The following is a 71,621-nucleotide window of genomic DNA, read 5'->3' on the forward strand; positions in this document are numbered from 1 at the left end:
GTGGAAGTAGAACCTTAATTCTATACCCATCAAAATACGTACCCCTAGCATTCTATAATTATAGTTTTATATCCTATAGTTAAGGGATATTCCGAGAATTTAAGGAAAAGATTGAAAACCTTAAGGTTCAAAAATTTCAGGGATGTTCAGAAAACTACAGAGAATCTCTGAAAATTTTAGAAATATTTCAGGAACTTCATGAAAGTCCGGCGACCTTCAAGGATGTTGAGACATTTTCCTGCACTTTCCATTCATCTCAGTGTTTCGAAGAAGCACTTCAGGAGAATAAAGAGACCTTCAGGAAACCTCGAAGAACAGCAGAGAGATCAGAACACCTCTGGGCAGTTCATTTAACATCAATGGAATTACGGAACTTTCAAAGTAGTTCTAATGAACTCAAGAATTTCCGGAAACCTTAGGAAAGTTCCGAGAGCTTCTCGAAAATATCGAAATCCAAGGGAAGGTTCATGACCACCAGAAAAATGCAAGAACATTTTATGGGAAAATCAAAGGACATCAAGGCAGTCTTATTAATATTAGAAAAAAATAACCTTCCACAATTTCCGAGATCTTCAGGGAAATTCAATGAACTCCAAAGAAGTTTAGAGATTTTAGGTAGATTCTCTATCCTAAGGAAAGTTCCAAGAAATTTAAGCAAGATCAAGGAACTTCACAGCATTAATCAAGAAAATTAAAAAAAAAAAAACTATCAAGCAGTTTATGGCAATTTTCAAAAAAATTGGAAATATTCCTATAATTTCAGGAAATGTGGGGTTATCAGAAAATAAAGAAGAACTAGTAGGGAAGCACTAAAATCTCCAGGGATGTTCTTGGAACCGAGCAAACAATTTTAGTTGCAAATCGGCCTTGTGCAGCTAAAATCAGGCTTACTAAGCTTTTGTTTATGTGGAAATTTACGAAAAATTAGAGATTTCAAAAAAATGTTCCACGAGTTTCTCAAACTTCAGGAACATTTCGGTAACTTCAGCGTAGATCAAATAACTTTAAGCTAGTTCAATTATTGTCAGGAAACTTTCAAAGAATATATTCAGCCTAGAGAACATTAGAAAAGTAAAGAGAACTTTAGAGCAGTCCCAATAACTTCAGGGAAGCTTTGAGAACACCAGGACTTTCGGAGTAGTTTGAAGCCTACAGAATTAGTGTTGATAAATTAAAAGTTTTTTCATAAAATTTGAAAAAAAAACCGAGAACTCCACAGAAAATCGTAAAATTACATTTATTAAATCGTTTTGATTTCAGAAAAATTATGGGAAACTAACTAAAGCTCTGGGATCTTTAGGAAAATCCATGGAACTCCAGTTATTTTTTTATAACTTCTGAAACTCCACAGAAGTTCAATGATGGTTCGAATGATCATTTAAAGTTATGTTTCGTAAACTTCATGGTAGTTTCAAGTGTTTTTTTTTTTGTCTTGGTTTGTTTTCCGTCGATCTTTTTTTTCGTACAGAGTACCAATGCTACTGACGTCAGGGAGCCAGCTCTCACACCTGGGACCCTACATATCGACTCATAAACTCATAGACCGGGGCCAACGGCTTTATATCCCGGTGTGCTCAGAGATTTTATGTCTCAGAAAATCTTGCTGGTACCAACTCGGATTGTACCCAGGCCCTTTGGAGTGACAGGCAATCACGCTTACCACTACACCACCAGCGCCACTAGTTTCAAGTGTTGCGGGTACTTCAGGTAAGATCATTGCAGTTCCATTAATTCAAGAAAATAAAATAAAACATTTTGAGAAGCTCCCAGCTTTTCAGGAAGTTCAGAAGTTTAGACAAATTTTGAAAAACATTCTGGAATTTCACAGATAACTCTAAGAAGAAATCGAAAAAAAAGAGTAAATCAGAGAACCTCAAAGCTGTTCTAATAACTTCAGAGAAATTGCAAATATGTTTTTTTGACTACTTCATGAACTGTTTGCTAAAATTTATGCAATTCAATTCAAATGCTTTTCAGCTACTTTGAAACTAAAGCTCCACTAAAATGACAAGATTTGATCATTTACACAAGGTTTGACACGTTTTGAAATTATTTTCAATTTTTTTTTTCGTTTGGTTTGTTTTTTCCGTCGATCTTGTTTTCCGTGCTGAGCACCAATGCTACCGACGTGCCAGGAAGGCAGCTCCCACACCTGGACCCTACCTATCCACCCATCAACTCATGAACCGGGGACCAACGGCTTTACTTCCCATCCGAAGGAAGGCGTGATCAGAGATGTTATGCCTCAGAACATCCCGGCGGCGCCGACTGGGATTGAACCCAGGCCTGCTGGGGTGAGAGGTAATCACGCTTACCACTACACCACCGGCGCCATTTAGATTTTTTTTTTCAAATTTAATAGCCTTTAAAATGAATTTCAAAGTTTTACCGAACGTTCAGCTGTTCTGATTTCGAAAACGAAAATAAAATCTTAGTGTGCCGAATGCTTCGATAATTCAAGAAAAATGACGAGAAGCTCAGAAAAGATCATGTAGATTAGTAAAATTGAGGATACTTCAGGGAGGTTTAGTGATGTTTAGGGTAATTTCGTGATTTTCAAGCACGTTCCGTGAGCATCAACCTTTCAAAAACTACAGAAAAATTACAAGCGCTTCCAACTAAATCAAGGAATATCTAGATATTTACATGGACATAAAAAAGTGAGGGAGTTTTAAGAAACACTGAAAAGTTCAGAGAAGTTAGCAGTTTAGAGATCTACGTAAACTTCAAGACAGCTCCAAGAACTTCAAATAAAATTAAGGGATCTTAATTGTAGCCTTTCCTTATAAAATTTTAATTGTTATTTTGTCTAACGACTTTTTCAGCAAAAATATGCGTCATTAAAAGTTCTAAAAGTATCTACAACAAAGTGTTTACGAGAAATGATCGTATGAAAAGATATTCAAAGAAAAAAAATATAGGGGCCACCCTAACCTGCTTGTTTAAATAAATAATAAGTCATGAACCATAAGAGATAGAAATTTTATGTCTTCAGCCAAATTGCTTCAAATTGATTGTTCTATAACGTTTTATAGCACTTAATTGGTCCATTCCAAATAATAAAAAAGTTTGATTTTCCATTAACCCATTTGTTGGATCACCCTAATATCACTTATATAAAAAAATCGACCTTGTTCTAGAAACTTTTAAAACTTTAAACGACGCATGTTTTTGTTCAAGACACCATATTTCTATCTCTTATGGTTCATGAGTTATGATTTTTGTTTAAACAACCTGGTGGCCACTATAAAATCGGCTTTTAAAGATTTTTCGTTCATTTTTCGTAAAAAAAAATACTCCATTCACTTTTAGAACTATTTATAGAGCATATTTTTGCTCAATCAACTAAGTTGTTATTTCTATTATTTGAAAAGTTATGGCTAATTTTTGCTAAAAAACATGATTTTTATTTAAAATAAATTTAGTGTTTTAAGCTGCTCTCGCAGTCTTTTCACTGAAAACTAATATAAAAACAATCTTTTAAATGGAATTAAAAGAAAGAAAATCAGTTTGCTCCATTTAGAGACATTGATTGACAATTGAAAAGAGCTAATTATTCGAAGAAAATCACCTTTAAATTTCTAATAAAAAAATATAGCAAAAATATGCGTCGACAAAAGTTTTGAAAGTTTCTGCAATAACGATTTTACGAGAAATGAACTTATGAAAAGATATTCAACGAAAACTGAGTTTTTAGGAGCCACCCTAACCAGCTTGTTTAAACAAATCATGACTCATGAACCATAGGATATAGAAATTTGGTGTCTTGAACAAAGTTTTTTCGAATTGATTATTCTACAACTTTTAACCTAAGTTGGTCTATCTCAAATAATAAAAAAAAGTTTGAATTTTAAATTCACCAATTTCATAAACCACTCTAATTCCACTTATATGCAAAGATTGGCCAAATAATATGGAGAAACTTTTCCAAAGGTACCATATACCTAAAAGTGATGGTTTGGGCGCAAATATGTTTGTCTTCCTAAATACGGCTTTGCAACCATTGTGCAGTGTCAGTAAGAGAGAACTGAATTATGTGTGCATGCAGTTATAAATACTTTTATAACAATTATGGGCGCTAGGATTTGAGGTGAAAAATCAGTCAGTTAGCAGCTCTCAATTTACCATGACAGCACTGGTCGATCCTAAGCCTTAAAAACCTCTTCAAAACCATGATAAAACCAAAATTGATACTTGTGAAGTTACCTTCGGCATGTGTTGGGTAATTATACTAGGCAATACTGGGTGTCTTCATAGGAATTTCAAGATAGTTTTGATTGCCTAATTTTATGGAATCTACCAACAGAATGTTGAGAAAGCATTTAAAGGAATTATGAGGCAAATCCGAAAGGACTTCTTAAAACATATGCGACTCATACTGATGTTTGTAAATCAATAGAAGCCTTAATCTGAGGATAGCTTAAAGGAATCATGAAAAACAATGTAATGGAATTCTAAAGAGAATATCTAAGAACTGTTGGGAGCATTCGTAGAAAATTTTGAGGAGAATGTAAATGAAGCTCGGAGGGCTTTCCTAGGAAGTTTTGAGGAGAATCTCAAGCAACCTGAGGAAGAATGCTGAAAGAATGCTGAAGAGAGTTCCTAAGAAATTTACAAGGGGATTCTGACGAAAAGGTTTTCTATGAGATGTAGTATTACTCCTATCCAGTGATGCAGCCATGGTTTATGTCTAGTTTATTGAAGCAAGGTTTCAAATACTCATTTCAGCTAAAACAATGTTTTTTTTTTTAATTATGAAATAATTAGATGCTATGATCATATTTTGAATAGGTAAGATACAAGAACAGGTTGCAAAGAATGTGTTTATTTCACTTCATGAGAGTCACAATCAACGATTTTTCACAAACTCACTCACTCACCCAGCGATCAGCAAATCGCTGATTGTGACTCATAGAAAGCAAAATTTACAGGTTTTATGTTTCAAACGCATACTGCGTAACCTCTTCTACTGCCCCGTAACGTGGGTAGATCACCTTTTCGTGGTACGTTACGGGATGTAAGATCTACCACCGATTCCTAGTCCTAACTTCTTCAAACTAGGGGAACAGGATTTTTCAGTAATCAAAGGAACACATCTTAGTCCTTGTTACTTTTTATGCCTTGTTGATAGTGATAAGTCCTCGGGTTGCCTGGACCGAGGATGATCTTGAAACAAGGGAAAAATGAGTTAGTTAGTCTTCATCTATGTGATTCCTAATCTTCTAATCGTTGTTCCCTAGTTTGAAGTGGTTAAGACTAGGGTTCTGATGCATGGTCATTATCGGTGTCATAGCTTGTTTTTGTTGTTAAGGAATCCAATTTTGACTGACAAAGGGGCGCGCCTTTGGAGGGTGTTCCAACTCCGAAGGGTATAAATAGCGGAACCTTTCAGTTAGAATCGATTCCTTGCGATGAAGGCAAGAATGACAACTGTATCAAAACCGAATACTTCATCATTTCTCAATAGTGATGGAGTAATACGACATGCACTAAACTAAGGACACGGGATTATACTACAATAGATCAAATTACTGGTCGCAGTGGTGTTATGTCCCGAACAGAGGAAAAAAAAAACCTCTTCTACAAGTAAAACATGTCATCATACCATCTTTTGGTTTTATTATGCTGAAAAAAAAAATTATTTTAGCTGAAATGAGTATTTGCAACCTTGTATTGAAGTACGAGTAAAATTCTGGGAATCAATTTTCACTAATTTCACCAAATTTTATAGAAGCTATTTCAATTTAGAGAGGAAGCAGTTAAAAAAAGTATGCTAAATATAAATTTTTCCGGGAAAATTCTACATATCTAGACAGAGCTGGATTTAGAGCGAAACAGCTTTTGTACACAATGACTCCTCCCGATGATTTCTCGGAAGTCATGGCTCTCCCTGGCAAATCGACATCACCATCTAGTAGAGGAAGACTTCTCCTACACAGCAAAAAATAAATTTTAATATTACATCTAAGAGGATGTAATATTGAAATTTCAATCATGTCGAAAATCTCATGTAATTTTTATGGCCACAAAAATTAACAAATGCAATAAAAGCAGCGAAATGTCAGTTTATGCATTGTATTAATGGTAATTTTGTCCTTTTCGGCAATTAATATTAAACCATACTTTTGACATGATTGAAGTGCATCCACTTTGATGTGATATCATTTTTTTTGCTGTGTACCGAATAGATGTGTTGGTTTGAGTAGGCGTGCCTTGAATTTCGAGAAATTATTGTTTACAAAGGCTGTTACGCCCTAATTCCAGTTCTATATAGATTTATCATTCCCGGGAAATAAACTTGGCGAAGAACTATCAACAAAATAAAAGAAGCTTCGAATGGATGCTGATGGAACCTTTTTGGAGAAGTTGGTAAGATCATTAAAGGGCAGTCAGAAAAATGTTCCGGATAAAGTTAGAAGAAACTACCAGAGGAAGCTGACAGTCTCGGGACATCCAAGACGGCAGAAATTTCCGGGGCAAGTCGGAAGAAACTTTCAGAAAAAGTTTAGAGAAACTTTCAGAAGAAGTCAGCAGACATTTCCGTGGAATGTTAGCAGAACCTCTGGTGGGGTCGAAATGAGCTTTCAAGATAAATCTTTAGAATTGGCTTATGTCAGTCAGCAGAAAATTCCAGATAAAGTCTAGAAAAACCGGACACTTACTTCCAGGAGAAGTTGCAGGACTCTTCTGGTGGAAGTCGTAAAAAAAAACATCCTAAAAAACTGAAACAAGCCTATACGGAAAGATGAAAGTAAGTTCAGGTAAACAGTCCAAGAACACTAGAATTAATTTCCAGGAGTGGCCATAAGATTCTTTTAGGGGAACTTAGAAATTAACTACCAGAATAAGTTGGAAGAATCTTCCGGAGATAGTAAAAAAAAACATCCGATGGAAATCACAAAAAAACTTCCAAGTACTTAGAAGAAACTCCTGCAAAAAGTCAGCAGAAATCGGAGAAATTTGTCAACAAAAAATCTGTTGAAGTCGGATGAAAGTTCCTGGAGTAGTTGAATTTAAACCTTAAACTGCCCTTCCCTTGCTCGCCAGTACTCCTACACAACAACAAAAAAATAATTTTAATATTACATTCAAGAGGCTGCACTTTAATGATGTCGAAAATCTCATGTAATTTTTATAGCCAAATCAATAAACAAATGCAGTAAAAGCAGCGTTGTCAGTTCATGCAATGTATTAATGATCATTTTGTCCTTTTTGGCAGGTAATATTACACCATATTTTTGACACGAATGTAGTGCATCCACTTTCATGTGATATCAAAATAATTTTTTGCTGCGTTGTGAATATTATAAAGAATCGTCTAGCCAAATTTAAGCGAATTCTTGCAACGATTATTAATGATTCCGAGAGCACTATTGAAAGAATTTCAAGAGTTTTCTGGAGAGAAATCCTAAATCACTGAAGTATTTTATATAATACTAGCTGAGTGTGCCCGGCCTTGCTCGGGATTCAATATTAGCTTGTGTTTATGCGCCAATTAAAAAAAAGCATCATATATTGTATGACCTCCACATGCCAAATTTGGTTCCATTTGCTTGATTAGTTCTCGAGCTATGCAGAAATTTCTGTTTCATTTGTATGGGAGCCCCCCGACCCTTAAAGAGGGGGGTTGGGGTCTCAAACCATCATAAGAATCTTTCCCTGCCCCAAAAACCCCTGCATACACATTTTCACGCTGATCGGTTCAGTAGTCTCCGAGTCTATAAGGGTCAGACAGACCGACAGACAGACAGACAGAAATTTATTTATATATACACTACCGATCATAAGTTTAAGGACACCCCCAAAAAAACCATACAAATATGTTTTGTTCAATTTTCGATCCCCAAAGCTTATTTGAATGGTATGAATGGTGTAGCAAAAGGGGGTCCATTAATTATGTCACGCAAATTTGGCCCATGGTCAACCCAATTCTGAGAAAATCAGTCACGATTCTTCAGAGTAAATTTTGAAAAATATTGTAACTTTGGGTGAACTTTAAGCACACAAAATTTGAAAATTATATTGAACAATTTGCCTACGAGGAAAGTTCCATTCAATACCTTTCAAAAGATCTAAAGAGAACGAAAATTGGACGTAACATGACATAGGTATGAACATAACAAATTTGTCATGTTTTTTTAGGGGTGTCCTTAAACTTATGATCGGGAGTGTATATAGATTTCTTAGAATATTATCTTCAAAATTTTGACAGTAATTCAGAGATAATTGTGAGATGCATCAAAGGGAACATAGGACGAATTAAAAATATTGAACTTTTATTTTTTGTAATATTTGAGACTCCCGAATTCAAAATGCTAAAATTTAGACTCCAAAACTTGAAGAAATATTGAGTATATAATAATGCCTCCCTCTATTTCTAAACCAGGTGCTTGATGAAATGAAATAGGAAAGGAGCGTTATTTGCATGGATTGTCAAAAGGCATAGTAAACCGTCAGTAGACGCCAAACATAAGATCCCTTTTTGTTTGTATTATGAACATACTGAACGTGATAGAAATTGTTTAGGAGAGTTTGATCTATGAATTAAATGTTGTTCGTTTTAGAAACTTAAAATCAATCATGATGCACACTGTTATGTTATTTGTCTGTAGTTTTTTTTTGCGTGTTATAGAACATCTGTGTGAAAAATAGCCTTGGAAAAATGTTTGATTTCCCCCTCAATACTTACATTATTATTGAATTGCCCCCTTTAAAACCTTGATAAAACGAGAATGTTACTTGGGTTTTCATTGTTATTTAATTAAAACAATAAGGTTACAATTACTTATAAGCAATCTAATTTGAATCCACCCCATACCTTACTCATTTCATGCTTCAATTATCAAAATCCTATTTCACAACATCTCTGCCTTCAACCACACTCCGTTGGCCGGTCCAAGGATGAAGTTCGTCCTCGAATACTTGACCGGAATCTGCGTTTTGTCGCACACGCTAAACCGGAACCTCCTCAACAGACTGGCTAACCCAACGCGGGCCTGAATCGTTCCGAATCGCATTCCGATGCAAATCCTGGGCCCCTCCCCGAACGGCAAATAACAATATGGATCCCGTTTAACCACCTGTTCCGGTGAAAACCGATCTGGGTCGTATGCCTCTGGATCGGGGAAATGCTCGGCATCATGATGAATCGCGAAGGTGGGGATCATAATCTTGCGACCTTTTTTGATAACCACATTGCTATCCGGCAGACGGTAGTCCTTATCGGCGTTCCGCTCCAAGATGGCCACCGGAGGATGTTTGCGTAGCGTTTCTGCAAATGAAAAATGATGCGCGATAAGACAGTGAGTTGAACTTCGTGATACTAATATACACCGTTAATACACTGATCGAGATAACCCATATTGGCGGCGGCTTCGTACGTAAGAGCGCCATTGTTCGCAGCAAAGATCTCGAGCACGCACTTGCGAGCTTTTTCCTGGGCCTCCTGATTGAGTGCCAGCTCGTACAGGGTATAGGTCATTGCGGTGGAGGAAGTGTCGTAACCGGCAGTGAAGAATATAAACGCCTGAGCTGCAATTTCTTCGAACGAAATCTTTCCGATTTCTTCACCGGATTCTTCCAATCTACCCGTATTCTTCAACTTCAACAACAAGTCCATAAAGTCACTCCTAATAACATTATTCTTTTCGCGATATTCAATCGTATCCTTTGTAACCTTCAAGAAGAACGAGGAAACGTCCTCATGAAGTTGCTTCATTCCCAATGCATTTGCGTAGCTTCGGAAAGCCTTCATTAGGTACACCACCAACGGCGAGTGAGGCAGCTTATCGAATGCAATCTTGCCATACTTCCTGAATTCATTATCCGGATCTCGGAAGCTATTGCAATCGATCCCGAAAGCACACGTTCCAATCACATCAATCGTATACCTGGAAAGCAGATCATGCATTTCCACCTCATTCGATCGCTGCACGACCTCCTCCAAGTGATCGCAAAACTGCTGACACACCCCCACCACCAACGGGAAGGTCATCTTGATTCTGCCGCTCGTAAACGTCGGAGATAGCTTGTTCCTTAGCGTTTTCCACTTGTTTCCTTCGATGGCGAACATGTGCGCCGAAAGAGGGTCATCCTTCTCGTTGAAATACACTCCCCGATTAGGGAAAGAGTTGAAATCCTTCACCAGCAGCGTCTTGATCAGTTTCGTGTCTAAAATATACAGCAGCGGGGAAGTCAGCATGAAAACACCTCCATATGGGACGCCTTTCTGCTTGAAGTAGTCGTAGTGGCGCTGCGTAATTGGCGCAATGTGCTCCACCTTTCCGAGCGTCTTAAAATTCCCGTACGGGAACTCCGGTTCGATATACTCCACTCCGCAATCCTTCCAAAAATTGTATCTCTTTTTGATCCAAAGATAACCGGCCAGCAAAGCAAGAGCAACTAGCCAAAATAGCTGAACTAGTGCCATGGCGAGATTTATTCGTCGTTACGCGTCGACAGATCTTGGTGTACTGACTGCTTTTTGCACTCAATCGATTTCTTCGCGAACTGAGATTCCTTGTGGGCAGTAAGGGGACTGAGAAAAAAAAAAACTGGTGTTCGTGGGCACGACCAAGCGTTGTTGTTTTGTTTTGATGCTCGTATAAGTGATAAGATGCTGCGTTGGTGATGAACAAACGGCACGAGATTGAGGAGAACGGTAAATAGACGTTAAAGGCTTAGGCACATCGTCGAGTCGAGTCGTCTTAAAATGCGAATTATAATGCTATCAGAGGCCGGTGACTGAGCTATTTATGGAACTAGGTTGAAGATACAATGCTAGTACCGTCGATAAAGGATAAGTATACCTAGGGTAAATAGTCCTAATATTGCGGTACGTAAGAAGCGTTAGAAGCCTATTGTTGTGTATGGGGGTCTCCATACACAACAATAGGCTCCTAACGCTTTTAACGTACCGCAATAATAGAACGGTTTCCCCTATATGTGGACGATTGTGGTAACAATGAAAAGCATTTTGATTAAAAAAAAAAAAATTTCCTTTGGTTTGTTTTTTCCGTCGATCTTGTTTTCCGTGCTGAGCACCAATGCTACCGACGTGCCAGGAAGGCAGCTCCCACGCCTGGACCCTACCTATCGACCCATCAACTCATGAACCGGGGACCAACGGCTTTACTTCCCATCCGAAGGAAGGCGTGATCAGAGATGTTATGCCTCCGAACATCCCGGCGGCGCCGACTGGGATTGAACCCAAGCCTGCTGGAGTGAGAGGTAATCACGCTTACCACTACACCATCGGCGCCGTTATTTTGATTAAAATAAACCATTTAAAATAGTTCTCTCGATAAAAGGGATTGCTAGAGCGCATCGTTGAAAGTATTTTTGTATGTGTCAATATCAAGTCCCGATACAGTATATTGCAATCAATAATGAAGCCTACCATCGCCGTTTCTAATAAAGTGAAAAGGAGGAATCCATGATGAATTATGTTCAAAAACAAAAATACAATTGAGCAGTTACAGTCGAAATAGCGAAAAAATAAACAAGTTATTGATAAGTTTGAACTTCACACAATTGTTCGCTCGGGGCAATTGTCCTGGAATTCGACAATTTCGGCCATTCATATCTAGCTTTTAAAAATGATGTATTTAATATTTTTCGATACATAAGTTTGTCGAAAAAAGTTCAAAATTTGTACTAATAGATTATGTTCTACGATTTTAGTCAATTTTAAAGTGTCCACTGTGTCTATTTAAGAAAAAAATAGCATTTTTGATAAACTTTCGTTTAAAATGTTTCATCTTTCAAACAAACATGTTTAAAAATCATATTGGGGAAAAGTAGGCTTCGGCAATACCTTAACCTATTATCGTCAGGGGATAACCAACGTACTTGAGAGCTCAATTATGGCATGTGGATACATTGTGTTTCAGAGCAACTATTGGCCAAATTTGAGTGCTCTAGGACTTTGTTTACCTCCTGACGATAATAGGTAAAGGTGTTCCCAAAGTCAACATTTCCCCTAATTGTTCTTTTTTAGTTATTGATGTTTTTAACAGTTTTTCTCAATTTTGATGAAAATTTATGATTTTTTTTTTCTGTAAAACAATCCAGTTTCCTACAATTTCACGTTTCAAATATCATATCGATTTGATTAGTCGTTTTCGTGCTATGATTTATTGAAAAATATCAAATACGCCATTTTGAAAAAATAGGCGTCAGTCAAAATGGCTCCAAAATCCAGCACAAACTTGGTGAATTACCTAGCGAACAATTCTCGCGTCACTTTTTTAGTAGACCAATGTTACATATCCGCCATTTTGAGAAAATCTAAGTTCGAGTTCGACAGATTTTTATTTTAACTGTTTAGAAACAATACATTTTGCAATGCTAATGCTATTACTGTAGTCATTGAATAATAACGTTGAAAAATCAGTAGAGACGGTAAAACCACAATTTTACTTTGAATTTCGTGCTGCAATATAGAAAACAAAAAACATAGGACGTTTTGACTCGTCAAGTTGTACATGGGACTTATTAAATTGGACGATTTATTTTCCAATGACATAATCCATGAGAGTCACGTTGGATGTTTTGTTCTACATGCTACTAGATTTCCTTTCACAGATTTCAGAATAGAGTACCTAAGCTTAGATTGGTTTTCCATGCCCTGCTTTTAGAAAATGAACACCATTCACCAATGTTATGCAGTTCAAATGTCCGAAGTAACAACTATACATTCGACAATTGTATGATTATCTTAAATAAATGAAAGTAAATTTGGATGCATGCTTTTGAATCACATATAATAATAGAAGAGCAACCTACTCACTACGGCGAGTATCCACTTGAGATTGTTCATGTCCATTCGCCACCTGATGTTTCCATGACTTCCAGGGAAAACGCCTTACCTCGTGCGACCACCGATTGTAGTAAACACGACGTCATTTTCTACTACCAAAACGTAAGCGGAATGAATTCTGATGTTCTTGACTACCACCTAGCTGTATCGGACCGGTGCTACGATGTCATCGTTTTTGTCGAGCCTTAGCTCGATTCTCGAACGCTTTCCATCCAGGTGTTCGGATCAGAATACGAGGTTTTCCGCTGTGACAGAAATCCGATTTTCCCTGATTTGCCTCAGGGTTGCCACAAATCTTTGTTCGCTGATGACACAGGCATTTCCGCTAAAGGAAGAAGTCTTCGTGTTATTTGCAGCAGACTGCAGAAAATTTAGATATTTTCTCTTCTTATTTACAAAAATGGAAGATTTCTCCCAACGCTTCCAAAACTCAACTTATAATATTTCCACATAAGCCTAGAGCTTCGTTTTTAAAACCTAGTAGTAGTCACATAGTCACTATGAACGGAGTTCCAATTTCCTGGTCAAACCAAGTGAAATATCTTGGATTAATACATGACCAAAAATTAACTTTTAAAGATCACATTGAGGGCATTCAAGCCAAATGTAACAAACATATCAAATGTTTGTATCATCTTATAAACAGGAAATCCAAACTTTGCCTGACGAATAAACTTCTAATATTTAAACAAGATTTTAGACCGGCAATGCTTAACGCTGTGCCAATATGGTCTAGTTGCTGCACTACCAGGAAAAAAGCACTTCAAAGGATTCAGAACAAAGTTCTGAAAATGATTGTGAAGTTGCCTCCCTGGTACAGTACTACCGAGGTACATAGAATTTCGAATGTTGAGACTTTAGAACAAATGTCCAATAAAATAATTAATAATTTCAGGCAAAAATCGTTGCAATCCTCAATTGCAACGATTAATTCCCTTTATACTTAGATAAGATTTAGTTTTAGTTTTTAGTTTTAAGATTTCAATTGTTATACTGACATGCAGGTTTTTAAAAACCCTTTTAAAATACTGAATTGCCAAGACATGAACAATGTAAAAACACTTAGATATATATCATAACAATTAAGGCTGGTACGTTACTGCAGTAACTGGAGCACCTAGGTTAAAATGAAATGTATCGTGACGCTGTATTATTCGACGTTCAGAAATGCGCACATTTTATTTAGCTTCGGAGTTCTTATGTACCCCCCCCCCCCCCCCCCCGAAAGCAAATCCTGGCTACGGGCCTGCCGGTCCGTTTTCACCATATTGGAGAGTGCGACACTAATTGATGAGATAATCGTTCTGGGTGACTTCCATCTACCCGGCGTTTCCTGGAAACCATCTCACAGCGGCTTTCTCTACCCAGACCCTGTACACTCTGTATTTCATACAGGATCAGTTAGCCTTCTCGACTGCTATAGTACAGCAAAACTATCTCAAATAAACCACGTAGTCAACGAAAACAACCGTAGCCTGGACCTCTGCTTCGTTAGCGTTCAGGACACTTCTCCTTTCATCTCCACGGCACCTTCTCCACTAGTAAAGCAAGTACATCATCACCCTCCCTTGGTTACCACTGTTGCTGACAGTCACGATCGGGTCTTTGACGACATTTCCACGACCGTGTCATACGATTTCCGGAAAGCCGATCACCGTAGTATCAATAATCAATACGAAACTAACGATTTTAAATTGGCTCACCACTTTAGTAGCCTATTGGTCCCAAGCAAACGATTAACGTACCCTATACTAGTCGAAATTCTAGTACTACGCAATGTTTGTTTTGATTCGCTATGAAAGTTTGACAGATAAAATGAGGGGTTATTGGTTTTTCCTATGTTTCGAGGGGTGATTCGACAAGCTTGGGACCGAAGATAGTACCAGAGGTGAGCCAAAAAGTTGAGCACGTTTCTTCGGGACCTACTTGTCTTAGAGTTACCTCTATGGTAGTATCGTCAACGTGCTATCTAGTATAGATTGGGAGAGCATCTAGTATAGATTGGGAGGAATCCGGCCTACCTTCTTCAATGGTGTTGAATGGAGCAGTTGCTTCCCCTCCTCAGCAGATCTGTCGCTTGTTTTCTGAGAAGTTCGCCAGTGTTTTCACGAATGAGAGATTAACTGACGAACACGTTACCCTAGCAGCTAGTAATGTTCCACTGTACGGTCAAACACTGGGTGCGATGGATGTCAACGTCGAGATGATTTCCACTGCCGCATCACAGCTCAAGTCGTCCTTCAATCCAGGACCCGACGGCGTTCCATCCGTATTCCTGAAAAAGCATATCACCAGCTTGCTGATGCCCATGCTTCACCTATTACGATTGTCCATCTCGAGTGGTACATTTCCATCTTGTTGGACATATGTTTCCTATCCACAAAAAGGGCAGCAAACGGGATGTGGACAATTATCGTGGAATTACGTCGTTGAGTGCAGTTTCGAAGTTATTCGAGTTAGTTATCATGGAGCCTCTACTCTCTCATTGTAAGCAGTATCTAAGTGGCTTCACTTCCGGTCGTTCTACTTCCACAAATCTGCTGTGTTTGACATCGTATCTTACGGAAAGCATGGCAGAGAGGACTCAAACAGACGTCATATACACCGACTTGTCAGCTGCCTTCGATAAGTTAAACCATGCCATCGCGATTGTCAACTTGCATAGACTTGGGGTCAGCGGCAACCTCTTGCGATGGTTTCGTTCATATCTCACTGATCGGCAACTGATGGTTGCCATTGGTGACAACCGGTCCAATATCTATCTAAAGGGTGATACGGTCAAAATTTGGTCAATATCAACTTGACGTATTTCTTTCAATTTTGCATTTAAAAAACCTGAACACCCCTCATTTTGAAGGTGTGTGTGTGCTACTCGCTACTCGCACGCAAAAATGGCAAAATCGCTAAAAGTTGCCAAATCAACCGTTACAAATGTAATTAAAGTGTTTGGGGAACGTTTGTCGACAGCCAGGAAGTCTGGATCGGGGGGAAATCGAAAACCGGAAGCCGCTGAGACGACAAAGAGAGTTGCCGGTAGTTTCAAGCGAAACCCTAACCTCTCTCTCCGAGATGCCGCAAATAAGCTGGGTGTATCGTCTACAACCGTGCATCGAGCCAAAAAACGAGCCGGACTATCGACTTACAAGAAGGTAGTGACTCCAAATCGCGATGATAAACAATATACGAGCTTCCGGGACTGTCAACCAAGAAATTTACGTGAAAGAGTGTTTGAATAAACGTCTGCTGCCTTTCCTGAAGAAACACGGTTGTTACGTACTGTTTTAGCCGGATTTGGCATCTTGCCATTACGGTAAAAAGGCCATGGAGTGGTACGCCGCCAGCAACGTGCAGGTGTTTCCCAAGGACAAGAACCCTCCCAACACGCCAGAGCTCCGCCCAATTGAGAAATACTGGGCTATTGTCAAGCGGAACCTAAAGAAGACCAAAAAAACTGCTAAGGGCGAGCAGCAGTTCAAGGCAAACTGGCTTTCTGCGGCGAAGAAGGTGACAAGGTGGCTGTACAAAATCTGATGGCAGGGGTCAAGCGTAAGGCCCGGCAATTCGGATTTGGAAAAGCGGAAGCCTAACTGAATATTTTTCCTGAATTTTATACTAATTGAACTTGAAAAAGAAATTTAATTTGATTTTTTAAATAAACGATTTCATCGATTTACACGCGTTTTCCCTTGACCAAATTTTGACCGTATCACCCTTTAGCTACGTCAAAAATACCTAAAAGAAGTCACCTGGGACCTTTGATTTTCTTACTCTACTTCAATTACGTGAACTTGGTCATCGAAGACCCACGACTATCGCATGCGGACGATCTTAAAATCTACCTACGAATCCGCTCGATTGATGACTGTCACTTCCTTCAACGTCAGTTCGAAGCCTTTGCCAGCTGGTGTAATTTGAACCGAATGGTGGTTAACCCCACTAAGTGTTCAGTGATCACTTTTACTCGGAAGAAAGAACCAATCACATTTGAATACAAACTTATCGGCACTGTAATCGACCGTCTGAACCATGTGAAAGATCTGGATTCTCAACTTACGTACAAGTAGCACATCTCGTACGTTGTCGACAAGGCGTCTAGGACACTGGGATTTATCTTCAGGATAGCAAAGAATTTCTCCGATATCTACTGTTTGAAGTCACTGTACTGTTCCTTGGTGCGATCCATTCTAAAATATTGTTCGGTGGTCTGGAGTCCAAACTACAACAATGGTGCTGAGAGAGCTGAGTCCGTTCAACGCCGTTTTCTTCGATTCGCTCTGGGGAAGCTGCCTTGGAGATACCCATTTCATCTGCCCAGCTATGAAAGTCGTTGCCAGCTGATTGATCTGGAGCCTCTCCGAACTAGAAGAGACACCTCTAGGGCCCTGTTCATTGCGGACACTTTACAAGGTAGAATTGATTGCAGTGCAATCTTGGGGCAAGTCAACATTAACGTCCAACCCCGTGCGCTACGTAACAACGTTATGCTGAGATTGCCACTTCAGCGCACAAACTATGGCATGAACGGTGCAATAGGTGGGCTGCAACGAGTGTTCAATCGAGTCTCGGGCATCTTCGATTTCCATATGCCTCGACAGTTGCTACGAAGATACTTCTCGTCGTTCTTTTCTGGCACAGTTAACCGTGAATGATTGTGTGTTTTATTTATGTATTTTATTCTTAGTTTTTATTTTTTGACTTACCTATATAAGTTACTTAAATCATCACTGGGGCCATACACAGCAGACAAATAAATAAATAAATAAATAAACGTCAAACGCTGCATGCCGAAAAAAAAATAGTTTGCATCGAATAAGTCGATTCTTTTACATTTGTTACTTAGTTACGCGAGAATTTTGTGAAATTTCATGGAATTAGGAGGGGAAATATAAGATCGATTCGTTAGTTGGTGTAGAACTGCTCATTTGCAGTTGCAGTTGCATCTTGGGTAAGATGGGGTAAGACGGCTCATCAGCTTAAAGAACAATTTAACCAAAACTGTGCAAAATGTCAGCTATAAATTAAGATAATATTAATATATTGCCATTCCATAGCAAAACGATGTGGTGGTTCTCAGAATTTCACAAAATATTTGACCGATTTTTTCTATGTTGTAATTAGGAAGACCATATCTATGTTAGGGTGGTCCAAAAAAATCAATTTATTTAAAAATGTACTTTCTTGAAAAATTCATAACATCTGAACCACTGAACCGATTTAAAAGATCAAAATATCAAATGAAAGTTAACTTAAAATATAATAAAACAAATAAAAAATAACTTTTTATTAAAAAGCATTGATTGTATTTGTTTTTTTTTTTATAGTTTCCATGGTTTATAGACAGAGGGCGCAATATGTTTTATATTTTTCCTTGAAAATTTAGGCTTTTCTACACTAAATTTAACAAAAAAAAAATCGTTTTTGTGCTATATATATTTTTTTGAAGTTATCAAGTTTTGGGATTTCACCCAATACTCCTATGCGACTAGACTACCATGTTTGTATTTGTATTTGTATTTGTATTTAAAATAATTCATCTGACAATTTAGTCTTAATGAATATATTAGAGCTAATTTAACACAGACCTAATCCGATTTGCAAAACGTTCGGTTGGTTCATTGAACTAGAAAAACTCTTCGACAGCCGTAAACGCACGAATACACGCTGAGATTGGTTCGTTGTTCCCAAACATGGTTCGGTGGAAACTTGGTTGCAGTAGCATTGTATTCCGAAGAGATCTGCTCGGCACACGAAAGTTCATCATCGCAAGCAGGTCGGGGGCATCAGTTTCACCATTCAACAGCTTAGCAATAAGCAACGATTGCTGTACTTTCCGTCGTTGTTCCAGTGTGTCTAAGCCAAACAGTCGGCATCTATCAGGATACGGCGGCAAATTGTCAGGATCACCCCACGGCAAGTTTCTCAGTGCCAGACGAATGAACCGTTTCTGAACCCGTTCGATCCTTAGGCACCACGTGACATGGTGAGGATGCCAAACGACGGACACATTTTCCAAAATTGGACGGACAAGTGCACAGTACAATGACTTCCAACAATGTGGATCCGAAAAATCCTTCGCAACTTTGGAAATAAAGCCCAACTGTCGCGTTGCTTTCGATATGAGCGCTGAACGGTGTAAATCAAAAGTCATTTTTGTGTCTAGTTGAACCCCTAGATCAGTCACACTGGTAAGAGTATCGCCGTCAATATGATAGTCAAACAAAATTGGATGTACCATGCGGTGAAACGTGATTATCTGACATTTTTCCACGCTAATAGTCAGTTTGTTTCTCTGGCACCAATCGGCAAACAAAGTCAGCGAGTTTTGCAGAAGCCAACAAGCTTCTTGTGTGCGCACCACAATGTACAGCTTTAAATTATCTGCATATACCAGTTTGAATCCTTCGCCCAAAACCAAAGCAGCATCGTTGAAGAACAGAATAAACAGCAACGGTCCGAGATTACTACCTTGTGGAACTCCAGACTTGTTTGAAAACGGCGAAGATACAAAACCCTCAACCTTCACTCGAAGTACACGCTCTGTAAGGTAGGATTCCAACCAAAAACCCAATTGGATAGAAACTCCAAGACGAGATAACTTGTGTAGCAGTATGTTATGATCAATTTTATCGAACGCCGCCTTCAGGTCGGTATAAATTACATCGACTTGCGCTTTTTCCTCCATACTTTTTATGCACTTCGACGTAAAATTCAACAAATTGGTGGTAACCGATCGTCCGGGCATGAATCCGTGTTGATCAGTGGATATGTAGCTTTTTGTGGCATCGAGAATAACTGCACCCACTATAATCTCAAACAATTTTGAGACAGCTGAGAGACTCGTGATTCCCCGATAGTTAACAACATTGTAACGATCACCACGTTTGAAAATGGGTGTCATAAACGATTGCTTCCAAATGCGAGGAAATTTTGCTTGCTGAAGTGAGCGATTGAAGATATCACACAACGGTTGTGCTAAAGCGGCAATACAACGGCATATTATAACTGCAGGCAAACCATCAGGACCAGGGACAATCGAACGTTTCAGTTTTTTTGCAGCCAATAAAACTATTTCTGGATTTACAGCAAATAGTCCAAACTCAACAAAATCAGCGGGAACATCACTGGTGGCTTCATCGATTTCCAAGTTTGAGGCGGGATTCGTCGCGAATACGGATGCAAAATGCTTGGCAAACAACTGGCATGACTCTGTAGCTGACGCTGCAGTCGCTATAAACGACGCATTGAATTGGTGTGACGTCTAGATACCAGAAATCTATATTCGACACCATTTTGAGATCCAATATGGCGGCTCCGTTTTAAGAAAAAGTAGGATATAACGATAAATACCCATTAATATAGGTATTGCTGGAATTGGGATGATGTCTAGAGGCCAAGGTTGCAAATACTCATTTCAGCTAAAATAATGTTTTTCGGAATAATAAAACCAAAAGATGGTATGATGGCATGTTTTACTTGTAACTTAAGAATGCGTTTGAAACATAAAACCTGTAAATTTTGCTTTCTTTGAGTCACAATCAGCGATTTGCGAATCGCTGAGTGAGTGAGTGAGTGAGTGTGTGAAAAATCGCTAATTGTGACTCTCATGAAGTAAAATAAACAGGTTTAATATGTCAAACACATTCTTTGCAACCTCTTCTTGTATCCTACCAATTCAAAATATGATCATGGCATCCTTATCCTAGCAACACGTCTCGGTCGTCGGTCTCCGGTGTTTGTTTACGAAATTTTAAACTGTTTTTTTGTATGTTTTTGTGCACTGTTAATTATTGACAAAGGATTTGTGTATGTCCTGATGGTTGATCCTTCCCATACCAGCGATAGTGAATAGTGACAGTGAACCGTGCCTGACTTTTCACGGTGTTTACTTTGTGACACCAGTCCAGTGACTCGCCTTTGTTGCATTCGCTCATTCATTCACTTACGCTCGCGCTTTTTCGTTCAAAACGCCATCTCTCAACAAACTTCGGAAGCGTACACGTTGACCATACACGAACTTAGCCTACATTTTGGCGCTTCCCAACCACCGTCGTATTGCGGAGGATTGGAACAAAGCAGTTTTCATCGTCGCCACTAAATGGATACATGCCAGGTTTGCCCGCGACCCTTGAACTCGGGTAGGGTAATAACGTGCAGTGGAACGTGTGGCACGACATTCCATCACACTTGCATAGGGCTAACTAAGGTTCAATATGCATCTTGGACCGCGAATGTTGGACTCTATTGGTTCTGCAACGCTTGCCGCTTAAATTTCGAGCCTGCCGTTTACGACCGTGAAAAAACGATTATGAAAGCCCTCCGCGATCTTTTAATACGAACAGATTCAATGGACACTCGGCTAGGAAATTATGGTGAGAATCTTCGTAAAATCAACAAAACAATCTACGGCAAACAACAACAAACGAAGCAAACACACCAATCAACTTTCCTACACGACCTGGATCAACTTACTCTTGACGACACTTCGGAAGATCCTATCAATCGTTCAAGGTCTTGCGAAGAGACGTCATTCTTCGAGGTACTCGACGAAATCAGCTCCACAATTGCTCAACCAACGGAAAAGTTCGTGATCGGTTCCAACAAGCGGGTGCGGATACTGCCAAGCCAACCGTCCTCAAGTTCCGGACCTGCTGGCAATAATGCATCTCGTTTGAATGGTTCAACGCAATCCACTCCAACTCATGAACCGAAACCTTTGACCGTCGACAATCCGGCTCCCCTCATCAACATCGATCCCCATGACGAAGGCAATGGGTCTCGCATCGACTCTGCAGTAGATAGCACAAGGTCCCGCATACAACCTGGCAGCAATACCAGACCGAGCATCACATCCCTGCGAATCGCAAAGAAAGACCAGAATGTGAACGACATGGTTTCTTTCTACGTGACTCCCTTCGCACCAGAACAAAATGAGAATGACTTGAAGCAGCATGTCCAGGACATCTCTAATGTTGATTCGTCTCAACTCAAAATCATCAAGCTAGTTCCCCGAGGAAAGAGTATGGAAGACCTTTCATTTGTCTCTTTCAAAGTGACCGTTTGCAAAGCAGTATCGGGAGTAGTCGGCGATCCGTGGTATTGGCCTGATGGAATAACAGTCCGCATGTTTCAGCCGAACCAAAAAAATGGACCCTCTGCCCGTCTTCACAAATCATCATAGACCACTCTTTCATCCCAGGACGCATCGTAACAAGCTCTAAGGAAGACCCTCATCCGTCTGACACAGTCGTGCTGCATCCTGAGTCCAACGACCAGCGTCAAAGTCGTCCTGGCCCTGTGTTCAGCTCTGGAGGCGGGGTCTTCCAAGCTGCCCTCTCAGGCAAGTACCATTCCGACATGAACAATTCGTACGTTGAAAATCTTCAATCCCGCAGCTTCAATACCTCCAGTTCAGCACAACGCAGCAATGCGAGCCCAGCGGACAACTGTCATCATCCAACACTCCCAAGAGCCGTGATAACGAGCTCCAATGTTACCAAACAACATCCGGGACGCCTACTTTTCAGTACATTGGAGGACCCCGAGCCCCCCATCACAGTCGAGCACATCCAGCCATCGTTCAGCAGTCGTCCCGGCCCTGTGTTTGGGTCAGGTGAAGGGGTCCTCCAGCCTGCACTGTCAGGCAAGTATCCACTTCTCTCAACTTGTTCCCTGCATAATGGTTCTCCGAGTTTCAGCGAACGTGCAGCATGTGACAATGACGTGATTGCTAGTATTGACGACGATGCCCATTCAACCGATCAGTTTACATCCATCTACTACCAAAACGTAAGAGGCCTGCGTACCAAAACGAACGAGCTGCGATTGCTTCTATCGAGCTGCGACTACGATGTTATCGTGCTAACAGAGACTTGGCTGCGACAAGACATAAAGGATGGAGAACTGTCGTCAAATTATGCAATTTTCAGATGCGATCGTAGTGAACTTACGAGCCAACTATCGAGGGGTGGTGGTGTACTAATCGCCGTCAAAACGAGTCATCAGTGCTGCGCAGTATCAGTGGCCGACTGTGAGCAGCTTGAGCAGACCGTTGTGCGGTTACAACTAAAAAACCGTTCGGTATACGTCTTTGGAATATACCTTCGACCAAATTCCAGTCCTGAAATGTACTCTGCTCACGCCGACGCAATCCGAAAGGTTTGCGATAAACTTCAAGACGATGACGTTGTTCTAGCGTTAGGCGACTATAATCTTCCCGGACTCTGCTGGCGCTTCGATGGCGATATCAATGGTCATTTACCATCAAACGCCTCAACAGAACAAGAACTTGCGCTTACCGAGCCGATATTTGCATGGGGTTTGGTTCAGATCAACTCTTTAGTGAACGTCAATGGCAGGACTCTCGATCTTGCATTCGCTAACGCTCCGGACTATTTTGAGCTAATTGACCCTCCAGTTCCGCTCCTGAAAATTGACCCCCATCACAAGCCATTTCTCCTACGACTCGATACTCATTACACTACGAGGAATCACGCCAGCGCTCAAATGGGTGTAACCTATCTAGACTTCAGAAGATGTGACGTAAACCTAGTGAATAACGAACTTTCGGCTGTTGATTGGCTCTCACTGTTGAATCGACCCTCGATAGACGAAACTGTGTCCGTTTTCTATGATAAACTGCACAGGATCTTTGACAAGGTTGTTCCTCGCCGTCACTGCACTTCCAACGCGGTAAACAGAAAACCCTGGTGGACAGGGGAATTACGTCAACAACGCAACAGGCTTCGTAAGGCTCATAATCGTTTTTTCAGTGTGAGATCAGACGAGAACAAGAACAACCTCCGTAACATCGAAAGCAGCTACAACGAACTCCTTGCATCGACCTATGAAGCATACGTCAACAATCTCCAGTCAAACTTGAAGCAGAACCCCGCATCGTTCTGGAAGTTCGTCAGGGACAGCAAAGCAAACAAACGCATTCCCTGCAATGTCGAATATGAAGGAGTGACAGCTGCAACACCTAGTGAATCTGCAACTCTATTCGCTGACTTTCTCAAAAGTGTGTTCAGTACTTCTCCACCGATTCCTCTTCCCGGAAGTTTCCAGCGAGTGCCATCGTACGACGTGAACCTGCCTACTGTATGTATCTCTCCAGAGGAGGTACTGAAATTATTGAACGACCTGGATGTTTCGAAGGGAGCAGGTGTAGACGGATTGCCTCCTTCCATTATCAAAGCTTGTGCATTAAAACTAGTGACGCCCGTAACCTTGATATTTAACCAATCGCTATCAAAAGGTGAATTTCCAACCATGTGGAAAACTGCTAAAATGGTGCCAATCCACAAAACTGGCAATCTAAATCGAGTAGAAAATTACAGAGGCATTTCGATACTTTGCTGCCTCGGTAAGGTTTTCGAGAAACTGGTGCACCAGTTTTTGTACAATGCATCTAGACCGTTAATATGCGAGTTCCAGCATGGTTTCGTGGAACGGCGATCAACAACGACCAATTTGATGTGCTACACAAACACTCTGTTCCACGAAGTCGAGGCTCGTAGTCAGGTTGACTCAGTCTACGTGGACTTCTCTAAAGCATTTAACACCGTACCACACATCCATATCACTGAGAAACTTCTGCACATGGGCTTCCCGATTTGGATCATTGAGTGGCTCAAATCTTATCTAACAAATCGCAAAGCTTTTGTTCAAATCGAGACTGAAGAGTCATCAGTTTTCGACGTAACCTCTGGAGTACCTCAAGGAAGTGTGCTAGGACCACTTATTTTCATTCTGTACATCAATGACCTTGGTCTCCGCTTATCGTCTGGCAAATCTTTCTTCGCAGACGATTTTAAACTATTCAGGGTAATTGCATCGGTCTTGGACTGTGCTGCCATACAAAACGACATTGACGAATTGTTGAAATGGTGCGAAGAGAACGGGATGAACGTTAACATAAAAAAATGTAAAGCGATTTCATTCACACGTTGCCGCACTGTGTTGAAATACAGCTATAAGATCGGGCCCTCTACCCTGGAACGTGTAGATTCTATTCGTGACTTAGGTGTTATATTGGACAGCAAACTGAGATTCAACGAACAAATCTCTACAACAGCTGCAAAGGCCTTTGCTGTCCTAGGATACATTCGACGCCATGCAGCCTTCATCACCGACGCTTATGCTTTGAAGGCGTTATTTTGCTCATTGGTACGAAGCATACTTGAATACGCCGCACCTGTTTGGACACCGTATCAATCTACACTAGCCAGCAAATTAGAACGAGTTCAGAAATACTTCGTTCGGTTTGCTCTCCGCCACCTACCATGGAACAATGAAACACACCTGCCTCCATATACCTCACGCTGCTTATTACTTGACTTGGAAACGCTGTCTGCCAGACGCCTGAAATTGCAGCGTATCTTCATCTTCGACATTCTTACGGATCGCATCGACTGCCCTGCGCTGCGTCAGCTTGTCAACTTCAACGCTCCATCTCGTTCACTTCGAACTCACGCTGCGCTTTACGTACCTCATCACAGAACAAGCTATGGACATAACAACCCTCTGAGTACCTGTATACGTGCTTTCAACACTGTTTATGATCAGTTTGACTTTAACATTAGCAAAAATGTGTTTAGTACTAGAATTAGAAATTTAGATTAAGTTGCAGTCTGAACGAGTATATCGAAGACGAAGGAAGAAATAAATAAATAAATAAATAATTATGCCATGATTAAAAAAAAATGTTTTGACTGAAATGAGTATTTGAAACCTTGCTAGAGGCTATATAATAATTTTTTTTTTTAATGTGATTTTTCTTTTGTTGGAAAAAGTTTTTGAACGAGGCAATGAATCACTAACGTGTGCCCTTTCTACCACCGCTCGTCACTTTAATGTGTGCACAGGCAACAAAAAGCATATGTTTCAATCAATGCTACTCATAATGATGGATTATAACTGATAATGTCGTGTTCAGACTACAGTGTTATCACATGTTACAAGTGTGTTATAATAATTATCAACAAGTAAACGTCATCAACATAGCCTTGTAACAAACACTCAAGAAGTGGAATAACGAATGTACAGCTGTATGGATGTTATATTCATCAACTCTGTATTCGTCTGATTAGTAAGTGGTATGTGTCTCCAGTGGGATGCCTTGACCATCATTTTCAAGATCTGGCTTCTACTAAATTGACCTAAAAAAGAACTGGCATCACTGACAAGTTCGAAATAAGGTGGCTTGCTTAACGCTTCAGTGGCGTCATCAAGGCAAAGGCGAGCACATTCCCTACTGAAACCTTATTTGCGAAGGTGTGTTATGTCTGTTTGTCTTTTTGCAATATACAGTATCCCACCTCCCGCTAACCCAGCTCTCGTTAATCTGACAATTTTATAATCCAATATCATGGTCTCTTACGGAGCTTCTCTTCTTGCAAATTTGCTGATCAGCTGTATTATTCAACAAAACATCAACTCAATTCAACATAAAAATCTATTTAACTCGCACTGTTGTGAGTGATCTTCCATGGCAGATTATTGAATAACAAACCTTTAAACAACAACAACAACAACAAACACCATCCACAGACGGTTCACAATCACACAGATAAGCCCAAACCGGCTTCCCCATTCACCCCATTATGCTTGTTTACACTCATTCGCGAGCCGACCCACTTGGATTCAACTAGACATACACAATTTAGCTTGAACGTACTTATCTCAGTGCGCCGAACGAGCCTGTCTCGAACAGTTCAGCACCGGCATGGCTGTGACTGAAGTACTTCTTTTCGCTGCAATCATTTTGACAATCCTATCTCTATTAGTCAAGCATCGGTACGGTTTTTGGCAGCGCCATGGTGCCCCATATCTGCAACCCGAATTCCCGTTCGGCAATTTCAAGGAAATGGGTAAAACCATACACCCGGCTTTCCTAACGCAACGGATCTACAACCAATTCAAGCGCAAGGGACCATTTGTTGGATTGTACATATTCCTGAATCCGGTAATGCTGGTGACCGACTTGCACTTGGCCAAGAAAATCCTGATCAAGGACTTCAACTGCTTCCCGAACCGTGGTGTGTATTTCAACGAGAAGGACGACCCCCTTTCGTCGCACCTGTTTTCGTTGGAGGGTAGCAGATGGAGAGATTTGCGAGCCAAAATCACACCCACGTTCAGCACTGGACGGATCCGGATGGCATTCCCGGCGGTGCTGGAAGTTGCGGGTAGGTTCATTGATTACCTGGAAGTGAATTGTGTCGGGTTGGATGCGACCGAAATTCGGGATTCGATGGCACGCTTTACGACCGATGTGATTGGAAGATGTGCGTTCGGGTTGGAGTGCAATAGTTTCCGCGATCCGGAAAATGAGTTCCGGAGGATTGGTAGGAAGCATTTTGATACTCCGAGGAATCATCCATTGAAGGTGTTTATCATGAAGACGTTCCGAGGTTTGGCGAACTCTATGGGGATGAAGCAGATTCATGATGATGTGTCGGAATTTTTCAGTGGAGTTGTTAGAGAAACGATCGAGCACAGAGAGAGGGAGGGCGTTTCCAGGGGTGATTTTCTGGATTTATTAATCAAGTTGAAGAATACGGGAAGGTTGGAAGATTCCGGCGAAGATATTGGACAGTTGACCTTCGACGAAATTGCCGCTCAGGCATTCATATTCTTCACAGCTGGGTTCGAGACCACTTCGAGTACATTAACGTATACGCTTTACGAGCTGGCGAGAAACCAAGCTATTCAGGAGGTAGCCAGAGAGGATGTTGAAAAAGTTTTGAAGAAGTTTGATGGATCCTACAGCTATGAATGCTTTCAAAGTATGACCTATCTCGATCAGTGTATTAACGGTAAGATTTAGTTAAATTAAGCTTGTCAATGAATAACCTCTCAATTTCAGAAACTCTTCGCAAATACCCTCCGGTTGTGAACTTGGAACGGGTGGTAGACAGAGACTACATGCTCGAAGAATCCGGAATCATTCTACCTCAGGGGATGAAGATCATGATTCCGGCCTACGCCATCCATCATGACCCTGATGTCTATGCGAATCCAAGCCAATATGACCCGGATCGATTTTGTCCGGAGCAAGCTGGCAACAGAGATCCCTGTTCGTTCCTGCCGTTTGGAGAAGGACCTAGAATATGCATCGGTTTGCGTTTCGGAATGCTACAGGCTCGAGTGGGACTTGCAATGATCTTGAAGAACTTTCGAATACTGCCGTGCAGCAAGACTGAGGATCCCATCATCTTCTCTAAACGCGCATTTGTTCTCACTCCGATCAACGGGATGTGGCTCAAGTTAGAGAAATTGCACTGATACTGTTTTAAGCTAAGTTTTTATTAGGGTATCTATCACTGAAATACATAACATTTTCAGGAACTACAGTTTTTCCACCTTCAACCAAAGCCCTTGCTCCGGCGAAAGGATGAAGCTTTTCGCTGTGAAATCTAACGGTACGGTTGACTTTTGTCCACTGGTGAATCGGAAGCTCTTCAACAGCAGGGCCAGCCCGATTCGGGCTTGCATCAGGCCAAATCTCATGCCAACGCAGATCCTTGGACCTTCTCCGAATGGAGTCCAAGCGTACGGATGTCGCTTGCTGATCTCTTCCGGTGTGAACCTATTGGGGTCGAACTTCTCTGGATCTGGGAAAATTTCCGGATCGTGGTGAACAGCGTAGACTGGGATCATCACTGATGTCCCTGCCGGAAGAATCGTTTCTGTGTTGGGAACTTTGTAATCTTTGGTCACGATGCGAAAGTGTACCGGGACCGGGGGGTACTTCCGGAGGGTTTCTAAAATATTGAAAGATACGTTATTTGGGGAATTCAAACAAATCACTTCGCACGCAGTTTACTCACCTTGCAAAATTTGATCAATGTAGGTCATTTCCATAATTGCTTCGTAGCTCAGCTCTCCATTATGTTTATTCAGAACATCCTGAACACATTTTCGTCCCTTCTCCTGAATATCCTGGTTAACAGACAATTCGTACAATGCCCAAGTCATAGTGGTGGACGATGTCTCAAATCCCGCCACAAAGAACACGAATGCCTGAGCAGCTACCTCATTGAATGTCAACGGTCCAAGTTCCACATTAGATCCCGTCAGCATTCCAATCAACAAATCTATGAAGTCATTCCTTCGCACATCATTCTTCACCCGATAGTCGATAGTCTCTCGAACCACTCCCAGAAAGAAATCCGACAACTCCGGTACAATCTGCCTTAATCCTAAAAACCGGGCTAACCCCGGAGCAACCGAACACAGTATATCCTTCTTCCTATTTCTAGGCGCTTCGAAGTGCATCCGTCCCATCTGCCGGAACTGCGCGTCTGGATTGGTCATAGAATTGCACTCGATCCCGAAAGCACACATTCCTATAACATCGGTCGTAAACCGAGCCAGCAAATCCTTCAGTTCCAATTCGTTTTCCTTTCCGACTTTCTCCTCCATGTAGTCGCTGAATTGCTTCCCGGCAGCGATCATCGTCGGGTACATTATCTTCATCTTCCCCGAGGTAAACGTCGGCGAAATCTTCATCCGCAAATTGCGCCACTTATTGCCTTCCAGATTGAACAGATGCGCCGACAGGGGATCATCCTTCTCGTTGTAGTACGTACCGCGATCGTGAAAGTACTGGAAATCCTTCACAAAGATGCACTTCAGCAGCTCCAAATCGATGGCCAAGGCAACCGGTTTGGTGAAGAGGTACATTCCGACAAAGGGGTACTGTCCTTTGAATTTTTTGTAGTATTCTTGAAATTTGCGAGCCATGTGAGTTGAAGGGTCCACATTCTTCCGGAAGTTGACCGGGTTGTGCGGGACGTTAAGATCAGACCAAAAGGTTAGCTGTTTGCGTAGTCGGTACAGGCCGTACCCGACGAGGAGTGCGATTGCAGTTATCAGCAAGGAGATGTCCATCGCTGCTGGTGGTTAGGCTGTAACTGGCAAAGAAATCATTGCTTGTTGGCATTTATTTGATTTATTGAATGAGGTTTATCAAATAAAAACAAGATAAGATATTGCGTTGGGAGGTTTGGGTTTGTATGAGAAACATGTGAAGGTTCACATAAGCTATGCATAGCGCTGGAAGAAGGTGTGAACGTTTTATTTTGAGAAAGATGCTGAATAATGCTTAAGATTAGAATAAGCGATTCAAATGTAATTGAGCCAACTTTGCCAAACTCAGTGACTCATGGTATCATATATGTTGAATGTCCCAAGGAACTTAGAGGCCGTTGAGTCAAGAAGCAATCAATTGATGATTGGTTGAGAGGTGGTGTAGGGACAACATATGGCTGACATGGGAAATCTATACCAGGTTTATAATGTAAAGAGGATCGAACTTATTTTGATTTTGATAATAATAGCTCTGCTAGTCTTCACCAGCTCAAATTTGTCAACAGCTGTTTAGGTTGTCCATATTTGTTTTAATATTGGGTTATTTGGGTTATCGAAAAAAACAGGAATTAATCAGTTTATTTTTCTCTCAAATATTATCAGCTCCAAGCACAATCCCAAAACTAAACCTAAACTCAGGACAAAAGATAAATTTCTGCTCAAAGCACGCTTCTGACCAGTGCCCCACAAAGTCACTTTCAATCGAAAATCATCAAGTGACGATGAAGCTGTAAACCATCACTTTCAATTGAAAGTCATTCTGTCTTCTCTCCGAGCAGATCTCCGTCAACATCAACAGAACCACTTTCGATCAGTTTTCATGCTGTTTGTTTTGGCTTGAATCGTGCTCATTTCTTCTTTCATTGTCAAATGAACTTACTTTTGCATTGAAGCGAAGCTGTTCGTTCCAAATTCGCGCAGTTTTTATGACTTTTGATTATTGTCCAATCGGTTCATTTAATCGTATGTGCGCATAGATCTGTGCACGTGGATGTCAAATTTATCATTATCTGGTGGTTTGTTTACCCATCAATATGGCTATTTTTTTTTAATCGGGGGTCTAGAGATCGAAAATTGATATGAGAAGCCATTTTTCAATCCAAGATGGTGGCTTCCAGTTAAGCAAAAATTGGAAAATACTGTCAAATACCAATCAATCAAAGTCTTTTTGGAATCTGGATGATCTCTAGAGGATGAAAATCCATATCCGACGCCATTTTGAAATCGTAGATGGTGGCTTCCGATTTAAGAAAAAGTGGAAATACAGACAAATACACATCAATATTGACATTTTTGTAATCAGTATGTCTACAGATCGAAAATGATATGCGACGCCATTTTGAAATCCAAGATGGCTTCCTATTTCAAAACAAATGGGAAATATTTTCAAATACCCATCAATAAAGGTATTTTTGGAATCGGGATGCCGTCTAGAGGCCGAAAATCGATATCCGACGTCATTTTGAAATCCAAAACGAGGACTTACGATTTGCGAAAAAGTGTCAAATACCCTAAAATATGGTTATTTTCAGAATGGGGATGAGACGTAGATGCCAAAAATTGATGTCACACCGTCTTTAAATCCAAGATGGCGGCTTTGGTTCAGGGAAACTGTGAAATACTGTCAAATACCGATCAATGTTGGTTTTTTGGAATCGGGTGACATCTAGAAGCCAGAAATCGATGTCCAACGCCATCTTGAAATTCAAAATGGTGGTTTTCGATTCCAGAAGAAGTGTCAAATGGTCTGCGAATGGCATTGAATATCGATTTTCAGCATCTACGCGTCGTGGGAATCGGAAAGGTCCCCGTTCCGAAAAATACCCTAATATTTGGGTATTTAACACCTTTATGAAACTTGATGGCCGCCATATTGGATTCCAAAATGGCGTCGAATATCAATTTTTGACATCTGCGCTTTGTTCCCGTTCCTAAAATATCCATACTTAGGGTATTTACACTTCCGAAAACCAATTGTCACTGTTTTAAATTCCAAAATGGCGTCGGGTATCGATTTTTAGCATCTACGTGCCATCCGTTCTGAAAACATCGAGAAAAATATTCTATTGACTGTAGGGAATTTGACACTTTTTCTGAAACCCGATGGCTGACATTTTGGAATCGAGAATGGCGTCGGATATCGATTTTCATCACCTTCGCGTCGTCCCCGTTTTGAAAATACCCGTATTGTAGGGTATTTGAGTCTTTTCCTGACCCCGATGGCTACCATCTTGGACTCCAGAATGGCCTCGTTGATTTAATTTTCGTTTAACATAAAATAATATATTATTACTACATATAATCCGTATGCCATCCCTATTGACAACCGAAATTGTGCGGATACTATATTTTTATGCTTGACGACGCGATGCGTGACAAGTCAAATGAGAATAATTGAAGTGAAAGTGGAAAAAAAAACGAAGGAAGCAGTTTTCGAGTCATTCATTGCGTCAATTGAAACAATTCTTTGTTTCAAATGAAATGAACTGAAGCACTTGACGAACGAAACAAGCGATAGACAAGTCATGTTTGAAAGCAGGAATGTTCATCGAGGCTCGATAACAACAAACACAATGACTTACACGAAAATGATATTGCTCGAAATGAAGCGATTCTGTGGAGAGTTCATTTTCTTTTCTTTGTTTCGAAAATGCATAGCCCTGCTACTGACATCTGTTCACGGGGTAAAAGATGAACTAGCATATGGATAAAAATCTCTTAAATAAAGACCAAAAAATCTGTTCACGGCGAATGAGATCAACCCAAATTTGAGTTTAGTTCACTCATAATCGCCAAAAGTGCAGGAACTCAACGGTGAGTAAATTTGCCTCATGTTTTCGCAGGTTTTTTCCAGGATTTTCCAGGGAAAAATTCCCAAATTTGAGAAAAGTATAAATTGGATTCACTCAGTCTATTGGTACTACTCCGAGACTGAATACAATTTTCGTCAATTTCCTCATTTTCCGGCAGATTTTTTAGGTTTTCCACAGGAAACCATGAGACAAATTTACTCATCGCTCAGTTCCTCAGGAAAATCCCCAAAGGCTTGGTAGCCATCATCATTTCTTATTAGAGATTTGTATAGATTTTTCTCCTTTAGCTTACTTAAATCTTTGGTTTTTATTAGTTAGGTAGGTTCCGATTCAACACATTGTAGTTTCATTTTTATACCTATGATCTTGACTTTTTTACCTAGGGGATGAGTACTTAAGGGGGTTAGATTTTGATAAGTTCTTTAGTGGGAATGCCACTGATGAAGACTGCACATTGTAGTCGAAATACGTATCTGTCATGGATACAAAAATTAATTAAGTGGAATTAAATGGAATTAAATGGAAGATAAACCCTTTTGCTGTTTTATTTAGCATTCCGCTAACAACCCAATTTCATTACTTCATGTCAAGACAGTTCCATGCATATCAGGGAAATGGCGAAAACTTCAGGACAGTACCGAGAACTACAGGTAGATTACTAGAACTATAGTTTAATTAATTTCAGGAGAAGTAGTTCCGAAATTTAAAGCATAGTCCATAATAATTCAGGAAAGTTTAGTGAACCTAAGAAAAATTCAGAAATTTCACCAAAACTATCCTTAAACCGAAACATACCCCAAACCTATATGAAATTCATCTCAGTAGAGAATAAAAAGCGAGGGCGCGCACACGCAGATCAATGACGTTTATATAAGGTCTGGACATTGTTGAGCATACTGCGAACAGAAAGAATTACGTCACTGCCAACAGCTGTTCCTTGTAAAAAGATAAACATTACGATGAATTACGAACACCACTAAACATTTTCACATGTCACTTATACCAATAAGCCCTTTGGCCCAGACCTTGTATAAATAACATTGCACGTAGATCTCTGTCCTCCGATCGTGTACCGAATAGATCAAGAGCAAATTTTCATTATGTCGTAAGTAACACCGCACCGATCCGAGAAAAATAAAGTTTTGTTTTGGTGACCGAAAAGTTATTCCTATTTCCAATTAAACACATATAATCTCATAGTGATAGCAATGTTTAACATATTTAGCCGGGTTTTAATCATACAAAGGCAAATCGCTAGCTTTCATGCTAAGAAATACTGGTTTTTGAGTCAAAAGTTATTATACGTCGTTTGGTGGCCCCTATTGTTACTTAAGTCAAAGTGTATTTACCAGGATATTCGGGAGAATTATCAATTACGTCTCCTTACGTGCAGCCCATTCATCATTTTAGGACCACCGAAATCATCTTAGCAACAAACAGTTCGATTTATTCACTTTAATAATGAGAAAGCGAAACGATGAAAGTACACTTTTCACGGGTTTCTCAGTGCTGTTACTTAAGGCAAACGGCATCTCCATAGAAATCGGGTGACTTAAGTAACATCGAAAACTATTTTGATCGGAAGGTGATTACGTCAAAAAGCAATTCGACTGGTAAATAAATTTAAAAATGGGATGTGATCCTATATTCAAACAGTATATAGTGTAATAGCAGGAGCATCGATTGAGACTGATAGCTCGACTTTGTTTACCTTTGTTACATTCGACGTAATGAAAATTTGCTCTTGAGATATAGATGAGATAGATCACATTCTCCATATAAATATTTTACATAGTTCAGAAGTCCATGACAAGCGAATTGAAACAGTCGTGCGGTGGATCATTCTGTGTTCGGAGTGCGAAATAATTACTGCCAAAAAGGGACTTTGTCGTTTGTGCGGTACGGTGGTAATAATTAAATTAGTGCGAATTCGATATTTTTCCAAGTCGTTAGTCGGACTTAGTCGTTTTTCGTGGATCATCTCAGCTGGACCATAGTGAAAAGGTCGACGAGTTTAAGTGACCTACCCTTGAAAAATGTTGGTGCTTCCTGGACGGAAGCGGGAATTGTGGCGACCAAAGTCCCTGGTCAGTTATTTTGTCTCTGTGCACAGCGGACTATGATCATTTTCGGGGGCTGCTTCTTGTAGCAAAGTAAGTCCTTCGGTGAACAGCAAAGTTCTTGCTCGAACAGAGACCTTTAGGTCAATTCCAGTTTCCTGATCGTACCTTCCAGGTGACCGTCGGAAACACTCGCTCGGATCCGTTCCCCGAAGAAACCGGAGTGCCCCAGGGGTCTGTCATAGCGGTAACGCTATTCCTGGTGGTAATGAACGAGGTATTCAGCCGATTGTCCAAGAACGTACACGTAATCGTTTATGCCGACGACATACTCATCGTCGTAGCGGGACGAACGACTAAGCGGGCCAGGAACATAGCTCAAGCAGCAGTCTCCGCCGTCAGCAGGAGGGCGCTTTCGGTTGGTTTCCAGCTCTCCGCTCCGTAGAGTGTACGGTGCCATATCTTTCACTCGGGCCATCTGATACGAGGACCACCGATCACCATCCAAGTTCACCCGATTCCGCTCAAGAAAACAGTGCGTGTTCGCACCCTAAGCTTCAACCAGCACTTCAGGATGGCGAAAGAAAACTGTCGTAGCCGCACCAACATAGTCAGGACAATCTCCCGCCTGCATCGTTCCAGCAACCGTGAGATCCGCCTTCGTGTCGCTCGGGCTGTTATCGACAGTCGACTTTTCTACGGCCTCGAAATAACCTGCTTAGCCACCGAGAAGCTCAACCACACCCTCGCTCCGGTATACAATACCTACGTACGCATCGTATCCGGCCTTTTCCCTTCCACGCCTGCAGAAGCCGCATGTGTGGAAATTGGAATCCTCCACTTCCGCTATCGATCTGCTGCAGCCATTGCTACGAAAGCCGCTGCCCTCGCTGCTAAGACATCCGGGAATGAAAGGGTCTTTCTCCTCAACGAGGGGAACAGAGCCCTCCACACTGCAGCCAACCGTGACCTTCCCCCGGTGGCCAGGGTCCACTGGCATGGAGAGAAGAGTTGGCGATCAAACGTCGTCAAAATAGATAAGCGGATTAAGAGTGGATTCCAAACCGGGGATAACTCTGTAGCTTTGAGACGTTCTGTTGCAGAACTTCTCGGGTCGGTTTATCCGGGGCACGTTCATAGTTTTACGGACGGATCGCGGTCGCGGGCTGGAGTTGGACTCGGAGTGGCAGGACCGAACACTGCAACGAGTCAAAGTCTACCGGAGGAGTGTTCCATCCTTTCCGCTGAAGCCGCAGCTATTCTAGACGCAGCCATCACTCCGGCAGATCAACCGATCCTCGTATTAACTGACTCATACAAACCATTACACGGTACACCCCAGCTTCAACCGTCTTTACGTGGATCCCCGGACATCATCAGTTAAATTAGTAGTAAATTAGTGAGATCATCATCAATATATTAGTGAGAACTTCAGGAATATTATAGATATTAACGGCAGTCCCAATAACTTAACAAAACTCTGAATAATGAGAGAGAGAAGGATTAGTATTTTCCATTTAATTCCACTACTTTATTTGCTTATCCTTGACAGATACGCGTATTTCGTCTACAATGTGCAGACTTCTTCAGTGTCTTGTACTAATACTCGAGTATTAGTACAAGACACCGAAGAAGTATGCACATTGTAGACGAAATACGCGTATCTGTCAAGGATAAGCAAATAAAGTTGTGGAATTAAATGGAAAATACTAATCCTTCTCTCTATCATTATACAGGTATTCCACTAAGACGCCCACATTCATCAGGAAAACTCTGATATATTTAGGAAACTTCAGGGGAGATTTGAGAACATCAAGGTGGTTCCATTTGCTTCAGGAAAACTGCAGAAACATTCAAGAAGTTCTGAGAACTTCAGGGATATACAGAAAACTTCAGAGAAGTCAAGAGAACTTGAGAGAATTAGAAAGAGCTTAAAAACAAATTTGGATTCCAAGTACCTCAAAGAAGCTAGGTCTGGAGATCTTTGAGAAATTACAGACATCTTATGGGCAGTCCCAAGAACTTTAGGAAAATTCAGAGAACTTCAGGGATGCTCCACGATCAGTAAGACAAATCAAAGAACCTATGAGGGTAGTTCAATCAATTTCGAAGATCCAAGAGTTTCATTAACATTTTAAAAAGAAACAAGAACATCAAAACATTATGAGCAGATTTAAGGGGAATTCCTTGATTTTCATGGTAGTTTCGAGAACTTCACAAAATATCAGGAACCTTAACGAAGATCAGTGAACTTCTGAAAAGTTTGGAGATTTTTAGGAAATTTATTTATACTCTGGGAAGTACGATCAGCCGCTCCATTAATTTAAGGAAAGTTGCAGGAAGTTTCAATACAGATTAAAGGGTGTCCACGATAAAATTGCCACACACAAAATTGATTCGCAAAATTCGAGTTTTCATCCGATTGCCATCAAATTTTCAGGGATTGAGAAATAACTATTAAACTTCATTTTACCATTTTACTCGTATTTTATTTACAGTCCATACGCAAATGCCCGCACCTTGGCCTTAACCCCGGCCATAAGATTCTGCACAACCTGTGAATCAACCGTTTTTTGCATGTAAACCCATACTTTCTTCAGTTCCTCGACTGTCTTCACTACCTTAGGTCGTTTAAGAAGGTGCTGCTTCATAATCGCCCAGTACTTCTCGATGGGGCGGAGCTCCGGAGTGTTGGGAGGGTTGAACATTTTCGGCACGAAATTGACCTTATTGTCCGCATACTACTTCAGCACGTCCTTGGAGTAGTGGCATGAGGCCAAATCCGGCCAGAAGATTGTTGGGACGTTGTGGGCCTTCAGGAGAGGAAGCAGCCGCTTCTGGAGGCACTCTTTTATGTACACCTGTCCGTTCATCGTGTCCTGGGTCACGAAAGGTGCACTCCGCTTCCCGAACGTGCAGATGGCTTGCCAAACCAGGAATTTCTTCGCAAATTTGGACATCTTCTGAGTGCGGACATGCTCCGGAACGCTGAACTTATCCTTGGCCGTGAAAAACAGGTTGCCGGGGATCTGTTTGAAGTCGGCCTTCACATATGTTTCGTCGTCCATGATGCAGCATTCAACTTTCGTCAGCATGTTGAGGTACAACTTCCTGGCACGGGTTTTGACGGACTTGTTCTGCTTCTCGTCGTGATTAGGGGCCTTTTGTACCTTGAACGTTCGAAGTCCAGCCTTAGTTTTGGCCTTCTGGACAAAACTTCGGCTTAGGTGCAGCTTCTTAGCCACATCCCTAACGGAGGCGTTCGGATTTCGGTTGAAGGCCCCAACTACGCGGTTGTGATTTTTGGTGTTGTACGGAATACTTTTTCCTTCACTTCTGGGCTTCCGATCGGTGGTCAATCGTTCCTCGAACCGCTTAATCACTCGCGACACCGTGGAATTCGCGATTCCCAACGTTTTAGCGATGGAACGATGCGAGAGATCCTTGTTCTCGTGATGAATGCGCAAGATTTTATCACGCACGAGCTGTTCTTTCGACTCCATTTCCGCGAGTTTTGATCACAGGACTTTAAAACTTGCAGGATGTAAATAATGCACTATGAACTAAATACACCCAAATTTTCATTAAATTCTACCCAACGGTTAAAAAGTTAGAGCAATTTTTATAGTGTGGACACCCTTTATATAATATTCCGAGAATTCAAGAAAAAATCATGGATGTCCAGTGAAGTTCTGGAAAAGTTTTAATGTTTAGGTGAAGTGCAGTGAGCTTTTAAGGAGTTTTCAAAACTAAAGGATAATTATGGAAACATCAAGGAATATCAAGGAACTGTGCTGAACAACAACAGTAATTAAATTAACTTCAGTAAAATTACGGGACTTTCAACCCTTTGAACCCTTACTTGTTCTGCTTTTTGCTGTAGGGAGTAGCAATCTGTAATACAGCAATTTCTTTGTTGGTGTCATATATGACCTCACTATTATGACAAATTTGGATTCCAAGTACCTCAGAGAAGCTAGGTCTGGAGATTTTTCGGAAATTACAGACATCTTATGGGCAGTGCCAAGAACTTCAGGAAAATTTAGAGAACTTCAGGGATGCTCCGCGATCAGTAAGACAAATCAAAGAACCTATGAGGGTAGTTCAATAAATTTCGAAGATCCGTTGATCACTAAGAGACCAACAAGTATATTTAAGAAGTGTTTTGAATGATCCACATTGAAACATTCATCTGTGTCTTTTAGACTCTGACAACCATTCGTGTTGTTATTACATGTCATGCAGGGTAATTGTTATAAATTATGATATGTACCATAATTCTTTTATCATCACTTTAACTTAATTGTTAACTGAAGCTATTCAAACGAATGTTTCAAAAGTATAAGTCATCTGTTTTCATTATGTTTGTGGCAAATTTGGACGGTCTGCTCGTAATAAATGTGAATCATAATGAGAATCATAATGAATACGCTGTCTTCCGATAAAAACGGAGAAACGAATATACTCAAAAAGAAATCTTTTATATCCATCTGGACATCTACGTGCAACAAGACAAAATTAAGTTCTTTGTAGAGTTTCTTAGTTTGAATATTTGGTAAAGTCAACGTTTTAAATAAAATCTAACAGTTTCATAGAGAGTGAAAGCTTGGTAAAAATACTGAAAATCATATGTTCCTTTCAGTAAATTTTGTCGAAACTTAATCTTTAATTGTTTTTCTATAATGTTCAAATTGTGCTTCATTATCAATCACACACATTGTATTATTCATATGAAACAATTAAATGAATTACATACTATTAAAACCATTATAGAAACATCTCCGTTGCCTTTTCTTAGCCAAAATTGTTCTGCCCATTTGGTCGTCTTTGGTCCAGGTCCAACCCGTTGATGGACTCCGAATGGTACTTGCTCTTTTATATGACCTCGCGTGTCGTCTTAAAGTTTCAGATTCAGCAAAGTTTGTAATTAAACAGTTATTTTGAATTAGTTTCTGTTATAATTGTAAAGGATTATTTTTAAACATACCAGGCAGTGAAACTATACCTTGCTTCATTCGAAATTGTAGATTCCCATATTGTGCTCCTAATAAATGTCCGTTGGTATTTTACAAATGTACACTTCCATTTCAGATCTACACACCGCAATCCGCTGGTTCGGAAAGGACAATGGCTATAATAATTTAAAAAACTTTACTTATTAAATTCTAATGGACAACGCAAACTTACCATATCGTCCAGTCCGTAGGTCCAGTGGTGCTCCAAGATAATTATTTTTGTTAATTCACTACTTGCCTTCACAAGAATTCGCGAAATTTTATGGCAGAGGGCAAAGCTCGCGACAAACTCGAAACGAAACAAACATGGCACACGATGTGAATTTTCATCCAAAACGAAATACAATTGCAACACTTGATTTGGGATACTTTTAAAGCATGGACATCGGAACAACTCAAAATTAAGATACAAAGTAAACAAACCTGAAAACCCTCCCAAGACTACTGTTTGAGTTTAAATTACTTCATGATTGAGTTGAAAGTATTCAGCAATTAGAATAACATTGTATCCAAAACTGTAGTGAGGAGAGTATTTAATTATGATACTTTTTATCTCCCTTTTCAGCTGTTTTGTTTCTTTGTGAAGGATGCAGTTATTTTGGTGCCGTATAATTACTCAAACGGACCGAATCTCCGCTGTGTGTGTCCGTACCGTCATTTCAGAATGAAAATCGCTTTAACAAAGGAATTTAGCCTGTCATGCTTCACGATAAGCACCAGCCAGTACCAAAATAAAAATAAAACATGAATTATCGAAGATTAGATAAGCAAAAAATTCGGCTGGATCACATTTTGTTTTGGAATTACTAAGTTTTGGGAACCGATATTATGAATGCACTTTACTACACAGATCATTGCAATAAAAAGCAAGGATCAATGACCGACTAACACATTTGTCAAATGTCAAACAAAGCGTAGATTTGGCAAACCAAGAACATCACATTTCAATCTCAATTGCTTTTAATAAAATATTATCTGTTTTTTTACCTTGATATGCTACTCTTAGGATTAACACATGTCTTGCACGACATCCAACAGCATCAACTGTTGTCCTAAAATGAGATGAGAATTAAAAAGGTAGAGCTTCAAAACAACTTACCGTCCAGATGTCAACATTGCAATCTGAATCGTGCAATTGCTTCGGAAAAAAAAATGATTCAAGCGGGTCGGGCTCACTGACACAGAGAAGCAGCCAAATCCGTATCAGTCAGTCGGGGTTCATTCATTCGTTCATTCATTATCGTGAAATCGATTCAAAGCAGTGTGCGTGTGATGGTAGACACTAGAATACCAAATCAAACGTTGAATCAAACAAACAGGCACGGCGATAAATGCGTCATTCCAATAGGAAATCATCATTTGTGTGCTGTGATATTGAGAAATCTTTGCCAGAATCTTCACACATGAAAAAGAAATTCCCATACAGTTGAATATTCTAAGCAAATAAACAGTACCAAATATGTGCAAATATCATAAACAAAGCCCCACCCCACCAGTTAACACTAACCTGCGGTCAGCGATGGACATCATGCAGCAGTTGCTAGCATTAATCGCAGTTCTCCTACTTACCTACGGGTTCTACCGTTTGCGCCGGCAATTTCGCTTTTGGGCCGACCGAAATGTGCCATATCTATCGAATAAAATTGGATTCATGGACAAATCGATCCATCCGGTAGAACATTTCCGAACATGCTACACACAGTTCAAGGGCCAATACCCGCTGATGGGAATTATGATGATTGTCAAACCAATCGCCGTTGTCCTAGACTTGGAACTGATAAAGTGTATCTTGGTGAAGGATTTCCAACATTTTCAAAACCGTGGAGTGTACTACAACGAGAAAGATGATCCCATTTCGGCACATCTGTTCAGCTTGGAGGGTGCAAAATGGCGTAACTTGAGAGCCAAAATTTCACCAACCTTCACGTCTGGCAAAATGAAAATGATGTACCCAACGATGGTCGCTGCCGGGAAGCAATTTAGTGACTATTTGGACGATAAAGTGTCCCAGGAGAGCGAACTGGAGATGAAGGATTTGCTATCCAGATTCACGACGGACACGATTGGCACGTGTGCGTTCGGAATTGAGTGTAATACGATGAGGGAACCGAACTCGACGTTCCGAGAAATGGGACGGAAGCACTTTGAAGCACCGAGAAGTGCGTTGAAGGATGCATTCAAAATGATTAGTCCGAACTTGGCTCGATTCTTAGGAGTGAAAGAAATTCGTCCGGAAGTGTCAGAGTTCTTCATGGGCGTGGTACGGGACACAATCGACTATCGCTTGAAGAACGGTGTCCGGAGAAACGACTTTATGGATTTATTGATCGCTATGATGAATGATGACTCTTCGGAATCCGATCGGATAACGTTCAACGAAATCGCAGCTCAAGCGTACGTATTCTTCATTGCGGGCTTTGAAACCTCATCGACAACGATGACTTGGGCTCTGTATGAGTTAGCCCTGAATCAAGATGTTCAGGAGAAAGGAAGAAGCTGTGTTCGAGAAGTCCTTGAAAAACACAATGGGGTGATGAGCTACGAGGCAATCATGCAAATGACGTACATCGATCAAATCATCAACGGTAAAGATGCCATTTTTTCAAACCTGTGTCTCCCTGACAAATGATCTTAAATATTACAGAAACCCTCCGCAAATATCCTCCCGTGCCGATACATTTCAGAACAACCTCTAGCGAATACCGGGTCCCAGATACGGACACTCTGCTGCCAGCTGGAACCTTTGTGATGTTGCCTGTCCACGCAATCCAACACGATGCGGAGATTTTCCCGGATCCGGAGAAGTTTGACCCGGATAGGTTCACCGCGGAAGAAGTCAGCAAACGACATCCATATGCGTGGCTTCCATTTGGTGAAGGGCCTCGCATCTGTATTGGATTGCGCTTCGGGATGATGCAGGCCCGTATCGGATTAGCACTACTATTGAAGAGTTTCCGTTTCTCGACTGGACCTAAATCGACCATTCCGCTCGAGTTTGAGCCAACGAACTTCATCCTTTCTCCCAAGCAGGGGTTGTGGTTGAAGGTGGAGAAAATATAGTACTGGTGATTCATCGATGAACATTTTGCAGAATAGATCTTGTTGCCAAGTGCATAATTCTCGATGAGCATTTCAAATGGTACTATCTGCTTTGATCGATTCTCTTCATCGACTTTCTCTTTTCATAACCACTGCTATACAAGCAGGTTTTGCGCTTATTCTACCACATAGTTTGATAAAGGAGGTTCTTATCTAGCGTCCAAAACGTCAAATACAACAGGGAAAGGTTTTGCAGCTGAAAGGAATCGATCAATGCAGATAGGACCTATTGAAATGTTTATCAAGAATTGTGTTGAATAATTGAGATGAAATGATACACCCAACCGGGAAGTGTAAGATTCTTTTACAGATTTGCATGAAAAGTATGCAGAATTTTAAATGTTTCACGATATGAACGTATTCTGTGAAGTGGTCGCCGGAAGTATTTTAGAATAATTTTGAAATTATTATGTTAGCTTATTTTTCGAACAAAGTTTGTTTGCCCAAATGCATTGCGTCCAGAAATTCATCTCGTGAAGATTTTCTAAAAAATATGCATTCTGCTAAATTTGCTTGTACGCTGCAGTCCAATAAATCCATTTATTTTCTTCGCACTATTTCGACCGAGTTCTATCACACCAGGGATTGTTTTCGTACCGATGTTGACGATGACTGCCACGCAAAATAGATGGCATCATGGCAATCATGACATTAAAAAAAACACGAATGACCTCCTCGGAAGGATCCACCATGATTTTCTATCAGAATTGAGTATTATGCCACGATAATTGCACTTATTTTAAGCGATATCAACCGCACTCTATTGCGCTTCAAAACGTGTTTTCTCCTTCAAATTCACTGGACCGCAACTCTTTCGCATCACAACCATCGACAAGACCTGGCCAAGGCACACACAAACTTCTTTGGAGTATCCAAAATCGTTCAGATGTTCATTTAACGGACTTAAACATTCCACAATTTTCCTAAAACTCTCAGACTTCACGAAACATCTTTAAAGGTTTTTGTGTATTCCTATTGATTTTTTGATGCTTCATAAATTTCCTGGACTCCACAATTTTCCAGAGGTTAATGGAACTGTCCCGAAGTTCTTTGATTCTTCCCTGAAGTATGCTAATGGACTTTCCCTTAAAGTTTCCAAGCTTGTTATGACCTCTTTGGATTTTCCAGAAGGCTCCAAAGTTTTCTAGATATTCTTGGGACTCTACTTAGGTAGCCGTGATTTTCCTAATATTAATTAACCATATCTGACGTTCCCGTAATTTTTCTGGAATTCTCGGAACATCTGTGAAGCACTCATATCTTTTCTGAAGTTTTCTTAACTTCTTTGGAGTGCTTTGGACTCCTATGTCAATTTTCCTGAAATTCTAAATGCGGCTCCAAGTTTACCCTGAAAGGATAAACTTTCCAAAAAATTGAAACTTCCTTAAAGTTATTGTAACTGGACGGCCCTGAAGTTTTTGGAACTTGCCTTGGAATTTTTGGAACTTTCCTAAAGATCATGCAATGTTCCAGTTTTTGGAACATCTCTCAAATTATCGGGAATTTCCATAGATCCTTGAAACTGTTTGAAAATAATGTAACTGTTTAATGTTATCGGATCTTCTCAAAAACTACTCTTTACTTCACTAATGTTAATACTTCTACTAAACTTACTACATATTGTACTCTTAGGAGTTGTTTGATCTACTATGGAGGTCTTGGAACTTCTTAAAAGCTTCGGCAGTTCCCTTGAAATTCTCTGAGCTTTGCTGAAGTCTTGCTTTTTTTCTAAATTTTTAGAAATTGCTTTGAAGTCTATGGAGATTTTCTCAAACTGTTCCAGCATTCTCTTGATGTTCTGCTAGTTTCCATATGCTAACTTTGTTGAATTTTCCATTTTTTGTGGTTATCGGAGCTATTTTATAGTTCCTGCAATTGACTTGAAGTTTATTGAACAGCACTGAGGTTTTTTTCTTATGTTCCCTGATGCACTTGAAGCTTTGCTGAAGTTCTCGCAATATTCCTGCCTAGAATACAATCAATCTGTTTTAAAAATCTATAAACTTCCCTTTACTTCCTTGGTCTTCTGTTAAATTCCTGATATATATAAGTTACCGAACGGATCCAGCCAAGCCACAACGATAAACACTTAGCCGCACCACACTGTGCAGCGGCAACCACCGAGACCAGCAACATCAGCATTTCCTTGCCCGCGCCCAGGGCTCAGCAGCTAGCAACAACGACGACGCAGACGACGACCACACGACCCATCAGCACTACATGTTCCGCTGACGTAGGAAGACAACCGACACCCCACATCCGCACATAGATACAGTCCAGTTGTGCATTCTTAAAGAATAAGACATTCAATGTAACTTCCCGAGTAGCACACTTTCATTAAGAATCGTTGCAGCAACTTGTTTATGATTGAAATAAGTTGTAAAGAAGTTTCTACAACCGATATGTGACAAGCGTGCTACTAGGGTTAGTATTAAAAATAAAATCATTCTTATTTCGGCCTTCTGCCAAGTACGATCTTTTTTAAAAGGTCCGTCCGAAGGCACGAAAGTTATTTTATATATATATCTAAAATTCTCAGCTCACCTCTACAGGTATTTAGCCTACCTAACAGCTTGGACATTTTTTAAGATACAGAAACTCCCCTGAAGTTTTGAACTGCTATAAAGCTTCCTTAAGCTCTTGGAACTTTTTTTTATGTTCCCACAATTTGCGTCAAGTTCTATGGACTTCTATGAGGTTGTCTGGAATTCCTCCAGATTCTCCAGATATTCCTGAAATTTTCAGAACATTTCGAAATTTTCTGCAATTTCTCTGGAGATAATGAAACCGGCTTGAATTTTTCGAAACTTTTCTGAAGTTTTTAAAGCATTGCAGAAATTTCCTGAACATTATCTATGTTACAGTAGTCTGTTGAAAAAACTTCTCTGAAGTTCTCGGAATTTGTTTTCAATCCTCGTAGCTTCTTGTAGTATTTAGTATTGTAAATGTTCTTTTTGGAACATCACATAAGTAGTCACAAATTAGTAGAATCGTAGAAAGATCTCTGAGGTTCTCTGGATTTCCGTGAACTTATTGAAACTTATGCGACGTTTCCGTTTTTTCAAAGTTCTCTAAACTTCCCTGAACTTCTTTTGACTTCATTGAATTTTTCGGAACCTCTTCCACTATTTTTCTAAAATTATTTGATGGGAGCAAAACCTTTTTCATTTGCAGGTTGAATAGGTTAGCATAGAATCAGTGAAATTGCACATTGAATCAACTGAATGGGGCTGGGAGTGACCATGCATTCACACTGTTCAAGTTTCAGTGATTCCATATTTTAATTTATGATCAATAACAGCTCCGGGCACGTCCTTGCTATCAGGTGGGAGTAGGGATTGAATATTAGAATGAACTTCGTTGTTTTGGGGACCGTGTTGATCTCTGCATTCCCGCAAAGATCACAGGAGAGGTATTTTGTTAGTAGGTTGGGTTCGTTGGATCAGGATTCATCTTGATAACCCACATAAACAATAACCATAAGAAGCGCCTAACCACCAATTCGGGATGTAATCCCAACTTTATGTGGTACGGTCGTACCATCAGTGTATGATACTCGTTTATAAGGAAAGTGATACAACCGTAGTTTTGATAAAATGTATTCATTTCCGAAATTAATGAAATAAGATCAGGCATCAATGGTAGACATACGATGCGACCCTATCAACTCAGTAATGTAAAGAGGCCTGGGATGAAACCCACAGTCTTCTGCTCAGTAAGCAAAACCGGTTGGACTATACAACCGAGCCTTTTACATTATAATAAACCACCGGCATGAAGCTATTCAAATGTAATAATGTCCTATAGCTATAGTCCCCAAAACTACTAAAAGTATCCACAAAGTCCCCTCCGAAAATAAAACTGGTTTGAAGTTTTAGAAACTACCCGGATGCTCACGAAGCTTTCCTTCACATATTCAGGCTTTCTTGAACTTCTCTGGACTCCCAAAAAAAACTCTTATTTTTTTCTGATATTCTAGGCAGTTCCTGAAGTTTCAACAATTTCCCAAAACATTTCGAAACTTCTTTGAAATTACTTTAATTTCCCTGAAGCTAAAGGAACTGTCCTAAGAATATCTGTTCTTCCCTGAAGCTCTTTAACTTCCCTGAAATTCTCTCAAATCTTCTGAAGCTCTTAGTACTGCCCTAAACTTAATAGAACCGTCCTAAAGATCTCTAAGCATCATTGATAACTTTTGAACTTCAGTGGTGCTTCCAAACATTTTGACGTAGGACTACGTCTGTGATTTTTATATGGGGGAACACTTTGTGAAAACTGAAAATGGAACATGTAACAAAATTATGAAAGATTTTGAACGTTAATAACTCAGCTGCCCTTGCACCAATTTCAATAGTTTTATCACCAATTGATCAGAAATATTTCAACGCATCTGTTTAATTTAAGAAATTGTTTTCCAAATGTCACTATTGAAAATGGCACAAACGTGCAACTGTTGCTATGATAGTTAAAATTATCACCGATTGCCTAAAAAAAGCGATTTCCCTAACATAGATTTCAAAGTTGAATTCAATCCGGTCTCACCAAACGGTATTTATTTAATCACCGCGTGGTGAGTGGTGGTGTTCTCCAGTACAAAACGAAAGGCTCCCCGCAAGCAGCTAGCTATCAAGGCTGGCTTCAACCGCTGATCGGATTCAGTTCTAATCACCGGGTGTGGCTGTGTCCGGTCGTCGGCATCATTATCATCATTATTGTTCTCCAGTACACAACAAAAGGCTGCCTGCAAGCAGTGAGCTGCAGCCGACATGAGCATCCATAGAAGGAGGAAGCAGCCGCACCGCTATTGATCGGAATCAGTAGCTCTTTGTGGGTCGCTGTGAGAATCCTGCTCAAATTCCTATTCCTACACAAAACACAAGCTCCTGCTGCAGGTAACAAATAAGATTTATTATATTAGCCCACGTAGTCCTACGTCACCATTGCGTACAACCCCATAGGGTTGTCCCTTGTAGTTTTTTTTTAAGTTTTCACATCGCTGAAGTTTTCTGGCATATTTTTTTGAAAATTTGAGAGCATCTCAAAAATTTCTCGAAATGTTCCCAAAATTATTGGAACTGCAATCATCTTCCCTGAAGTTCCTCCACCTCTAGAAACTGCCCTGAAGCGTACGTACCTTCTTTAAAAATGTTCCCGCATTTTCCTGATGTTCATGAAACTTTCTTGAAGAGCTCAGAGTTACCCTGAAATTTTCGGAATTCCTTAAAATTTTCTGAACTTCTATGAAGTTAAGTTCTCTGGAATCATGTGTTCTTGAATATTTCTTGAAAATTCTTAACTTCACTGGTGTTCTTTGAACTTCCCTCAAATTTAAAGAACTTCTTAAAGGATCCCTCAATTTTCCTGAACTTACAGCGTAATATTTATGAAGGTCTTTGATTTTCAATGACCTTATCAACATTTTCCTGAAATTTATGTATCTTACTCTATAATATCTTAGCACTTCCCAAAAGACTAGACCTTCCTGATGTTTTACGTGTTTCCCTGATGTCATTCGAACTTCCCGAAAGATCTCTGAGCTTTTTTTTTCCTTGATTTGTTTTCCGTACTGAGTACCAATGCTACCGACGCCAGGGAGTCATCTCCCCCACCTGGACCCTTCCTATCAACCCATCAACTCAACGGCTTTACCTCCCTTCCGAAGGATCGCGTGATCAGAGCTTCAAAGATTCAGAAAATCCCGGCGGCACCGACTGGGATTGAACCCAGGCCCTTTTTAGTGAGAAGCAATATCGCTAACCACTACTCCACTATCTAAAATTCCCAAATATGCTTAAAAATGTTGTAAAAGCGTCCTTTTTTCTGAAGTTTATTGAATTGCCATGAAGTTCCTAAATCTTCCCCGAAGTTCCTTTGATTTTCCTGAAGTTTTGAAAAGTTTGATGACGCGTAGCTTACCCCTTATCTTCCTGAAATTCTATGGCCTTCCCCAAAGTTTGCAGAGCTTCTCTGAAGTTCGCAAAATTGTCTACTGATCAGCAAATTATCCTGATACTCACGTAACTTCCATGAAGATTCCGCAATATCGGTGAAGTTTTCGGAACATACCAGAAATTCTTGAAATATTTCATAATTCCTCAGAACTACTGGAAAGTTCCTAAAATTTTCCTGAAGTGTTATGGGACTGCTCTGAATTTCTCTGATCATCAGCGAATTATTCGGTACTTCCCTTAATATAATGAAACTACCTTTAAATCTATGATATCCTTTGAAATTTTCTAGACTTTCTTCTGGAGATTTAAAAACTTCTTAAACACTTTCTTGATGATCCAGGAGGCGTGATTAGCTTTGATCATGGCGATGTGTTTTAGGCTGCTGGGTAAAGTATGCTACAAGAAATGTCTGATATATCTAAATATTGTAACGTCGTGTAAGAAGATTATTTCGAAGATGCTGTACTACCGATTGCTCTAGGATCACGTTTCTCATCGTCAGCATAATCCGATGAATCGCGAATGCGATATCGGACTTACTTTTCGTGGACTTGAGAGTGAGTATTTTGGACACAGGAGAGGCACCACCTGTTAAAGTAGGACTGTTCCTTTAAAATGTTCTAATAGCGAAGTAATGTGAACTTGATGATGATGATGTATAACACTTTAACCAGATTAGCAAACAAAAACGAACGGTTACCAATATAAATTTCCTTAACACTTTTCAGTTGCTTCACAGCGATAGAAATGTTAAAAAGCTTAGGCCTCTTTGTTCACCCTTTTGTCCACATCAAATATTCACAAGCATTCCAACAAGAAGTTCACTGAACTTCCGAAGAGCAGTTCAGAGATCTTCCAATAAGAAGTTGACAGAACTTTCAAAGACAATTGCACAGAACTTGTCTGAACTTAAAATAACTTTTGTCGAACATTTAAATTTCACAGAATTTCCCTGAAGTCCACAGAACTTCATTAAAGAACCCTGAAGCTCCGAAGAGAAATTTGTAATATTTTCATCGTGAAGTTTGGAGATCCTTTGACGACAAGTTCAGGGCATTCCCAACGAGATGTTCATTGAACTTCCGACGAAAAGTTCACAGAACTTCAGACGCGAAGCTCAAGTGACTACCGGTGAAAAGCTCGCAGAACTCCCAACGAAAAATTCATAGAACTTCATAAAAGTGTGTAGTGAAAGTGAAGTTCCAACCAGAAGTTCAGCGAACTTCGGTCGAGGAGTTTTGAGAACTTCCAACAAGAGGTTCACTGAGCTTCCGACAGATTTTCCAATGAGAAATTAAGAGACCTTCCAACAAGATCTTTCCAGAACTTCCTTGAATTTCCGACGGAAAGTTTAGAGAACTTCCGACATAGAGTTCTTCTTAAGTTGCGACAAAAGAGAAGTTTAGAGAATTTACGACGAAACGTTCAGAAATATTGCCGGGTAGAATCTTTACTATTGATATCTAATATTTATATGGGTTAGCATTCCATATGAGGTAAAATGAAAAAAAGCATCAAACAAATATCTATACTTTAGTACTTTGATATTAATTTGATACCGTAATTGCTTAGTTTGCTATTGGAACGATACTCCAGGCACACATTTCAGATATTATTTGTTAATATTTAGCCACTTAAATATATCGTGCTAATGCATATAATTTTTTGATATCAAGATCATAATTTTGTATGACTGAGATATTTTCAACTACCCGGGTTCCGACGAATAGATCAGAGGACTTGCGAGGAGAAGTTCAGATAACTGTCATGGAGAGGTTCATAGAACTTCGGAGGAGAACTTTCGGCAAGAAGTAAAAAATTCAGTGAACATCCGAGGAGAAGTTCAGAGATATTGCGAGGAAAAGGTCTGAGAACATCCAACGATAAATTCAGAGAACTTCCGAGGAAAAATTCATAGAATCTCCAACCAGAAATCCAGAGAACTGCCAAGGAGAAGTACAGAGAAGTTCCTACTTTTTTCCACAGTACGTCCAACGAGAAGTTCATCCAGAAGAGCAGCATAATTCATCCCGAATAGGCAACAAAGTTCATGGCTAACATGGAACATGAAATAGGGACAACAGGATGATGCGGAAAAGTCGTTTGGGATTTCAAGTTTGTTATGGCTTGGTCTCAATCAATCGAAACGTCTTCCGCGAACGTTCCGATTGATTGGGACCAAACCGTAACAAACTTTCTGGTAACTGCGACCGATCGAGCCTTGCGAATCAGAACGAGAACCATGAAGCAGATGATTCAAGCGACGATAACGATAGCAACACATCCACATTGACTGACCTTGTGCTCCCTATGCGACAAACTTCAGAATCACCTCGGTCAAAGGTGTTGAGGCGCAGCGGACGGGAGAACGTGCTTTCAGGCAAATACAAAGATTTTCACGTTGATAGTACTGGCCTTCCTGGTATCTCACTTTCACAGCCAATCTCCGATGAATCGAGCGACTTCCATGGTTTCCCCGTTGACCATAGCACTGGTGGACCGACAACGACGACCTAGTGGCATTAGCATCTGGCAACGATGGCGAACTCGGAGACGACCCCGTTTCTCAGCATTGGCTCGGGACGATAGCAATGCGTGGAAGCGACGCACTGGTGGACAATAACACCTGGACTCTCACCAAGCTACCGAAGGGAAGGAAAGCAATCAAGTGCAAATGGGTGCACAAAACGAAACGCGATGCTGCAGGAAGACTTCAACGGCACAAGGCGCGGCTGGTCATCAAAGGCTACTCACAGCAAAAGGGGGTAGACTACGATGAAACGTATACTCCCGTTGTTCGCTATAGTTCGCTGCGATACCTTTTCACCCTGGTTGTCAAGCACGACCTCACAATCGACCAGATGTATGCAGTGACGGCTTTCCTCGACGAGGAAATATACATGGAACAGCCCCCATGCTTCGTTGACGGAAAAAGGAAGACCGAGGTGTGCAAGCTGAACAAGGCGTTGTACGGCTTGAAGCAGTCCAACCGAGTTTAGAACCACACACTGGATGCGGTGATTTGGCCTGGTATCAACGCAATACGATTTTACATCTATGTCTGCATGGCAAAATTCTTACCCTACATCGAAACGATTTTGAAGCGGTTCAACATGGATCGGTGCAAACCAGTGTGGCAAGTGGGGTTACAGCCCCGGTAGGAAAGGCAGCCGTTATAGCTGCTATAAAATGTAGCTGCCCTGTGGTCAATTGCCACAGCTCGGACACCCAGATTAACCAGATGTCCTCATCTTCCGTTGATTTAGTAATTTTAGTAATTATTATCAAATTCATTTCACTTGTTTTCAAATTCACCGTTCAGCTCCGAGACATCTCATTATAGTTCATCATCTTCGTCGTCTTCTCCAATTTCATCCAATTCACCTATGGACTTCATTCGGTCGGCTGAGTAAACTGTACGAAAACGCCTTCCATGTCTGTCGCTTCCGGGAATGTCCTCAATCTGGTACCGGTCGTTATCGAGAACTCCAGTTACCACAAAAGGTCCTTTATATCGAGGCTCCAATTTTCTGCTCCCACCAGGTACAAACTGATCCTTCTTCACCAGAACCAGATCATTGACTTCGTATCGCTCAGCTGCCTTCCTTCGTCGATCAAAGTATTTCTTCTGTACAAGTTGCCTTTGACTCGTTGATTTTTCTGCTTTGGCTCGATAATCATCCGCATCGCATACAGCACCGTCAGATCCGTCATGTAAAGCGACAATCAATTCATTATACACATAGTCTCTTGGCTTGAACGATAAGACCAAAGACGTTGGTGTCACTCCAGTTGTCGAGTTTGGTGCATTATTAATCGCCCACTGAATCTGCCTGACCACGTTGTCCCACTTGCGATCATCCACATCGATAGTGCTCCTTAGGGCATTCAAAATGGTTTTGTTGCTTCGCTCGACTTGACCATTTCCTCGAGGTGTGACTACTGCCACTTTCACATGCTCCACTCCATTTTCGCGACAGTATTTCCCAAAGGCATTCGATGTGAAAGCTGTTCCACGATCCGTGATTACTCTTCCAGGAAATCCAAAAATCCCTGCGACTTCATCTATCATGCTCAGCACAGGACCAAATTGTGTTGATTTGACAGCCTTTATCACCACAAACTTTGAAAATGCGCAGATCAGTACCAGCAATTGCTCGTTGCCCTTGCTAGAACGAATGAAAGGCCCCAGATGATACAAGTGGATGGTGTTGAACGGAATCGGCGTCTTCGGGATCGGATGCAGATAACCTTACTCGCGCCCAACTTTGCTCTTCACGAAAGCACACTTAGGGCATGCTTTTATGTATCCTCGAATATATTTCCTCATCTTAGGAAACCAAAACTGATCCCTAATCATTTGGAACACCTTTTCTTCGCCAAAATGGCCACGATCATCATGGAAATTCTTCACTACTCTCCAGCGAATCCTAACCGGAACCACCCATCGTTTAGCCCCTTCGATCAGACGATAAAGTCTATTGTTCTCTACGACGTAACACTGATTCACCTGACGATCCTCATCACACAGTGGATCCCTACCGAGCTTCTCTATAACTTCTACCAACTTTGGGTCCTGTCTTTGGAGAGAAACCAGAAAGTCATTGTTGCTGATTTCGATCGACAGCATATTTTCCACTACGGTTTGTTCATCCCTTGACTCCTCCACTGGATTTCTGCTCAAAGCATCCGCATGCTTCATTTGACATCCACTTCTATGCTCCAACCGAAAATCATATTCTTGCAGCTTCAAAAAGTACCTGGCAACCCGGCCATCCATCTCCCGTTTTGAGTAAGCATCTCGAACAGCTGAGCAATCAGTGCGAATGATAAAGAAACGACCAAGCAAATATAAACGGAATCGCTCCACGCTAACCACAACCGCCAAGATTTCCAAATCGTAACTATGGTCCTTCGATTCACTTGGACTCGTTTTTCTACTAAAGTACCCTAATGGCTTCCAACCTCCATCTTGCTTGATGAGCAAATCTCCAGCCAATCCGATGCTCGATGCATCCGTATGAAGCTCCAGGTCTGCTGTTGGATCATACAAAGCTAGTATTGGGCGTGTAGTCAGGATTTCCTTGAGGTTCTCGAATGCTTCCTGTTGCTCACCTCCCCACTTGAACTCAACGTCTTTCTTCAGAAGATTATACAACGGTGATGCTATCAAACTGAAGTTTTTCACGAAACGACGAAAAAATCCTGCGAGTCCCAGAAATTGTCGAACTTCGTGCACAGTTCTTGGCCGAGCAAGTTGTTTAACAGCCACCGTTTTCACTACTCCAGGTTTAATTCCTTCGCCGGTAACTTCAAACCCAAGGAATGTCACTTTTCACATGTAGAAATAGCTCTTCTTCAAGTTTATGGTGAACCCTTCTTCGCGCACAACATCTAACAGGGTAATGAATTTAGAGAGCACTTCTTCTTCCACTCTTCCCGCTTACGAGACGACATAAGGTTGTGGTAGTATACCGGGTTCTTCTTGGTCGGAAAACCTTTCACAATCTCCGACTTGAATGTTGGCCAATCGTTCACGCTGTTCTGGCAACCTTCGAACCAAAGCTTTGCGCATCCACCCAGATTCAATCGAGCACAATGCAATCTCACTTTATCCGTCCACTCATAACTGTTTCCCGTATCATCGATTGACTTCACCCATGCTTCGGCAGACATGCACGTCGGAGATTTGGGATCAAATTCCGACACATACTCTCGTAGCTCCCGAATATCCGGCAATCGATTTACAATTGCTGCAGATTGCCCCTCTGCACCGCTGGTGCGCTGTAACAGTTCAATCTGCAACCTTAAAGCTTCAATTTGGGTTTTTAACTCGTTCTCCATCTTGATCTTTTGCACTTTCACTTTGGTTTTTCGGTCAGTCACTTTATCCCCCAGCTGCTCGTCAGAATCTTCGGAGGGTTCCGAGTCGGAATTGAGCATACCCAAAATTCAGTACTACTACTCGGTTCGTTCTCCGGCGGTAGAACTACCTACGCACGCCCGTGGCAGACAATCGACTCAAAAACTCTCCGACGGTAGAGCTTTCTACCTACGCTTTCGACTCGATAGATTCCCCGGCGATGGAAAATATCTACATACTCCGATGCTACTCAGAACAATCCCCGACAATGGATATGTCCTACACACGACAGAGAACTCCCCGCAAAGAAATTTCTCCCGAAACCGCACCACGTGACCGAACTGCATTCTAATACGCGCGATATGCTGAACTCGTACTGTGTTTTTTTTTTTTTTTTTTTTCAATTACCTCAGAAACCCCGATTCTCTTCGAAGAGCTTTTAGTCTTCACCGTACTACACTGTCCATACAAAAGTTGATCGATCGACCACGCAGTACAATATAGCACTATGGACGAAGGTCAATAACACGGTCAATCTTTTGTCTGGCGATATTCACCGCGTGGCAATTACTAGATCACTCAATCGTACCGGATAGATCGCTTTCGTCTGGCAAATTTTATCCAGACTAATTATCGCACACCCTTCTTTTTATCTTCTCTGTGGATCTGAGATTCAGATCCTGTCTACAGCTTGTAAGAGTTGAGTTTTACCTCGTATTTCTGAGCTGGATCAATTTCGGGTCACGGACAATAAAAACGCGTGTACATCTACTGTAAGCTAATTTCAGACTAATTTATTTAATTCACTCAAAAGAACACCATACCAATACACCCACAGTGGATTAAATAAATAAGTCTGAAATTAGCTTACAGTAGATGTACACGCGTTTTTATTGTCCGTGACCCGAAATTGACCCAGCTCAGAAATACGAGGTAAAACTCAACTCTTACACCAGTTAAGGTACCGATGAGCACTATCGAGAAACTTTCCAAGGATGCGAGCCCGAAGGATGATGAGACATCAGCTGCTTTGATATGCTTCTCCTGATACGGATCAGGAAGCTGTCGGGTGTCTTATGTATTTGGCGCAAAGCACTCGACCGGACATACTGTTCGCCGTGAATACCCTCAGCCGGTTCAACAATAATCCAGTTATCAAGCACTGGAATGCGGTGAAGCATGTTCTGCGTTACTTACGTGGAACTTCAAACTTGAAGTTGGTCTACAACAGGCATGCCGATTCAAGCATAGTCGGCTACTGCGACGCGGATTGGGGATCCAATCCGGACGAACGTGAGTCAAACCATTGCAGAGGATAAAGTTTGAAGAAAGCCGTACGATGATGGGAATATCTGCGGCTTGAGGAGGAGTGTTGAAGCGAAGCTGTTAGTAATCGAAGCAAGCCTTGACATTTATACTTAATTATAAACGTCTTAAATAAAATTAGTTCTTATCTAACCACAACCAAAGACAGACAGACAGACCACTACTCTCTACAATAACTCCAAGGACACTGTAGCCTGGTATAAAGCCAACCAGGTCCAATTCGTACCCAAGGAGAAAAATCCGGCAAACTGTCCCCAGGCCAGACCAATCGAAACTTTTTGGGCCCTGACTAAAGCATATTTGCGGAAACATGTAAAAAGTACCCAAATTTTTTGGAAAGGAATCTGCGCTGAAGCTAATGAGAAGCGTGAGATCAAAAATTCGCTCCTCGACTTACAACTGATCGGATCTTGGATTTTCTACGTTAAACTGTAAGAGAATACCATAGCGAATATGATTACGAAATTTAAATCGAATTTGCTGTACACAGAGTTACGTTATCTTTTTTTTTATCGTGCTTAGACATTCGGAGACACCCTATAATCCCTCAAAATTTCATTCGCTCATACTAAGGCCTGTACTCGAAAAAAAAAATGCACCAAGCAATAAAAAGTGGCCAAAAATTTAGTTTCAGTCGGATTTTCTTGAAACTTTCAGGGAATAAACTAATAGATATGGATTATGTTTCGGCATAATTACTTTATTCAATTTCTTTTCCATCGCTGAAAGCCCTCACTTTTCCCTTAATATCCCTCATTACATTTTGTGCAATGCTGGAGCCGACCTTTTTGGTCACTTTCATTCATTTTTTCTTCAACTCCAGCTCGCTCTTAAACACCTTGGACGATTTTCGAACTTTGGCTTTCATTATGGCCCAAAATCTTTCCACCGGACGAATCTCTGGTGAATTTGGGGGGTTGGCGGTTTATGGTACAAAAACAACGTTATTGTCTCTGTACCAATCCAACGTCGATCGCGCGCCAAGTCCGGCCAAAATTATGTCGCGCCTCCGTGGGACCGCAGGAAGGACAACAGACGCTTCTGGAGGCACTCGGTACGGTAAATTTCGCTGTTGATGGTACCCATTGTGATGTACGGTTTACTCAGTTTACCGCATTGGCATATGCCAGAGCAAGTATTTTTTAGCAAATATGTCCACTTTCTTCTTCCTTATGTCTTCCGGAACATCAAACCGTGATTTGGCAACGTAGAACTCCAGCACCGGTATCTGCTTTGCATCTGCCTTGATGTAGGTTTCATCATTCACAACCACACACATCAGTTTCGTTAACCACTCTCGATACAGCTTCCTTGCGCGGGATTTGGTCACCGTGTTTTGCTGATCACGCCGGTTCGGTGCCTTCCGGACCTTGCATACACGAAGCCCAGCTCGTTTCACGGTTTGCTGAACGAACCAGGCGGAACACTTTGCCTTCAGAGCCGCGTCGCGAATCGATGGGTATTTTTGGAATCGGAGTGACGTCAAGGGACCGAAAATCGATGTCTGACCCCATTTTGAAATCCAAGATGGCGACTTCCGGTTACAGAAAAACTTGGAAATTCTGCCAAATACCCCACAATATGGGTATTTTTGGAATCAGGGTGACGTGTAGGGACCAGAAATCTATATCTGACGCCATTTTGAAATCCAATATGGCGACTTCCGGTTACATAAAACTTGGAAATTCTGCCAAATACCCCACAATATGGGTATTTTTGAAATCAGAGTAACGTTTAGGGACCGGAAATTGATGTCTGACGCCATTTTGAAATCCAAGATGGTGGCTTCCGGTTACAGAAAAACTTTGAAAATCTGTCATATACCCTACAATATGAAAATTTTTGGAATTGGAGTGACTTGTAAGAACCGGACATTTTTTCTGTAACCGTAAGTCGCCATCTTGGATTTCTTAATGGTGTCAGACATCGATATCTGGTCCCTACACGTCACTCCGTTTCCAAAAATACACATATTGTGGGGTATATGATAGAATTTCCAAGTTTTTATGTAACCGGAAGCCACCATCTTGGATTTCAATATGGCTTCAAATATTGATTTCTGGTCCCTGCACATCACCCTGATTCCAAAAATACCCATATTGTGGGGGTATTTGGCAGAATTTCCAAGTTTTTCTGAAACCGGAAGTCGCCATCTTGGATTTCAAAATTGCGTCAGACATCGATTTCCGGTCCTTACACGTCACCCTGATTCCAAAAATACCCATATTGTGGGGTATTCTACAATATTTTCAAACACCTCTTTTTACGAAGTAAATCCCAAATAACGAGTTTTCTTTTTACGAAGTAAATCCCAAATAACGAGGTTTTTTTTTACGCACTAATTCGATTTACGAACCCCCGTTTTGGTTCGTAAATGGAGGTTCCAGTGTATACCTTCAGCGCTCTGTAAACAACTAAAATGAATGAAACCAGATCCCATGAATCACGCTCTCTTCGACGCTCACCGCAGTACAGCGCCAATAAATCTACTCGTAGCGCACCGTCATCATGATGGAACCCTTCAACAAGTCTCTATATCTCTGGCTCATCGCCACGGCAAATAAGAGCAGCTCTCCCCCCGTATCTGCCATTATCGCATGCCGTGTTAAACCTGCTATCATCTCCGCGTGAGATAGCAACACGCAGTACATAAATACATGTCAACGATCATCCAGACAGAGCGCCAGTCTTGTGATAGCTTTCAAACTGTTTGTGTCGCACCCGTCGGTGGTGACATCCGAATTCGTTCGTTAATTCTGTACATCCGGTCAATCAAGTGACAAATAAATCATGATGGAACCTTTGGACGCGATCATCACCGTGGTGATGATCTGCCTGGCGGTGTACCTGTATTTGCAAAAGAAGCATTCATACTGGGCTAATCGGGGCGTTCCGTTTGTCAAGCCGGAGTTCTTCTATGGCAACGTCAAGACCATGTCCCGGACGGAGCAGATTGGGAAGGTTTTCCAGCGGGGCTACAACGAGCTGAAGGGACAAAATCCACTCGGTGGGATGTACATGTTCACAACGCCAATTGCCGTTGTGACGGACATGGAGTTGCTGAAGTGTATCTTCGTAAAGGATTTCCAGTACTTCCACGATCGAGGGACTTTCTTCAATGAGAAAAGTGATCCACTTTCGGCACACTTGTTCAATCTGGAGGGGAACAAGTGGAAGGTGCTGAGGAATAAGCTATCGCCAACGTTTACCTCCGGGAAGATGAAGATGATGTTTCCGACGATCGTGGCAGCTGGGAAGCAGTTTCACGATTTTATGGCCGAGAGGGTCCTACAGGAGAGTGAGTTTGAGCTGAAGGATCTGCTGGCACGGTACACGACGGATGTGATTGGCATGTGTGCCTTCGGGATCGAGTGCAATTCGATGAAGGACCCTGATGCACAGTTCCGCGTGATGGGTAGGAGGATCTTCAAAAACCCCAGAGGCAAAGTGCGGTCGTTCCTGATGACTTCGATGCCATCGGTTGCAAAGAAGTTGGGATTGAAGATTTTGCCAGAAGAGGTATCGGATTTCTTTTTTGGAGTTGTGAGAGAAACGATCGATTACCGGTTGAAGAACGGTGTGCGTAGGAATGACTTTATGGATTTGCTGATTCAGATGAGGAACCCGGACGAGAGTAAGAGCAGTGAGGGATTGTTGTCGTTCAATGAGATTGCTGCGCAAGCTTTCATTTTCTTTTTGGCTGGGTTTGAGACCAGTTCGACGTTGCTAACGTGGACGCTCTACGAGCTGGCTGTGAATCAGGATATTCAGGAAAAGGGGCGGCAGCACGTGAAGGACATTTTGGCAAAGCACAACGGTCAGATGACGTATGAATCCGTTAGCGATATGAATTACCTGGATCAGATTCTGAATGGTGAGTTAGGTGAATTTAGGAATCAAGCATTGAGCGAAATGACACAATTCTTATAATTTCAGAGGCCCTCCGTAAGTACCCACCAGTTCCGGTGCACTTCCGTATAACAGCGAAGGATTATACTGTACCCAACACCAATACAGTCGTCGAAGCTGGTACTCGCCTGTTTGTGCCAGTTTATGCTATTCATCATGATCCACAATTGTTCCCCGAACCGGAACGCTTCGATCCGGAGCGGTTCAGCCCAGAGGAAGAGGCCAAGAGGCATCCGTACGCGTGGACTCCGTTTGGAGAAGGGCCCAGAATTTGCATTGGGCTACGATTCGGAATGATGCAGGCCCGAATTGGGTTGGCCTATTTGTTGAACAGTTTTCGATTTTCGATCGGTGAGAAATGTCAAGTACCGTTGGAGTTAGATGTGAAGAGTTTTATTCTAGCGCCGAAAGGTGGACTGTGGTTGAAGGTGGATAAATTATAAACTTAGGTATTTGTAGAATGTTAATATAACTATTTATTTGTCTCAGGAGTACCAATAAATTATTCAAGCCAACAGTCTTTGTATGCCGACGCGTCGCTGTCACGGCCATGAACAAAATGACTGATGGCTCGTTATCGTTATCGAAAAACATCAAGCGCTTATCTGTTCGCTGTTCTATGTTTTACAACCGTCCTACCTTCCCAAAACAAGCCAAGTTTTAAAGTTCGATTTGTCTCAGAATGAGCCGCTTCATACTGGAAAAAGTTACTGAAAGCTTAACCCAACGATTACGCCAACAGTTGGTAGCGAGCCAACTGTGTCAAAGCAATTGCCATCTATTGCCTTACACTCTTCCCCATCCCAGGGCGTTCTACCGAAGATTGTGTTATGGTGGGAAAATTACGATAGGAGGCATTTCATACCTACCTTTCCGGGCTTCATTTCCTCATGTTCGACCAAAAAATCTCTGTTCATTCTCCTATAGAGCATTTCCAGCTCAAAACGGAAAAAAAAAAAATAAAACCACTTTTGCCCCGCCCCTTCAGATTTGAATGAAACTTTGAATATATATTGATGCTACCCAAGATGACATTTTCCGGTAAAAAGATGTTAATTTTTTCGGAATACGCTTTCATATGAGCTTATGTAAACAATAGGTTCTACTTTTTCAAACAGTCAAATGTTGAAAACGGTATATTTCATAAAATTGGCGTCCGAGAAAAAGTTATAAGCAATAGTATTTTCTATCCGAAAAAATATACAATGAGAAAAAAATTACTGTCTAATCTTATTTAAATTTTTGATCGTGAATTTTTACAAAAGACCTTCGATTTATTTATTTTTTTTTTGTTAAGAAAATTTATGTTATCTGGTCTTTTTTTATCTTAAATGATTATTTATTATTTGATAAACATTTTTTTTTCCAAATTATGAAACATTTTAATTTTTTTTATTTTTTAGTAAATTTATGTCAAAAATGGATTCGGCGCATCATTATTAATTAAATAATGCCATTGAACATTTTTCCAAAATTCATCTGATCTCAAGTTATTGCGAATTTTAAAAATTGAAAATTATGTACAGTACTCGTTCGATTTTGGCAACAAACCAAAAAACCGTTCATTTTGGCATGGTGCCAATTTTGAAAATAATGTAATTTTGTGATAACAAATTTTGAATAAAAGCTTGATTTTTAATAACGTCTACGAACAAGATGACTCACGGTTGTCCAAATTCCACGGAATGATAACTTAAATTTTGATCAATTTTGGCCTACACACTTAGAAATTTTTACAGAAATCTGTAAAATTTTATCGAAATCTCGACAGCTGAACGTTTGGTAAACAGTTTCACAGTTTTCCTGCATTTTTTTTTACAGATATCTGTGGAAAAAATCACAGATATTTGTAAAAAAATTACAGGAAATCTGTGAAACTGTTTACCGAACGTTCAGCTGTTGAGATTTCGGTAAAATTTTACAAATTTCTGTAAAAATTTCTTAGTGTGTATTCCGCCCAGTTGTCCCATTCGTTAAAACAGCAAACTGATAAAAATACTGTAGTAGATTTTTCACTATGGGCTCTTATGGATGGAACAACTTAGTTTTGGTATTTTTTTTGCGACATTTTCAGATCAAAGCAAGAAACTTATCGAGCCCATTGTAAATACTAATGAGACTGTTATGCCGCACAGGGCAGTATTTTGGCGACACTAAATTGTCGGGCTGTTTACAAAATTCGAACGGGTACAGAATTTCTATTATTTTAGACCTTATCGAATGTTAGTCTTGATTTCCAGGAGACTGTCCGAATCACCAAGTTGATATTGTCCAATATACCCAAGAAGAATTTCACACCAATTCGACCAGTGGTTGGCAGTACCCTGTCAGATTCCAAATGACACTAATTTTGTGCTAATATTTAAGTATTTTTGAATTGTTTTCCAGAAACAAAATCAGAACAACTTTTTGAAAAGGTCTAATTTTCAAGCTCTCCGACATCTTGAAAATGTTGTGATATATAATCTGGTGAAATTTTAAAAGATTTGGGCAAAGGAGGGGCTAATCAGAGGCCAAATATAATTTTTTTCCTCTTAAAAGGGTGACGGAACAATTTTTGGTTGTATCTGCTTGAGTTTTATAAAAAGCATAGTTACCCGGGTACCCACGTTGTTTTGTAAATCAATAGTTGTGATAAGAACTGATGATGGTTTAAAGAAACTTCTAGATGAACCATCCATTATCTCCAGAATAGGTTCCGGAAACCCCGGAGGAAGTGAGCTTAAATTAGATTTTAGAAGTCCCGGAAGTGGTGCCTAGTTTCTAAGACTTACAGAAAACTATATAGTCGTGGGGCGTTTCAAATTTTCAGAAATTTGTAGATAATTCATTAGACACCCTACCAATTGAGCAGAGAGACTATGGCCTCCCCCGTATCCCTGGACTAGGTTCCAGATGCCCTGAAGGAGCTGTGTCCACTCTCTGATTTCAACAAAAACTAGTCGTTAGTGACCATGTCAATTGAGTAGTGTGACAATGGCCTCCCAATGGCTCTGGAATACGTTCCGGAATATCAAAATATTCTAAATTGTATGGTGTTGGAAAATGAACTGGATTTACAGAAAGAGTGCACAGTGGGCAAAAATTGACATAACCGCCACTAACTTGAATATCTCGGCGGCCGAATGGTTTCAGTCAATATGTTATACATATTCTCAATTTAAAAACTCTGCTGTACCGAGATAGAGGGCCGGGATCAACCCGAGTTCCCGGTAAAGTAGGAAATGCCACTATCGATCGACATAATTTTACACTTTACTTAACGTATATTACTGGAAATTAATAGTACTAAGTATATATGGTGTAAATACACCATATAGGCCCTCAGGGAAACTCTACTGGCCTAAAGGAGGATCCGAAACGACCGATGAAGTGACCATATTATAAAAAATGTCCTAGAACCTTGTGATTTTGTATACGTTGTTCAGAAGTAAGAGATCAAAGCGTATTTAATATGGAATACATATTTTGGAATATAGTGGCCATATTTTGGTTCTCCGGATAATCTGGATTGACGGATAAACTGGCCACGTTATAAAAATGATCCTAGATCAAAGCGAATTTAATAAAGAATTTCAATTTTGGTGTAAAGTGGTCATATCCTGGTTCTCCGGAAAATCTGAATAGACCGATAAAGTGGCCAAATTATAAAAATTGTCCTAGAACCATGCGATTGCTTCTATGTTTGTTCAGAATCATGAGATCAAAGCGAATTTAATAAAAAAAATTCAATTTTAGTGTAAAGTGGCCATATCCTTGTTCTCCAGAAAATCTGGATTGACCGATCAGGTGGCCAATGGCATTATCATGGTTCGATCCGAAGCTATCGTATCTAACATACCACAATGAAAGTTCGAAAGTAGCATTTGGTAGTTAGGATGTGAAATACATGGAGGAAGTGACACAGTATTATATGGATAGCGGTGTAGAAGACGAAGGGGAAATGAATGGCGAGCAAGATTGTGACGACATGGAATACGACAGCACGAGTTTGTGTGATTCTGATATTTACAATGACGAAGAAGACAAGGAGTGAATACCATTTTATTAGAGGCCCAGATGAGCCCAGATAAGTCTTTTAATACAACGGCGCCGGTGGTGTAGTGGTAAGCGTGATTGCCTCTAACCCCAGCAGGCCTGGGTTCAATCCCAGTCGGCTCCGCCGGGATATTCTGAAGCATAACATCTCTGATCACGCCTTCCTTCGGATGGGAAGTAAAGCCGTTGGTCCCCGGTTCATGAGTAGATGGGTCGATAAGTAGGGTCCAGGTGCGGGAGCTGCCTTCCTGGCACGTCGGTAGCATTGGTGCTCAGCACGGAAAACAAGATCGACGGAAAAAACAAACCAAAGGAAAAAAAAAGTCTTTTAATTTTAAACGTATCACAATACCTAAATTGAATTTTTTTTCCCAACTTGTGCGGTAGACAAATGCTGTCCAGTTTAGATTATACGACCTACTTTATCTGTTTACCCGGATTATAGAGCTTTCTCTTGAAACTGGGTTAAATATTGTTTACGCTTTTTCTTTAATGGAGGAATTTATTTACTTTATTTTGCTGTGAATCAAAATCAATCGAAATTAAATTACAAGCACACCACCAAATTACTTATCCTGCGCCAGAACCTGGAATCGAACTCGAGACGACTACATTGGCAATCCTTGACACTTCCAACTGAGCTACGCCAACACTTTGAACTAACGTAAACAAACCTACATGCGCTTCTACAACCAAATCGCTGAGTAGAGGCTTTATAAAACTGCACACGTCTAAAAATAAACCTAGCTGACTGTAAAAATGCTTCCAAAGTAGCGTTAACACAGTTTATTAGCTGAGTACACGTTGTTTTGTTGTTGAAAAAGCACTTTTGATATTTATGTTCTTCAGCAAGAGTGGTTGATTGTGTAGAAGCCTTCAAATGAGTGACATATTCACTTTGTTTTGCAGCTACAAATTGAAAGTTGATTAGAATGTGTATAAAAGTGACATTAGCGTTTATTGGCTGCTGTTATTCAGTGCGACTGGCAAATTGAATAATGGTTGTGAAAAAGTTGAGTAAGCGCTCTCCAAAACTATATTGCTAGCTTCTGCTTGTAGCTGTATCTGCAGCTTTGTTTCAGCTACATTACCGCACAACACTGGAAAAGTTGGCTTATAAAGCTGAAAATGTTAGTTGGGTAGTATGTGACGGGGGATCGAGGGATGGCTTTCAGAAATTGTGACCGGCCATGTATTAGGTATAGCACGTATACGATACGAGGGGAGAAACTGGGCTTAAAATTGTTCAAAATATGCCACATCATTCATGGATATTCCATTAAGCCAATACCGTTAATAAGCCTTCAACAAATTCTACGATTTATGTAAGTTGGCACAGTTTAAGGTATTACAATACAGCGTCCTCAAATCATTGGAAAGATGCTGACTAATGTGATTTCAGACATGGAATTTGTTTCCCCATATTTGCTACGTCACGGAAGTAGATTATACTGTAGAAAATCGGAAGAAACATCAGGACAAAGGCTTCCGGTCCTTTCAGAGACTATGATATGCTTCGAAGTTGAGACAATCAACAAATAATTCAAGTTGATAGGTAGGCTCCAGGTATGGGAACTGCCTCCCTGGCGTGGGTAGTATTGGTACTCAGTACGGAGAACAAGATCGACGGAAAACAGATAATGTAAAACTAAAACAAAAATGTCATCTTGGATAGCAACCAATATCTAGATAGAGCTTGAATTAGTGCGTAACAGCTTTTGTAAACAATAACTTCTCCTGATGATTTCTAGGAATTTGAGGCATGCTCTCGCAAATCAATATAACCATCAGGAAGGGGAAGTTGATTTGCGTCGGCGAGCCTACTGTGTTGCCAGACTTATAACGAATATACGTTATATACGAGTACACCGAATACAACGTATGACTCGTCTAATTTTGCATAGCATTTGCAATGTAAAATTAGACGAACTATACGTTGTATTCGGGGTACTCGTATACAACGTATATTCTTTATAATTCAGGTAACACTGTAGACTTTCTAGAAATCATCGAGAGAAGTAATTGTTTACAAAAGCTGTTACGCACTATTTTCAGCTCTGTCTAGATTACCGTCAACTTTCGCTCGTTGGGCTAAACCTGCAGCTCACTTAGTGAAAGGCTTTCGTTAGTTGGGCTGAGCTGTCAAGCTGAAAATTTGTTGAGGGATACAGCGATTGTTTATTATCATCACTATTCTTTAGCAACTATCCAAATTATACATACATGAGCCCCTCGAAAAGGAAACAGCTGTGCCAGAAATGACGTTTGACTTCGATTTAGGTGAGCTATAACTCAACTAACGGGAGCTCAACAAAAACGTAGCCCACTTAAACATAGCCCAACGAGCGAAATTTGACTCAATGTGCAAAGTTTCCTTCAAATCGGAGAGAGTCATGTCCAATCGATTTACTATTTGGCGTGGAAAGGGTACACGACGTTAGGCATTCGGTCGTTAGGCATACGGACGTTAGGCATAATGTACGATAGGCATAATGGACGTTGGCCATAAGAAACGTTAGGCATAATCTACCCGATGAATTCAAGAAAGATGATGATTGGGACCGTCTATGGATTGCTGACTTCGGTGACAATAATGTAAGAGGCTTAATTTTTGGAACTCATTGAAACTTGCGACGTCTTGGACAGGAAAAGTATTGGGTTACAGATGGTACGTTTGCCACAGTTCCTTGTTTGTTTCGGCAACTCGTCACTGTTCATGGAAGTATCGCTCCCTCACATCAGCAGACGGTTTCGCTAGTTTTCATTCTGATGACAACAAAAACAGAATCGTGGTATCGAAAAGTATGGCAGGAAATCCTGGAAGCAGCAGTTATGTTTTTTTTTTGTTGTTTAATAAAAAAAACCACAGAATTCACCATTCTTCATTTCATTACCTGTTCTTTGGCATCATATTTTATTCAACCTTAGCTGTTTTTTGTTATTGAATGAAAAATCACAGCATTCAACAGCTTTTCTTTGAGGAAAACCTTTTCTTCTTTGACAATTGCAATATGTGTGTAAGAATATATTACAGCAAATGTGTGATTTTTTAAATTCTAGATGCAATTAAATTCAAGATATAGTTCAAAACTATGCTGAGTTTTCATTGCCAGATTACTTAACCGCTATCGCTACTAATCTTGGATCTAAGTAAATATGTAGCTACGTCACTTATGATATGATAAATATTGGATTCCAAACTGTGCTTATTAAATAAACTTTGTTTCTTCAACTTGTATCATTTTTTTTTATTCAACGCTTAGCCTAACTTAACCATTGTTTACTATGCTCGAAACAGGTTTCTAGAGTTGCATATCAGCAAAATATTTTATGCCTAACGTCCATTATGCCTAACGTCCGTATGCCTAACGTATTTATGCTTAATGGGGTACACTCAGCCCACCGACTGACAAAATTTGACTGTATGTGCAAAGTTTCTTTCAAATCGGAGAGAGTCATGTCCAAACGATTTGCTATTTGGCGTGGAAATGCTCTGCGAACACAATTGCATTCCATCGATGCATTGAGCTCTTCGATGAACGACAGGCACAATGCACCCCGTGTGAAGTGCTTGCTTGCACTACTCTAGACGGTCCTGTGAGATAAAGGAATAAAAAGGAGCACTACTTCGGCCTAATCGCCTGTTTTGGGCCTATCTAGCACAAAACATCAAATATATCTTTGATTTCGGCGTGAACCTGTCAAACAAACATTTAGTATGATGCTTCTATTCAATAGCTGCAAGTGTTGAAGAACGCAAAATATGGTCTCGAAAACGAAAGGCGCACTTTAAGTGTACAAAAGGCGCACGCGAATTCACTTTTCTTTCCGTTCGATAGGTCAAAGAGAATCCCAATGGCGTTTCAATGGCTAATAGGCCCAAGGAAACCTGTAGGCTAAGTTGAGCCGCCAGAAGCAGTTTAGCATTTTCATCAATAAACAAATATTTCGCGACCCTTTATCAGAACTAACGGTACATATGGAAAGGTCAATAAATTTGGAAGCCATCTGTAATAATAACATTAAGTTTGGTGCTAAACTAGATTAAAAAAAGACTAAGTGCGGGTTGTGCTTAATAGGCCGAGAATGGGGTAGTTAACCCTACAGCAAGAGTGCGACAATCAAGTTTGCACAATAAAAAGGATCCCCCATCCCACTTACAAGGCGCCTAACCGGACTTCATTGTACATTGTTATTTTGATGATGTTGCTCTGTTATTGAAGAACATCAAGTTCCAACCGACCACCCTATCCCAAGAGCCAGTGCTGCTACGAAAAGCACAATACAGCCATGATGTACATGAATCCGGAAAAACAACGACGAGGACCATGGAAAGCGATGTTGTGCTTTAGAATACAATGCCAGAGCGTTTACTCTTCATTTTTTCAAATACCACACCCCGCTCCTTGTGCAGTGCATTTGCTACACAGACGGATTCATTTTGGGAGGGAATTTTCACTGCTAGGAGAAACATTAGCCAACGATTCAATGGCAATTAAGAACCATAATAGGCAAGAATAAGCATTGATTACAAAATGAATGATGCTCGTTGCATGATTGGGGAAAGTTGAAAATTAGTTCCCCTTCAGTGGGTGTAGGGAAAGTAGGAATCTTCAATGACACTGACTAGAAGATTTTTTATGCTTTTTAAATATTTTTCTGCGATTTCCGTTTATTGTCAAACGTTATTTCAGCACCCGTGATGGTGGGTTAACTACTTCCCGATAAAATAAAATGCTTACAATTGGAGCCCCCATCCATTCCTACAGATGCGGTTCCGGATTGTTCATGTTAGTGTCATCCGTCAGCTGAGGTGACATGTCATTGGTAGGGCGATTTTCAGCTTCCGCCAATTTGAGCAGTCCAGAAATCATCCCACGACCACGTCCCTTGTAACGACCTCTACCTCCAAATGTTCCATTGTCCGCTGCACAAATGACCTGGTTGAATGATAGCACATTAATAGTAAAATGCATGAAATCAGACAACCACTCGCACGGTCGATTAAACCAACTCAAACCTGAGTTTCGTTCACGCAAATTCACAAAAACGATTAGCCAGGAACAACTTTTCAAATGTAAGGTTTCACTCAGTCTATTAGTATACTCCTAGACGGAGTAAAATTTACGTCGATTTTCGTTTCGTTTTCGAATAGCGTAAACAATGTTACGCAGTCTATGAGTGACCTACGTTTTTGCGATTTTGAGTGAAAAACCACTCAGTTTTGAGTTGACCTCATGACCGTGCGGAGAACCTACAAAAGTGCTGTTAACGGCAGTGCAGTTTTGTAGATGACCCACTGTGGTCAGTACGAATGAGACTGCCAGGAGTAGCAGCACCAACGAAACTTTACTTCCGGAGTTCATGTTTCCCGAAAACTGCAGCGGTGTGGGCAAAAGAGATGCTTCCTTTCTAAATACAGGCAGGAGAAAAACAGACAAAATTAAACCACTTCCAGCAGTGGTGCACCTGTTGTGTGTGTGCGATAAAGCGACCTTTATTACTGCTACTGCTAGTCCAATAGTGCTGCTACGACCAGGTTTGTATCCTTGTCGTTCGTACTGATCTTGGTGACACAGATAAACACTCAAATATTTAACCCAAGCTGTGCGGAAAACCGTAGTTTATATAGTGAGCGTAAGCGTTCCGGAAACCACCGCTGCCTCAGAGAAGGGGAAAATAGACGGTGAACCAAAATACGCAAAGTACACAAGTTTAAACGAAGCATTGTTTAGCGGAGGGGGTTTTTCAGCATTAGTGAGATGAATTGTCCATTGAAAATCAAATAGCATTTTTAATAGCTTAAAATGTGTTATTTTAATGTGATTACGACTTAACTATGCGGAACAGGGCAATGGAACCTCCGTCGGAATTTAGTTTAGTTGGAATTGCTACATAGGGGAAGCAGGGTAAAAACTAGTAGTCACTGTTATGCATGGAAAAGATGAGCACTGTAAGAAATTGAAATCCAAACACCTAGTTCACCAACCCGAGTACTTTTGAAAGATATATATTATGGTTAAACTAGGGGAAATGGCTCTAATTTTGGCATATGGATCTAAGATTGGGTTCATCGCTAAAAATCTGCTATTTATCAATTTTATCTAGATGAACGCTTCATTAGGACGGTACTAATGGATATTTTTGGTCGCTATTGAAAATTTAGTCGATTACTGAATTTATGTATGGGCCCAAATTAGTGACAATGCATCCATTTCCCCTATCTATTCAAAATCTACATAAATTTTATGGTGATCCTATACAGTGGCCTCAGACTTCAGACCTCCCTTCCCTATAATCTTGAGGCAAATATAAAATTGTATAAATCTAGATAGAGCTAGAGTTTGGTTTGCATGTGCGTTAGACTGGCCCACATTTATATGGGGGAAATTTTTTATCATTTTTTGATGTAGGACTATGTCTTTGATTTCTATATGGGGGTACACTTTGTAAACACCGAAATAGAACATGTAACAAATTAAGAAAGATTTTGAACGTTAATAACTAAATCGATCAGAAATATGGCTACACATCGATAACAATGCTGGGGCCTCCCTTAGCTCAGTCGGTAAAGGCGCAGCTACAAAACAAGACCATGCTGGAGGTGGCTGGGTTCAATTCCCGGTCCGGTCTAGTAATTTTTCGGGTTGGAAAATTTCTCGACTTCCCTGGGCATAGAAGCATGATTGGACTTGCCACATAATTATGCTAATGCAAAAATGGTACAGGCATGGAAAGCTCTCAATTAACAACTGTGGAAGTGCATCTAGAACACTAAGTTGAGAGCACGCAATAAGCTAATATGCGATATGCAATAAGCTTGAAATGCGAAGATGAAGAAGAAGATCGATAACAATGCTTCCAAATGTTGATTTTCAACAATAAACTGTTGAAAAACTGGTAAATGTCCAGCATTGTCCAAAAGCGTCGAATTAACTAACGAATCCATCAATTACCTGCACGCATATGCTGCTTCCCCAGCACAGCCGTCAGAGAGTAGTAAGTAGACGAAACAAGTTGAAGTGACATTCGCCTCCGATCCTCGGGCGCGTGCGAATAGGGAGGATGGAATTGCGTAATATTTTGCACACTCATCGCCATACTCAGAACCACACGCTTCCAACGACCACACCACTGTGTGGTGGTGTTCGGTCGTCGAAATTAGTAGCAGCAGTAGCAGTGCTTTCGGCGTGTGGCGTTGCAAATTGTTCTCCAGTAACAAAGAAAGACTGCCTGCAAGCAGCGAGCTGCAGATCCCACATAAGCAACCATCAAAGGAGGAAGAAGCTGCACCGCTATGCTATGGATCGGAATCAGTAGCTCTTCGTGAGTCGCTGCGGGTCGGTCATCTATGCCAAGCGTATCACCCTCGCTCCAAACGACAGCCTCATCCGTGTTGAACACCCAGCTCAGAATTACTCAACCATCACTACAAAACGGTCCTTTTCAGAGCCACCAAAAATTTGTTAAAGAGTATTATTTGGACATTGGTCAAGGTCATCAGTTCCCGCAAGCAGCTAACCTCAACCTGTCTATAGAAAGTGTGGAATTGTAGGCCTGAATATATTGGTGCAATTAGTTTTTCCTCGGCTTTCATTCCGCACGATTCGTTTCTTTCGTTTAATCAATCACCCTTGTAGTGACGTCGAAAAGATTGTTTAAGTCGGTGCTTACATATGAAATTTAATGTTGATTATAGAATTTTTTGTATGTTATCAAAATTTATGAATGGTCTGCCACTAAATGTTGAGATAATTTACTGATTATTGAATTATCACACTGTATACCATGAAAAAGCAGCCTGTGTGTGAGTTTTTCCCTGTTTTCAAGTAAGAAGTTATCCTAAAAAACGAAT

At 40.7% G+C, this 71,621-nt stretch overlaps 7 protein-coding genes across 7 annotated transcripts in view; 4 read left to right on the forward strand and 3 right to left on the reverse strand.

Moving 5' to 3' along the window:
• Positions 1 to 8,819: 8,819 nt before the first annotated feature.
• On the reverse strand, positions 8,820 to 10,454 carry LOC135713137 (cytochrome P450 6a8-like). The gene is made up of 2 exons (XM_065236252.1): positions 9,334 to 10,454; positions 8,820 to 9,271 (listed from the first exon to the last, which is right to left on the reverse strand). The coding sequence occupies exons 1-2, from the start codon at positions 10,427 to 10,429 to the stop codon at positions 8,856 to 8,858; spliced, it is 1,512 nt and encodes a 503-aa protein (XP_065092324.1). The 5' UTR covers positions 10,430 to 10,454; the 3' UTR covers positions 8,820 to 8,855.
• A 10,718-nt stretch (positions 10,455 to 21,172) lies between these two features.
• Positions 21,173 to 23,568, forward strand: LOC135713156 (uncharacterized). Its single transcript, XM_065236270.1, has 2 exons — positions 21,173 to 23,476; positions 23,518 to 23,568. The coding sequence occupies exons 1-2, from the start codon at positions 22,175 to 22,177 to the stop codon at positions 23,566 to 23,568; spliced, it is 1,353 nt and encodes a 450-aa protein (XP_065092342.1). The 5' UTR covers positions 21,173 to 22,174.
• Positions 23,569 to 26,523: 2,955 nt separating this feature from the next.
• Positions 26,524 to 28,132, forward strand: LOC135713138 (cytochrome P450 6a8-like). The gene is made up of 2 exons (XM_065236253.1): positions 26,524 to 27,636; positions 27,687 to 28,132. The coding sequence occupies exons 1-2, from the start codon at positions 26,544 to 26,546 to the stop codon at positions 28,103 to 28,105; spliced, it is 1,512 nt and encodes a 503-aa protein (XP_065092325.1). The 5' UTR covers positions 26,524 to 26,543; the 3' UTR covers positions 28,106 to 28,132.
• LOC135713141 (probable cytochrome P450 6a14) lies at positions 28,111 to 29,739 on the reverse strand. Its single transcript, XM_065236256.1, has 2 exons — positions 28,651 to 29,739; positions 28,111 to 28,584 (listed from the first exon to the last, which is right to left on the reverse strand). The coding sequence occupies exons 1-2, from the start codon at positions 29,711 to 29,713 to the stop codon at positions 28,169 to 28,171; spliced, it is 1,479 nt and encodes a 492-aa protein (XP_065092328.1). The 5' UTR covers positions 29,714 to 29,739; the 3' UTR covers positions 28,111 to 28,168.
• An 11,354-nt stretch (positions 29,740 to 41,093) lies between these two features.
• Positions 41,094 to 43,515, forward strand: LOC135713139 (probable cytochrome P450 6a14). Its single transcript, XM_065236254.1, has 2 exons — positions 41,094 to 42,165; positions 42,225 to 43,515. The coding sequence occupies exons 1-2, from the start codon at positions 41,100 to 41,102 to the stop codon at positions 42,638 to 42,640; spliced, it is 1,482 nt and encodes a 493-aa protein (XP_065092326.1). The 5' UTR covers positions 41,094 to 41,099; the 3' UTR covers positions 42,641 to 43,515.
• Positions 43,516 to 58,482: 14,967 nt separating this feature from the next.
• LOC135713127 (probable cytochrome P450 6a14) lies at positions 58,483 to 60,194 on the forward strand. The gene is made up of 2 exons (XM_065236236.1): positions 58,483 to 59,693; positions 59,756 to 60,194. Exons 1-2 carry the CDS (start codon positions 58,610 to 58,612, stop codon positions 60,169 to 60,171), a joined length of 1,500 nt encoding a protein of 499 aa, XP_065092308.1. The 5' UTR covers positions 58,483 to 58,609; the 3' UTR covers positions 60,172 to 60,194.
• Positions 60,195 to 68,529: 8,335 nt separating this feature from the next.
• The window catches only part of LOC135713157 (uncharacterized), a 16,059-nt gene continuing 12,967 nt past the window's right edge, over positions 68,530 to 71,621 (reverse strand). The window contains exon 2 of the mRNA XM_065236271.1: positions 68,530 to 68,706. Within this exon, the coding sequence (XP_065092343.1) occupies positions 68,530 to 68,706 (177 nt within the window). The remainder of the gene's footprint in view (positions 68,707 to 71,621) is intronic.

This window comes from Ochlerotatus camptorhynchus, unplaced genomic scaffold, assembly GCF_037179485.1.
Source record: "Ochlerotatus camptorhynchus isolate MF236.1 unplaced genomic scaffold, CSIRO-AGI_Acam_v1.1 ptg000539l, whole genome shotgun sequence".
Classification (NCBI taxonomy): Eukaryota; Metazoa; Arthropoda; class Insecta; order Diptera; family Culicidae; genus Ochlerotatus; species Ochlerotatus camptorhynchus.

Coding starts and splice junctions, on each gene's coding strand:
- LOC135713137 (XM_065236252.1), bottom strand. CDS start 10,429: ATGGCACTAGTTCAGCTATTTTGGCTAGTTGCTCTTGCTTTGCTGGCC. Junction 9,272..9,333: donor TCTCGATCAGTGTATTAACG/GTGTATATTAGT, acceptor TTTCATTTGCAG/AAACGCTACGCAAACATCCT.
- LOC135713156 (XM_065236270.1), top strand. CDS start 22,175: ATGAACAATTCGTACGTTGAAAATCTTCAATCCCGCAGCTTCAATACC. Junction 23,477..23,517: donor TGCACAGGATCTTTGACAAG/GTTGTTCCTCGC, acceptor CGCGGTAAACAG/AAAACCCTGGTGGACAGGGG.
- LOC135713138 (XM_065236253.1), top strand. CDS start 26,544: ATGGCTGTGACTGAAGTACTTCTTTTCGCTGCAATCATTTTGACAATC. Junction 27,637..27,686: donor TCTCGATCAGTGTATTAACG/GTAAGATTTAGT, acceptor TCTCAATTTCAG/AAACTCTTCGCAAATACCCT.
- LOC135713141 (XM_065236256.1), bottom strand. CDS start 29,713: ATGGACATCTCCTTGCTGATAACTGCAATCGCACTCCTCGTCGGGTAC. Junction 28,585..28,650: donor CATTGATCAAATTTTGCAAG/GTGAGTAAACTG, acceptor TCAATATTTTAG/AAACCCTCCGGAAGTACCCC.
- LOC135713139 (XM_065236254.1), top strand. CDS start 41,100: ATGGACATCATGCAGCAGTTGCTAGCATTAATCGCAGTTCTCCTACTT. Junction 42,166..42,224: donor CATCGATCAAATCATCAACG/GTAAAGATGCCA, acceptor TAAATATTACAG/AAACCCTCCGCAAATATCCT.
- LOC135713127 (XM_065236236.1), top strand. CDS start 58,610: ATGATGGAACCTTTGGACGCGATCATCACCGTGGTGATGATCTGCCTG. Junction 59,694..59,755: donor CCTGGATCAGATTCTGAATG/GTGAGTTAGGTG, acceptor TTATAATTTCAG/AGGCCCTCCGTAAGTACCCA.